The sequence below is a fragment of the Oncorhynchus keta genome, unplaced genomic scaffold (assembly GCF_023373465.1).
Source record: "Oncorhynchus keta strain PuntledgeMale-10-30-2019 unplaced genomic scaffold, Oket_V2 Un_contig_5852_pilon_pilon, whole genome shotgun sequence".
Lineage (NCBI taxonomy): Eukaryota > Metazoa > Chordata > Actinopteri > Salmoniformes > Salmonidae > Oncorhynchus > Oncorhynchus keta.
In genome coordinates this window covers 1-72,089 of record NW_026288544.1, presented here as the reverse complement: position 1 = coordinate 72,089, position 72,089 = coordinate 1, and the positions used below count along the sequence as shown (strand labels likewise).

Below are 72,089 nucleotides of genomic sequence, written 5' to 3'. Positions count from 1 at the left end.
TGCATTGACCCCCCTAATGAAATGGCTCCCCAGACTATTTGCATTGACCCCCTAATGAAATGGCTCCCCAGACTATTTGCATTGACCCCCCTAATGAAATGGCTCCCAGACTATTTGCATTGACCCCCTAATGAAATGGCTCCCAGACTATTTGCATTGACCCCCCTAATGAAATGGCTCCCAGACTATTTGCATTGACCCCCCCTAATGAAATGGCTCCCCAGACTATTTGCATTCACCCCCCTAATGAAATGGCTCCCCAGACTATTTGCATTGACCCCCTAATGAAATGGCTCCCCAGACTATTTGCATTGACCCCCCTAATGAAATGGCTCCCAGACTATTTGCATTGACCCCCCTAATGAAATGGCTCCCCCAGACTATTTGCATTGACCCCCCTAATGAAATGGCTCCCCAGACTATTTGCATTGACCCCCCTAATGAATTGGCTCCCCAGACTATTTGCATTGACCCCCCTAATGAAATGGCTCCCCAGACTATTTGCATTGACCCCCCTAATGAAATGGCTCCCCAGACTATTTGCATTGACCCCCCTAATGAAATGGCTCCCAGACTATTTGCATTGACCCCCCCCTAATGAAATGGCTCCCCAGACTATTTGCATTGACCCCCCTAATGAAATGGCTCCCCAGACTATTTGCATTGACCCCCCTAATGAAATGGCTCCCCAGACTATTTGCATTGACCCCCCTAATGAAATGGCTCCCAGACTATTTGTATTGACCCCCCTAATGAAATGGCTCCCAGACTATTTGCATTGACCCCCCAATGAACTGGCTCCCCAGACTATTTGCATTGACCCCCCCCTAATGAAATGGCTCCCCAGACTATTTGCATTGACCCCCCTAATGAAATGGCTCCCCAGACTATTTGCATTGACCCCCCTAATGAAATGGCTCCCAGACTATTTGCATTGACCCCCCTGATGAAATGGCTCCCCAGACTATTTGCATTGACCCCCCCCTAATGAAATGGCTCCCAGACTATTTGCATTGACCCCCTAATGAAATGGCTCTTTTGCATTCTGAAATGGCTCCCCAGACTATTTGCATTGACCCCCCTAATGAAATGGCTCCCCAGACTATTTGCATTGACCCCCCTAATGAAATGGCTCCCAGACTGTTTGCATTGACCCCCTAATGAAATGGCTCCCAGACTATTTGCATTTCACCCCCCTAATGAAATGGCTCCCAGACTATTTGCATTGACCCCCTAATGAAATGGCTCCAGACTATTTGCATTGACCCCCCTAATGAAATGGCTCCCAGACTATTTGCATGGCTGACTATTTGCCCCCTAATGAAATGGCTCCCAGACTATTTGCATTGACCCCCCTAATGAAATGGCTCCCCAGACTATTTGCATTGACCCCCCCCTAATGAAATGGCTCCCAGAATTTGCATTGACCCCCCTAATGAAATGGCTCCCCAGACTATTTGCATTGACCCCCCTAATGAAATGGCTCCCCAGACTATTTGCATTGACCCCCCTAATGAAATGGCTCCCCAGACTATTTGCATTGACCCCCCCGTAATGAAAGGCTCCCCAGACTATTTGCATTGACCCCCCCCCCCTAATGAAATGGCTCCCCAGACTATTTGCATTGACCCCCCCCTAATGAAATGGCTCCCAGACTATTTGCATTGACCCCCCCCCAATGAAATGGCTCCCCAGACTATTTGCATTGACCCCCCTAATGAAATGGCTCCCCAGACTATTTGCATTGACCCCTAAAAATGGAAATGGCTCCCCAGACTATTTGCATTGACCCCCCTAATGAAATGGCTCCCCAGACTATTTGCATTGACCCCCCCTAATGAAATGGCTCCCCAGACTATTTGCATTGAAATGGCTCCCAGACTATTTGCATTGACCCCCCCCCTAATGAAATGGCTCCCCAGACTATTTGCATTGACCCCCCCCTAATGAAATGGCTCAGACTATTTGCATTGACCCCCCCTAATGAAATGGCTCCCCAGACTATTTGCATTGACCCCCTCCCTAATGAAATGGCTCAGACTATTTGCATTGACCCCCCTTCACACCACTGCTGCAACTCTGTGTTGTCATCATCTATGCACAGTCACTTTAATAACTCTACCTACATGTGTCCCAAAGTCAACACCTGTTGGTTAGGGGCTCGTAAGTCAGCATTTCACTGTGAAGTCAACACCTGTTGGTTAGGGGCTCGTAAGTCAGCATTTCACTGTGAAGTCAACACCTGTTGGTTAAGGGCTCGTAAGTCAGCATTTCACTGTGAAGTCAACACCTGTTGGTTAAGGGCTCGTAAGTCAGCATTTCACTGTGAAGTCAACACCTGTTGGTTAGGGGCTCGTAAGTCAGCATTTCACTGTGAAGTCAACACCTGTTGGTTAGGGGCTCGTAAGTCAGCATTTCACTGTGAAGTCAACACCTGTTGGTTAAGGGCTCGTAAGTCAGCATTTCACTGTGAAGTCAACACCTGTTGGTTAGGGGCTCGTAAGTCAGCATTTCACTGTGAAGTCAACACCTGTTGGTTAAGGGCTCGTAAGTCAGCATTTCACTGTGAAGTCAACACCTGTTGGTTAGGGGCTCGTAAGTCAGCATTTCACTGTGAAGTCAACACCTGTTGGTTAGGGGCTTGTTCAGCATTTCACTGTGAAGTCAACACCTGTTGGTTAGGGGCTCGTAAGTCAGCATTTCACTGTGAAGTCAACACCTGTTGGTTAGGGGCTCGTAAGTCAGCATTTCACTGTGAAGTCAACACCTGTTGGTTAGGGCTCGTAAGTCAGCATTTCACTGTGAAGTCAACACCTGTTGGTTAGGGGCTCGTAAGTCAGCATTTCACTGTGAAGTCAACACCTGTTGGTTAGACTCGTAAGTCAGCATTTCACTGTGAAGTCAACACCTGTTGGTTAAGGGCTCGTAAGTCAGCATTTCACTGTGAAGTCAACACCTGTTGGTTAGACTCGTAAGTCAGCATTTCACTGTGAAGTCATAGACCTGTTGGTTAGGGGCTCGTAAGTCAGCATTTCACTGTGAAGTCAACACCTGTTGGTTAGGGTCCTAAATCAGCATTTCACTGTGAAGTCAACACCTGTTGGTTAGGGGCTCGTAAGTCAGCATTTCACTGTGAAGTCAACACCTGTGGTTAAGGGCTCGTAAGTCAGCATTTCACTGTGAAGTCAACACCTGTTGGTTAGGGGCCGGGTCAGCATTTCACTGTGAAGTCAACACCTGTTGGTTAGGGGCTCGTAAGTCAGCATTTCACTGTGAAGTCAACACTTGTGGTTAGGGCTCTGTCAGCATTTCACTGTGAAGTCAACACCTGTGGTTAGGGGCTCGTAAGTCAGCATTTCACTGTGAAGTCAACACCTGTGTAATCGAGACTGCGACTCTATACAGTTTGATTTGATTTAGTGGTGGTGTTTCTTCAAGTGTAACTAACAGCAATTCGCCACCTAGTGTCATGAGACTGTCCTCTTCGCCCCTAGTGTCATGAGACTGTCCTCTTTCGTCCCCTAGTGTCATGAGACTGTCCTCTTTCGCCACCTAGTGTCATGAGACTGTCCTCTTTCGCCACCTAGTGTCATGAGACTGTCCTCTTTCGCCACCTAGTGTCATGAGACTGTCCTCTTTCGCCACCTAGTGTCATGAGACGGTCCTCTTTCGCCACCTAGTGTCATGAGACTGTACTCTTTCGCCACCTAGTGTCATGAGACTGTCCTCTTCGCCACCTAGTGTCATGAGACTGTCCTCTTTCGCCACCTAGTGTCATGAGACTGTCCTCTTTCGCCACCTAGTGTCATGAGACTGTCCTCTTTCGCCCCTAGTGTCATGAGACTGTCCTCTTTCGCCCCTAGTGTCATGAGACTGTCCTCTTCGTCCCCTAGTGTCATGAGACTGTCCTCTTCGTCCCCTAGTGTCATGAGACTGTCCTCTTTGTCCCCTAGTGTCATGAGACTGTCCTCTTTCGTCCCCTAGTGTCATGAGACTGTCCTCTTTCGCCCCTAGTGTCATGAGACTGTCCTCTTTCGTCCCCTAGTGTCATGAGACTGTCCTCTTTCACCACCTAGTGTCATGAGACTGTCCTCTTTCGCCACCTAGTGTCATGAGACTGTCCTCTTTCGCCACCTAGTGTCATGAGACTGTCCTCTTTCGCCACCTAGTGTCATGAGACTGTCCTCTTTCGCCACCTAGTGTCATGAGACTGTCCTCTTTCGCCACCTAGTGTCATGAGACTGTCCTCTTTCGCCACCTAGTGTCATGAGACTGTCCTCTTTCGCCACCTAGTGTCATGAGACTGTCCTCTTTCGTCCCCTAGTGTCATGAGACTGTCCTCTTTCGTCCCCTAGTGTCATGAGACTGTCCTCTTTCACCACCTAGTGTCATGAGACTGTCCTCTTTCGCCACCTAGTGTCATGAGACGGTCCTCTTCGCCATAGTGTCATGAGACTGTGTTTTTCGCCACCTAGTGTCATGAGACTGTCCTCTTTCCCACCTAGTGTGATGAGACGGTCCTCTTTCGAAACCTAGTGTCATGAGACTGTCCTTTTCGCCACCTAGTGTCATGAGACTGTCCTCTTTCGCCCCCTAGTGTCATGAGACTGTCCTCTTTCGTCCCCTAGTGTCATGAGACTGTCCTCTTTCGTCACCTAGTGTCATGAGACTGTCCTCTTTTACCAGGAACCTAGTGTCATGAGACTGTCCTCTTCGTCCCCTAGTGTCATGAGACTGTCCTCTTCGCCACCTAGTGTCATGAGACGGTCAGTGTCGAGACCTAGTGTCATGAGACGGTCCTCTTTCGCCACCTAGTGTACCAGGAACAAGTTGTCTTCTCACCTGGTGTCAAAGAGACTGATCAGTCAGGTGCCACCTTGATCATAGACGGTCCCTTTTGGACCTATTACCAGGAACAAGTTGTCTTCTCAGTGGTGACAAAGAGACTGTACTCAGTCACCTAGTGTCATGAGACTGTCCTCTTTCGCCACCATTACCAGGAATAATTGTCATTTATGGTGACAAAGAGACTGATCAGTCAGGTGCTTGATACATACGGCCCTCGGACCATTACCAGGAACAAGTTGTCTTCATGCAGTGGTGACAAAGAGACTGATCAGTCAGGTGCTTGATACATACGGCCCTCGGACCATTACCAGGAACAAGTTGTCTTCTCAGTGGTGACAAAGAGACTGATCAGTCAGGTGCTTGATACATACGGCCCTCGGACCATTACCAGGAACAAGTTGTCTTCTCAGTGGTGACAAAGAGACTGATCAGTCAGGTGCTTGATACATACGGCCCTCGGACCATTACCAGGAACAAGTTGTCTTCTCAGTGGTGACAAAGAGACTGATCAGTCAGATGCTTGATACATACGGCCCTCGGACCATTACCAGGAACAAGTTGTCTTCTCAGTGGTGACAAAGAGACTGATCAGTCAGGTGCTTGATACATACGGCCCTCGGACCATTACCAGGAACAAGTTGTCTTCTCAGTGGTGACAAAGAGACTGATCAGTCAGATGCTTCCATTCTACCTGATGGTTAAGTAGATTTACAGTCCCCGTAGGTTTAAGACCAACCGATGCAGAACCTTATCCAAACCCAACCCACCTCATTACATTGGGATCTATCTTGTTTAACGACCCTGATAAACAGAACCTTATCCAAACCCATCCCACCTCATTACATTGGGATCTATCTTGTTTAACGACCCTGATAAACAGAACCTTATCCAAACCCATCCCACCTCATTACATTGGGATCTATCTTGTTTAACTACCCTGATAAACAGAACCTTATCCAAACCCATCCCACCTCATTACATTGGGATCTATCTTGTTTAACGACCCTGATAAACAGAACCTTATCCAAACCCATCCCACCTCATTACATTGGGATCTATCTTGTTTAACTACCCTGATATACAGAACCTTATCCAAACCCATCCCACCTCATTACATTGGGATCTATCTTGTTCAACGACCCTGATATACAGAACCTTATCCAAACCCATCCCACCTCATTACATTGGGATCTATCTTGTTTAACGACCCTGATAAACAGAACCTTATCCAAACCCATCCCACCTCATTACATTGGGATCTATCTTGTTTAACGACCCTGATAAACAGAACCTTATCCAAACCCATCCCACCTCATTACATTGGGATCTATCTTGTTTAACGACCCTGATAAACAGAACCTTATCCAAACCCATCCCACCTCATTACATTGAGATCTATCTTGTTTAACTACCCTGATAAACAGAACCTTATCCAAACCCATCCCACCTCATTACATTGGGATCTATCTTGTTTAACTACCCTGATAAACAGAACCTTATCCAAACCCATCCCACCTCATTACATTGGGATCTATCTTGTTTAACGACCCTGATAAACAGAACCTTATCCAAACCCAACCCACCTCATTACATTGGGATCTATCTTGTTTAACGACCCTGATATACAGAACCTTATCCAAACCCATCCCACCTCATTACATTGGGATCTATCTTGTTTAACGACCCTGATATACAGAACCTTATCCAAACCCAACCCACCTCATTACATTGGGATCTATCTTGTTTAACGACCCTGATATACAGAACCTTATCCAAACCCATCCCACCTCATTACATTGGGATCTATCTTGTTTAACGACCCTGATATACAGAACCTTATCCAAACCCAACCCAGGTGGTGAGGCGAGGCGAGGAAGAGAGGAGAGGAGAGGAGGACAGGGTCAGGGTCTGTTGATGGTCTGTTCTAGAACACTGTGAAAGAGGAAGAGAGGAGAGGAGGAGAGGGTCAGGGTCTGTTGATGGTCTGTTCTAGAACACTGTGAAAGAGGAAGAGAGGAGAGGAGGACAGGGTCAGGGTCTGTTGATGGTCTGTTCTAGAACACTGTGAAAGAGGAAGAGAGGAGAGGAGGACAGGGTCAGGCTCTGTTGATGGTCTGTTGATGGTCTGTTCTAGAACACTGTGAAAGAGGAAGAGAGGAGAGGAGGACAGGGTCAGGGTCTGTTGATGGTCTGTTGATGGTCTGTTCTAGAACACTGTGAAAGAGGAAGAGAGGAGAGGAGGACAGGGTCAGGGTCTGTTGATGGTCTGTTGATGGTCTGTTCTAGAACACTGTGAAAGAGGAAGAGAGGAGAGGGAGGGACAGGGTCAGGGTCTGTTGATGGTCTGTTGATGGTCTGTTCTAGAACACTGTGAAAGAGGAAGAGAGGAGAGGAGGACAGGGTCAGGGTCTGTTGATGGTCTGTTGATGGTCTGTTCTAGAACACTGTGAAAGAGGAAGAGAGGAGAGGAGAGGAGGACAGGGTCAGGGTCTGTTAATGGTCTGTTGATGGTCTGTTCTAGAACACTGTGAAAGAGGAAGAGAGGAGAGGAGAGGGAGGACAGGGTCAGGGTCTGTTGAACACTGGTCTGGTTGATGGTCTGTTCTAGATCACTGAGGAAGAGAGGAGAGGAGGACAGGGTCAGGATCTGTTGATGGTCTGTTCTAGAACACTGTGAAAGAGGAAGAGAGGAGAGAGGAGGACAGGGTCAGGGTCTGTTGATGTTGATGGTCTGTTCTAGAACACTGTGAAAGAGGAAGAGAGGAGAGGAGGACAGGGTCAGGGTCTGTTGATGGTCTGTTCTAGAACACTGTGAAAGAGGAAGAGAGGAGAGGAGGACAGGGTCAGGGTCTGTTGACGGTCTGTTGATGGTCTGTTCTAGAACACTGTGAAAGAGGAAGAGAGGAGAGGAGGACAGGGTCAGGGTCTGTTGATGGTCTGTTGACGGTCTGTTCTAGAACACTGTGAAAGAGGAAGCCAGTCAGATGAAACCCAGGCTACGTCCCAAATGCCACCCTATTCCCTACATAGTGCACTACCAGGGGCAGTGGTAAAGCGTAGTGCAACACATAGAGAAGGGGTCCCATTAGGAGCACAGTGCCAGTGGACTGTAGAAGAGTCCCTGACAGTTGGAATTACCCCCATCAATGTAACTCTCTTTCATCAGCCCAGAGAGAGAGGAACACAAAGACCTGAACATTACCTCAACTCTGGCAAGCACAGCTCACATTCCTACAATCACCACAGAAACAAACAAACATTAAGGGTGTATCCCAAACAGCACCCTAGGGCCCACAGGGCTCCTGTCAAAAGGAGTGCACTGTAAAGGGTACAGGGTTCCATTGGAACACACCCTAAAACACTCCCACTGACCACCCAAGACGACCCTGTACAGTGTGTCACTAACAATCCTTCAACAGAGTACAGTCTGTACCCGCATGAGGCGTTGGTATATACATGTTTGCGAACTTTTAAATTCATGCTATTTAGCCATTGATTCTTGAAGAGTAGAACTTACTAATGCCTCGTGAGTTTAATTCAACCGTTGTTCACCATCAGAACCTAAAATAGAAGCTTGTTTCACTGGACATGTCAGGCTGTTTACGCTGCATAACATGTAGAAGTTGTCCCCTTCTTATGTTTAGATGAGCTGACTGGTAAATACGCCCGTTTGTATACGTTGGTTTGTTGTTCTTAGAACGGCAGGTTTCTTCAGCTGTGACTCTATCAGAGAGACAGTGACCACCCACTAACCAGCATAGTGAGTCACTAAGCGTCTGTTCCAGCATGACCCCCTCTGTCCACTGAATGTCATGCCTGTCAACTTGCATTTGTTAAATCCTCATAAAGCGTGTCCATAAAGGCTGGCCAGGCCCACCTACCTTGACCGTCTCTGATGCTCTCCTTCTCCTGGGCCGCTCATGTTGAAGTAACCCTATTTGTGTTCCAAATGGAACCCTATTCCCCATATAGTGCACTACTTTAGACCAGAGCCCTATGGCACCCTATTCCCTATATAGTGCACTACTTTAGACCAGAGCCCTATGGCACCCTATTCCCTATATAGTGCACTACTTTAGACCAGAGCCCTATGGCACCGTATTCCCTATATAGTGCACGACTTTAGACCAGAGCCCTATGGCACCCTATTCCCTATATATAGTGCACGACTTTTGACCAGAGCCTATAGGGCTATCTAGGGAATAGGATGGAGTTTGGAATACAGGCCCTGATTACTACCAGCAGGTCACACATGGTAATGAGCATCTGTTTGTTGTTAACTATGTGCCCATTCAGGGCATTTTGAGAGGAAGTAATGGATGATGATGTGTAAGAAGGTCTGGGACTTCTAAAGCACTAATGATGGACTCTAAATGTTGAAAACAGAAAGAGCTGGAGCTTCTAAAGCACTAATGATGGACTCTAAATGTTGAAAACAGGAAGAGCTGGAGCTTCTAAAGCACTAATGATGGACTCTAAATGTTGAAAACAGGAAGAGCTGGAGCTTCTAAAGCACTAATGATGGACTCTAAATGTTGAAAACAGGAAGAGCTGGAGCTTCTAAAGCACTAATGATGGACTCTAAATGTTGAAAACAGGAAGAGCTGGAGCTTCTAAAGCGCTAATGATGGACTCTAAATGTTGAAAACAGGAAGAGCTGGAGCTTCTAAAGCACTAATGATGGACTCTAAATGTTGAAAACAGGAAGAGCTGGAGCTTCTAAAGCACTAATGACGGACTCTAAATGTTGAAAACAGGAAGAGCTGGAGCTTCTAAAGCACTAATGACAGACTCTAAATGTTGAAAACAGGAAGAGCTGGAGCTTCTAAAGCGCTAATGATGGACTCTAAATGTTGAAAACAGGAAGAGCTGGAGCTTCTAAAGCACTAATGATGGACTCTAAATGTTGAAAACAGGAAGAGCTGGAGCTTCTAAAGCACTAATGACGGACTCTAAATGTTGAAAACAGGAAGAGCTGGAGCTTCTAAAGCACTAATGATGGACTCTAAATGTTGAAAACAGGAAGAGCTGGAGCTTCTAAAGCACTAATGATGGACTCTAAATGTTGAGAACAGGAAGAGCTGGAGCTTCTAAAGCACTAATGATGGACTCTAAATGTTGAAAACAGGAAGAGCTGGAGCTTCTAAAGCACTAATGACGGACTCTAAATGTTGAAAACAGGAAGAGCTGGAGCTTCTAAAGCACTAATGACGGACTCTAAATGTTGAAAACAGGAAGAGCTGGAGCTTCTAAAGCACTAATGATGGACTCTAAATGTTGAAAACAGGAAGAGCTGGAGCTTCTAAAGCACTAATGATGGACTCTAAATGTTGAAAACAGGAAGAGCTGGAGCTTCTAAAGCACTAATGATGGACTCTAAATGTTGAAAACAGGAAGAGCTGGAGCTTCTAAAGCACTAATGATGGACTCTAAATGTTGAAAACAGGAAGAGCTGGAGCTTCTAAAGCACTAATGATGGACTCTAAATGTTGAAAACAGGAAGAGCTGGAGCTTCTAAAGCACTAATGACGGACTCTAAATGTTGAAAACAGGAAGAGCTGGAGCTTCTAAAGCACTAATGACGGACTCTAAATGTTGAAAACAGGAAGAGCTGGAGCTTCTAAAGCACTAATGACGGACTCTAAATGTTGAAAACAGGAAGAGCTGGAGCTTCTAAAGCACTAATGACGGACTCTAAATGTTGAAAACAGGAAGAGCTGGAGCTTCTAAAGCACTAATGACGGACTCTAAATGTTGAAAACAGGAAGAGCTGGAGCTTCTAAAGCACTAATGATGGACTCTAAATGTTGAAAACAGGAAGAGCTGGAGCTTCTAAAGCACTAATGACGGACTCTAAATGTTGAAAACAGGAAGAGCTGGAGCTTCTAAAGCACTAATGATGGACTCTAAATGTTGAAAAGGAGGGAGGTGTTCATTCCCAGGGTCCTGAACTATGTGATGAGCTTGTGGGGCACTATGGTGTTGAACGCTAAACTGTAGTAAATGAACAGCATTCTCACATAGGTGTTCCTTTTGTCCAGGTGGAGTGAGGGCAGTGTGGAGTGTAACAGAGATGTGTCTTCTGTGGATCTGTGGGGATGGTATGCGAATTGGATTGGGTCCAGGGTGTTCTGGGTGCTCTGGGATGATGTTGTTGATGTTAGCCATGACCTGCCTTGCTCAGTATTTCATGGCTATACATGTGAGTTCTACCGGGCGATAGTCATTTAGGCAGCTAACCTTGGCGTTCTTAGGCACGAGGACTATGGTGGTGAGCTTGAAACACGTTGGTATGACAGACCAGGTCAGGGATAGGTTGAAATCGTCAGTGAAGACACTTGCCAGCTGGTCAGTAGAAACACTGGATTTCCATCTGGTCTTTTCCCCAGGTGAAGCTGGTTGAGAGAATGACGCCAAGATACTGCAAAGCTTTCATCAAGGCAAAGGACGGCTACTTTGAAGAATATAAAATATATAAAATATATGTTGATTTGTTTAACACTATTTTGGTTACTACATGATTCCATATGTGTTTTTTTCCATAGTTTTGATGCCTTCACTATTATTCTACAATGTAGAAAATAGTAAACATAAAGACAAACCCTGGAATGAGTCCAAACTGTTGACTGGTGCTGTAAGTAGGACACGTGACATCCATTTGAGGACAAACACCTTCTATTGGAGGTGTCTTCAGGTTGCTATGTGTAACAGGGTTGAAACAGACACATCTTTGAGAACAAACACCTTCTATTGGAGGTGTCTTCAGGTTGCTATGTGTAACAGGGTTGAAACAGACACATCTTTGAGGACAAACACCTTCTATTGGAGGTGTCTTCAGGTTGCTATGTGTAACAGGGTTGAAACAGACACATCTTTGAGGACAAACACCTTCTATTGGAGGTGTCTTCAGGTTGCTATGGGTAACAGGGTTGAAACACACATCCCTTTGAGGACAAACACCTTCTATTGGAGGTGTCTTCAGGTTGCTATGGGTAACAGGGTTGAAACAGACACATCTTTGAGGACAAACACCTTCTATTGGAGGTGTCTTCAGGTTGCTATGTGTAACAGGGTTGAAACAGACACATCTTTGAGGACAAACACCTTCTATTGGAGGTGTCTTCAGGTTGCTATGGGTAACAGGGTTGAAACACACATCCCTTTGAGGACAAACACCTTCTATTGGAGGTGTCTTCAGGTTGCTATGGGTAACAGGGTTGAAACAGACACATCTTTGAGGACAAACACCTTCTATTGGAGGTGTCTTCAGGTTGCTATGTGTAACAGGGTTGAAACAGACACATCTTTGAGGACAAACACCTTCTATTGGAGGTGTCTTCAGGTTGCTATGGGTAACAGGGTTGAAACACACATCCCTTTGAGGACAAACACCTTCTATTGGAGGTGTCTTCAGGTTGCTATGTGTAACAGGGTTGAAACAGACACATCTTTGAGGACAAACACCTTCTATTGGAGGTGTCTTCAGGTTGCTATGTGTAACAGGGTTGAAACAGACACATCTTTGAGGACAAACACCTTCTATTGGAGGTGTCTTCAGGTTGCTATGTGTAACAGGGTTGAAACAGACACATCTTTGAGGACAAACACCTTCTATTGGAGGTGTCTTCAGGTTGCTATGGGTAACAGGGTTGAAACAGACACACCTTTGAGGACAAACACCTTCTATTGGAGGTGTCTTCAGGTTGCTATGGGTAACAGGGTTGAAACACACATCCTTAGTTGTATTAGTTGTATTATGTACTGTATGTGTATATGTACTGTATGTGTATATGTACTGTATGTGTATATGCACTGTATGTATATATGTACTGTATGTGTTTCTGTACTGTATGTGTATATGTACTTGTATATGTACTGTATGTATATATGTACTGTATGTGTATATGTACTGTATGTGTATATGTACTGTATGTGTATATGTACTGTATGTGTATATGTACTGTATGTGGATATGTACTGTATGTGTACTGTATATGTACTATATGTGTATATGTACTATATGTGTATATGTACTATATGTGTATATGTGTATATGTACTGTATATGTACTATATGTGTATATGTACTGTATGTGTTTCTGTACTGTATGTATATATGTACTGTATGTGTTTCTGTACTGTATGTGTATATGTACTGTATGTGTTTCTGTACTGTATGTATATATGTACTGTATGTGTTTCTGTACTGTATGTGTATATGCACTGTATGTATATATGTACTGTATGTATATATGTACTGTATGTGTTTCTGTACTGTATGTACTGTATGTACTGTATGTATATATGTACTGTATGTGTAGTATGTACTGTATGTGTAGTTGTGGAGCCACCTGCTGTATTATTTGAGTAACTGCACCTCAGTGTGTGTTTCTGTACTGTATGTGTATATGTACTTGTATATGTACTGTATGTATATATGTACTGTATGTGTTTCTGTACTGTATGTATATATGTACTGTATGTGTTTCTGTACTGTATGTGTATATGTACTGTATGTATATATGTACTGTATGTGTTTCTGTACTGTATGTGTATATGTACTGTATGTATATATGTACTGTATGTGTATATGTACTGTATGTACTTTGTACTGTATGTATATATGTACTGTATGTGTAGTTGTACTGTATGTGTAGTTGTGGAGCCACCTGCTGTATTATTTGAGTAACTGCACCTCAGTGTGTATGTGTATATGTATATATTTTTAATTTAATTTAATTTCACCTTTATTTAACCAGGTAGGCTAGTTGAGAACAAGTTCTCATTTGCAACTGCGACCTGGCCAAGATAAAGCAAAGCAGTCCGATACAAACAACAACACAGAGTGACACATGGAATAAAACAAACAGTCAATAATACAGTAGAAAAAAATATATTTACAGTGAGTGCAAATGAGGTAAGATAAGGGAGTTAAGGCAATAAATAGGCCATAGTGGAGAAGTAATTACAATATAGCAATTAAACACTGTCATGGTATGATGTGCAGAAGATTAATGTGCAAGTAGAGATACTGGCGTGCAAATGAGCAAGATAAATAAATAAATACAGTATGGGGATGAGGTAGATTGGATGGGTTATTTACAGATGGGTTATGTACAGGTGCAGTGATCTGTGTGTGACCTGTTCTGACAGCTGGTGCTTTAAGCTAGTGAGGGAGGTAAGAATCTCCAGCTTCAGTGATTTTTGCAATTCGTTCCAGTCATTGGCAGCAGAGAACTGGAAGGAGAGGCGGCCAAAGGAAGAATTGGCTTTGGGGGTGACCAGTGAGATATACCTGCTGGAGTGCGTGCTACGGGTGGGTTATGCTATGGTGACCAGTGAGCTGAGATAAGGCGGGGCTTTACCTAGCACAGACTTAGAGATGACCTGGAGTCAGTGGATTTGGCGACGAGTATGAAGCGAGGGCAGCCAACGAGAGCGTACAGGTCGCAGTGGTGGGTAGTATATGGGGCGTTGGTGACATAACGGATGGCACTGTGATAGACTGCATTCAGTTTGCTGAGTAGAGGGTTGGAAGCTATTTTGTAAATGACATCGCCGAAGTCGAGGATCGGAAGGATGGTCAGTTTTACGAGGGTATGTTTGGCGGCATGAGTGAAGGATGATTTGTTGCGAAATAGGAAGCTGATTCTAGATTTAATTTTGGATTGGAGATGCTTAATATGAGTCTGGAAGGAGAGTTTACAGTCAACCAGACACCTAGGTATTTGTAGATGTCCACATATTCTAAGTCAGAACCCTCCAGAGTAGTGATGCTGGACGGGCGGGCAGGTGCTGGTAGCGATCGGTTGAAGAGCATGCATTTTGTTTTACTTCCATTTAAAAGCAGTTGGAGGCCATGGAAGGAGAGTTGTAATGGCATTGAAGCTCATTTGGAGGTTAGTTAACATAGTGTCCAAAGAAGGGACAGAAGTATACAGAATGGTGTCGTCTGCTTAGAGGTGGATCAGAGAATCACCTGCAGCGAGAACGGTTCTCCTGACACGTAAAACTTGGGTATGTGAGATGTGAGGTGAGACCGTATGTACAGAATTGTTACAATTGTAAAGTTTGGACACGTGGCACGTGTTGGTCAAAGGAATAACTATGTAGTCGTTGAAGAGTCTGATGAAGCATGTTGTTGTGATGGGAAGCACGTTTCCGGAGTGCCCTGTGTGGATGAAGGAGGTTGCAGTAGCTCGGATCAGGGCCATCTTGCAGGTCTCCTATGTGGAGGCAGTGAAAATAGCTGGAGTGAGTAGACAGGAGATGGTAGTGGATGTCTCCATGCAGGAGAAGGATCCTGACATACTAATAGTGAAGAACATGGATTTTGTTGCGTTTATAGCTGCAAGTGATACACTGCACGAATCAAACCAATGAAACATCATTGCGAAGGCAGCAAATAGATGTCTGGATCTCCAGGACTTTACAGCTGATATGTTACAGGGACTACTGAATAAAGAGGTCCCCCTTCCCAGATTCCAGAGCCTGTGTAGGGATCTCAGAGCCTTCTGTAGCTCAGGAGCATGGTGCTTGTAACGCCAGGGTAGTGGGTTCAATTCCGGGACCACCCATACGTAGAATGTATGCACACATGACTGTAAGTCGCTTTGGATAAAAGTGTCTTAAATGGTATATATTATATTATATTATTGTTCAAGGTTTGTGCCTCTACATTTGTTTTCGTTATTGTGTGTATTTTGTTCACTCCTCCGTACAGTAGGTGGCAGCAATGCAGCTTATGAGTGGAGTCTGTCAATAAACCGCAGCGAAGAAGAAGAACCGGTAAACATCTACGTAGCAACACATCCGCCAGGTGGACAGCTGACTGCAAGTCTGTCATTAAGTCATTTGAGACATTTACAGCTAAATATGATTAAAGCTATTTTAATATTTAACAACCATGGGAAACCACGACTCATCAGATTTTATGAATATTTTGTAAGTAACCAAATCTATGAACTGCTACAGTTTGTTAGCTATGTCTGTCTTATTTGCCAGCTTCTAGCTAGAGGCTAACTAATCAATAATCTATATTGTCATCATCATGAGATGTGATTTATTGACATTTATATACCTAACTCGCTACGTTGCTTATATATGTGTTGCCATAGCTACAATGTATATCAATGTACCCAACAGATGGCCAACATAATATATATAATAATAATATATGCCATTTAGCAGACGCTTTTATCCAAAGCGACTTACAGTCATGTGTGCATACATTCTACGTATGGGTGGTCCCGGGAATCGAACCCACTACCCTGGCATTACAAGCGCCATGCTCTACCAACTGAGCTACAGAAGGACCACATCCAGAGGGGGCTGGTTTACTGCTGCCTGACCCGCTAGCTGAAGTTACCTCTTTCATTTAGATAGTTAATGGAGTTCATAGTCAATTTATCAAAGACAGATTTCTTCTCAGGCTGAAGACGCGCAGCAGCAGATTATTCGAGAGACTTTCCATCTGGTGTCGAAGAGGGACGACAACGTCTGCAACTTCTTGGAGGGGGGAAGGTAAACAGCGTTACCAGCTGGTTAAATTAACCAACATATACATTCTTGATGAAACAATCAGCGAATTAAAAAAAGATGCGTTAATGATTCAATTGAACCATCCAGGAGGCAGCTATATAGGTATCTATGGCTTGTATTGGGGGGTATTGTGTTTCTGTGGTGACTAGATGATTTAGACCTACCTATACTGTAGCCTATAGACCAACTGGGCAAACTCGGTTGGTCATTGTGACTAAAGATTTATCCTGGGTTGTTAAATGAGGAGTATTGTTTGACCGAAGTGTTTAGCTCATATGACAGGCAATCAATCATCAATTCCCTGGCAGATGAGTTCAAGTCGGACCGAATCAGACATTGCAGAATAGACTAATAATATCATTCCTCTATTTGCAGTTTGATCGGTGGCTCGGACTACAAGTTGATCTACCGGCACTACGCAACACTGTACTTTGTGTTCTGTGTGGACTCCTCTGAGAGTGAGCTCGGTATTCTGGATCTAATACAGGTGGGTTGGCAACTGTTGCTATGTTACCGTCTGTAACTCTGTAGAACAGTAGGGTTGTGTTACCATCTATAACTCTGTAGAACAGTAGGGTTGTGTGGTGTCTTACCATCTATAACTCTGTAGAACAGCAGGGTTGTGTGGTGTGTTACCATCTATAACTCTGTAGAACAGTAGGGTTGTGTGGTGTCTTACCATCTATAACTCTGTAGAACAGCAGGGTTGTGTGGTGTCTTACCATCTATAACTCTGTAGAACAGTAGGGTTGTGTGGTGTGTTACCATCTATAACTCTGTAGAACAGCAGGGTTGTGTGGTGTGTTACCATCTATAACTCTGTAGAACAGTAGGGTTGTGTTACCATCTATAACTCTGTAGAACAGTAGGGTTGTGTGGTGTGTTACCATCTATAACTCTGTAGAACAGTAGGGTTGTGTGGTGTGTTACCATCTATAACTCTGTAGAACAGCAGGGTTGTGTGGTGTGTTACCATCTATAACTCTGTAGAACAGTAGGGTTGTGTGGTGTGTTACCATCTATAACTCTGTAGAACAGTAGGGTTGTGTTACCGTCTGTAACTCTGTAGAACAGTAGGGTTGTGTGGTGTCTTACCATCTATAACTCTGTAGAACAGTAGGGTTGTGTTACCATCTATAACTCTGTAGAACAGTAGGGTTGTGTGGTGTGTTACCATCTATAACTCTGTAGAACAGTAGGGTTGTGTGGTGTGTTACCATCTATAACTCTGTAGAACAGTAGGGTTGTGTGGTGTGTTACCATCTATAACTCTGTAGAACAGTAGGGTTGTGTGGTGTGTTACCAACTATAACTCTGTAGAACAGTAGGGTTGTGTGGTGTGTTACCATCTATAACTCTGTAGAACAGTAGGGTTGTGTGGTGTGTTACCATCTATAACTCTGTAGAACAGTAGGGTTGTGTGGTGTGTTATCATCTATAACTCTGTAGAACAGTAGGGTTGTGTGGTGTGTTACCATCTATAACTCTGTAGAACAGTAGGGTTGTGTGGTGTGTTACCATCTATAACTCTGTAGAACAGTAGGGTTGTGTGGTGTGTTACCAACTATAACTCTGTAGAACAGTAGGGTTGTGTGGTGTGTTACCAACTATAACTCTGTAGAACAGTAGGGTTGTGTTACCATCTATAACTCTGTAGAACAGCAGGGTTGTGTGGTGTGTTATCATCTATAACTCTGTAGAACAGTATTGTTGTGTGGTGTGTTACCATCTATAACTCTGTAGAACAGTAGGGTTGTGTGGTGTGTTATCATCTATAACTCTGTAGAACAGTAGGGTTGTGTGGTGTGTTATCATCTATAACTCTGTAGAACAGTAGGGTTGTGTGGTGTGTTACCATCTATAACTCTGTAGAACAGCAGGGTTGTGTTACCATCTATAACTCTGTAGAACAGTAGGGTTGTGTTACCATCTATAACTCTGTAGAACAGCAGGGTTGTGTGGTGTCTTACCATCTATAACTCTGTAGAACAGTAGGGTTGTGTGGTGTCTTACCATCTATAACTCTGTAGAACAGTAGGGTTGTGTGGTGTGTTACCATCTATAACTCTGTAGAACAGCAGGGTTGTGTGGTGTGTTACCATCTATAACTCTGTAGAACAGTAGGGTTGTGTGGTGTGTTACCATCTATAACTCTGTAGAACAGTAGGGTTGTGTGGTGTGTTACCATCTATAACTCTGTAGAACAGTATTGTTGTGTGGTGTGTTACCATCTATAACTCTGTAGAACAGTAGGGTTGTGTGGTGTGTTATCATCTATAACTCTGTAGAACAGTAGGGTTGTGTGGTGTGTTATCATCTATAAATCTGTAGAACAGTAGGGTTGTGTGGTGTGTTACCATCTATAACTCTGTAGAACAGTAGGGTTGTGTGGTGTGTTACCATCTATAACTCTGTAGAACAGTAGGGTTGTGTGGTGTGTTACCATCTATAACTCTGTAGAACAGCAGGGTTGTGTGGTGTGTTACCATGACTTAAATGTAAATGTAAATAACTCTGTAGAACAGTAGGGAATTGAACCAGGGTCTGTAGTGACGCCTCTAGCACTGAGATGCAGTGTTTTCAAACACTTGGACGTTTTCACGGTGGTGGTAGTTTGGGTGGGTTCAAGTTGATGACCTGTATCCACTTTCAATGCTAACACATCATTAAATAGACAGAAGACAACCTTTTCAAACCTGTATTGGTTTTGATTGTGTGGTGGAGTTGCTGTTCAAGGTTATGGCAAGTCGGGATATGCTTTAGATACGCTTCTTGTCTTGATCTTCAGTGACCACTAATGACCCTTGAACTCACGATACATGACATTGTAAAGCCTACTGATGGGTGTGTATTGAGCAAATATACACTGAGTGTACAAAACATTAAGAACACCTTCCTAATATTGAGGAGCACCTCCCCCTTTTGCCCTCAGAACAGCCTCAACTCCTCCAGGCATGGACTACAAGGTGTTGAAAGCGTTCCACAGGGATGCTGGCCCATGTTGATTCCAATGCTTCCCACAGTTGTGTCAAATTGGCTGGATGCCCATTGGCTGGATGCCCATTGGCTGGATGCCCATGGGGTGGTGGACCAATCTTGATACACACGGAAAACTGTTGAGCGTAAAAACCCAACCCAGCTGCTGGGCAAACTTTGTTTATTATCTATGCAAAGTAACTTTAACTCTACCGACATGTAGGTATTACCTCGACGAACTGGCACATTGACTTTGTACCGGTACCCTCCACATTGACTCTGTACCGGTACCTCCTGTATATAGCCTCCACATTGACTCTGTACCAGTACCCCCTGTATATAGCCTCCACATTGACTCTGTACCGGTACCTCCTGTATATAGCCTCCACATTGACTCTGTACCAGTACCCCCTGTATATAGCCTCCACATTGACTCTGTACCGGTACACCCTGTATATAGCCTCCACATTGACTCTGTACCGGTAGACCCTGTATATAGCCTCCACATTGACTCTGTACCGGTAGACCCTGTATATAGCCTCCACATTGACTCTGTACCGGTAGACCCTGTATATAGCCTCCACATTGACTCTGTACCGGTAGACCCTGTATATAGCCTCCACATTGACTCTGTACCGTAACACCCTGTATATAGCCTCCACACTGACTCTGTACCGGTACACCCTGTATATAGCCCCCACATTGACTCTGTACCGGTTCACCCTGTATATAGCCTCCACATTGACTCTGTACCGTAACACCCTGTATATAGCCTCCACATTGACCCTGTACAGGGAACCTCCTGTATATAGCCTCCACATTGACTCTGTACTGGTACCCCCTGTATATAGCCTCCACATTGACTCTGTACGTAACACCCTGTATATAGCCTCCACATTGACTCTGTACCGGTACCCCCTGTATATAGCCTCCACATTGACTCTGTACTGTAACACCCTGTATATAGCCTCCACATTGACTCTGTACCGTAATACCCTGTATATAGCCTCCACATTGACTCTGTACCGTAATACCCTGTATATAGCCTCCACATTGACTCTGTACCGGTACCTCCTGTATATAGCCTCCACATTGACTCTGTACCAGTACCCCCTGTATATAGCCTCCACATTGACTCTGTACCGGTACACCCTGTATATAGCCTCCACATTGACTCTGTACCGTAACACCCTGTATATAGCCTCCACATTGACTCTGTACCGGTACCTCCTGTATATAGTCTCCACATTGACTCTGTACCGGTACCCCCTGTATATAGCCTCCACATTGACTCTGTACCGTAATACCCTGTATATAGCCTCCACATTGACTCTGTACCGTAACACCCTGTATATAGCCTCCACATTGACTCTGTACCGTAACACCCTGTATATTGCCTCCACATTGACTCTGTACCGTAACACCCTGTATATAGCCTCCACATTGACTCTGTACTGTAACACCCTGTATATAGCCTCCACATTGACTCTGTACCGGTACCCCCTGTATATAGCCTCCACATTGACTCTGTACCGTAACACCCTGTATATAGCCTCCACATTGACTCTGTACTGTAACACCCTGTATATAGCCTTCACATTGACTCTGTACCGTAACACCCTGTATATAGCCTTCACATTGACTCTGTACCGTAATACCCTGTATATAGCCTCCACATTGACTCTGTACCGTAACACCCTGTATATAGCCTCCACATTGACTCTGTACCGTAATACCCTGTATATAGCCTCCACATTGACTCTGTACTGTAATACCCTGTATATAGCCTCCACATTGACTCTGTACCGTAATACCCTGTATATAGTCTCCACATTGACTCTGTACCGTAACACCCTGTATATAGCCTCCACACTGACTCTGTACCGTAATACCCTGTATATAGCCTCCACATTGACTCTGTACCGTAACACCCTGTATATAGACTCCACATTGACTCTGTACCGTAACACCCTGTATATAGCCTCCATATTGACTCTCCAAACCTTTGACTGTATACTTAACATAAGATGGATGACTTGACAATGTCTCCTCTGTAGGTGTTCGTGGAAACTCTGGACAAATGCTTTGAGAACGTCTGCGAACTGGACCTCATTTTCCACATGGATAAGGTGAGTTCAAGTCCATGGAAATCATTTACAAGGTCAGCTCGGCCACGTTTTGGCTTGTGACACTCTTTGATGCATTAGAGTAATAAATACACTTCTGGGTATAACATGGCAGCTGGTTTATAGACACAATATGCATTCAATATGAGGAAAGCCTTCAGGAGGGAAGGACTAGCAGGGGAAGCCTTGCTGAGGCAGCCTAGATGAAACCCTGCTGAGGCAGCCTAGATGAAGCCCTGCTGAGGCAGCCTAGATGAAACCTTGCTGAGGCAGCCTAGATGAACCCTGCTGAGGCAGCCTAGATGAACCCTGCTGAGGCAGCCTAGATGAAACCCTGCTGAGGCAGACTAGATGAACCCTGCTGAGGCAGCCTAGATGAAACCCTACTAAGGCAGCCTAGATGAACCCTGCTGAGGCAGCCTAGATGAACCCTGCTGAGGCAGCCTAGATGAACCCTGCTGAGGCAGCCTAGATGAACCCTGCTGAGGCAGCCTAGATGAACCCTGCTGAGGCAGCCTAGATGAACCCCTGCTGAGGCAGCCTAGATGAACCCCTGCTGAGGCAGACTAGATGAACCCCTGCTGAGGCAGACTAGATGAAACCCTGCTGAGGCAGCCTAGATGAAACCCTGCTGAGGCAGCCTAGATGAAACCCTGCTGAGGCAGCCTAGATGAACCCCTGCTGAGGCAGCCTAGATGAAACCCTGCTGAGGCAGACTAGATGAACCCCTGCTGAAGCAGCCTAGATGAAATCCTGCTGAGGCAGACTAGATGAAACCCTGCTGAGGCAGACTAGATGAAACCCTGCTGAGGCAGCCTAGATGAACCCCTGCTGAGGCAGCCTAGATGAACCCCTGCTGAGGCAGCCTAGATGAACCCCTGCTGAGGCAGCCTAGATGAACCCCTGCTGAGGCAGCCTAGATGAACCCCTGCTGAGGCAGCCTAGATGAAACCCTGCTGAGGCAGCCTAGATGAAGCCCTGCTGAGGCAGCCTAGATGAACCCCTGCTGAGGCAGCCTAGATGAACCCCTGCTGAGGCAGACTAGATGAACCCTGCTGAGGCAGCCTAGATGAACCCTGCTGAGGCAGCCTAGATGAACCCCTGCTGAGGCAGCCTAGATGAACCCCTGCTGAGGCAGCCTAGATGAACCCCTGCTGAGGCAGACTAGATGAAACCCTGCTGTATGGATTCAGGTAGTACAGACCTAGGTCTGTTGGAGGTCAGTTGGAGGTCTGAGGGCCTGACCTAGGTCTATTGGAGGTCTGATGGGCTGACCTAGGTCTGTTGGAGGTCTGATGGGCTGACCTAGGTCTGTTGGAGGTCAGATGGCTGACCTAGGTCTGTTGGAGGTCTGAGGGGCTGACCTTGGTCTGTTGGAGGTATCAGAGGGGCTGACCTAGGTCTGTTGGAGGTCTGAGGGGCTGACCTAGGTCTGTTGGAGGTCAGATGGCTGACCTAGGTCTGTTGGAGGTCTGAGAGGCTGACCTAGGTCTGTTGGAGATCTCAGAGTAGCTGACCTAGGTCATTTGGAGGTCTGTTGGAGGTCAGAGGGTCTGACCTAGGTCTGTTGGAGGTCAGAGGGGCTGACCTAGGTCTGTTGGAGGTCTGAGAGGCTGACCTAGGTCTGTTGGAGATCTCAGAGTAGCTGACCTAGGTCATTTGGAGGTCTGTTGGAGGTCAGAGGGTCTGACCTAGGTCTGTTGGAGGTCAGAGGGGCTGACCTCGGTCTGTTGGAGGTCTGAGAGGCTGACCTAGGTCTGTTGGAGATCTCAGAGTAGCTGACCTAGGTCATTTGGAGGTCTGTTGGAGGTCAGAGGGTCTGACCTAGGTCTGTTGGAGGTCAGAGGGGCTGACCTAGGTCTGTTGGAGGTCTCAGAGGGCCTGACCTAGGTCTGTTGGAGGTCTCAGAGGGGCTGACCTAGGTCTGTTGGAGGTCAGATGGCTGACCTAGGTCTGTTGGAGGTCTGAGGGGCTGACCTAGGTCTGTTGGAGGTCTGAAGGGCTGACCTAGGTCTGTTGGAGGTCTGAGGTCTGACCTAGGTCAGTTGGAGGTATCTGAGGGGCTGACCTAGGTCTGTTGGAGGTCAGATGGCTGACCTAGGTCTGTTGGAGGTCTGAGGGGCTGACCTAGGTCTGTTGGAGGTCAGATGGCTGACCTAGGTCTGTTGGAGGTATCAGATGGGCAGAGCATACCAGCGTGGTCAAGAGCCATCTTGGTTTCATTTAGGCCTAGTAACTGAAAATGTAAGTCATATTATATTGCATTGTTGGTCTTGTTTGTGCGTTTCTGAGCGATTTTTGATCAATTCCCGGGTTCACTTAATGTCTTTGTGTGTATCTGAGCAGGCAGAAATGCAGCCTGTGTGACACATTTTTTATCATGCAAAGTTTACCTGCAACATGTACTGATAAAGAGGAATATGTAGACCCAGGATTGTTCTGCTATGGGGAGCAAAGTTCTCTATTAGTTTATACAGAGAGTGTAGTGGTTGAACCATTCCCTATAACCAATTAGTAGGAACTGTCAATGGGTAGGAGCTCTGGGTCTATCTGGGATTGACTGGAGGGGCTCTGGGTCTATCTGGGATTGACTGGAGGGGCTCTGGGTCTATCTGTGATTGACTGGAGGGGCTCTGGGTCTATCTGTGATTGACTGGAGGGGCTCTGGGTCTATCTGTGATTGACTGGAGGGGCTCTGGGTCTATCTGTGATTGACTGGAGGAACTGTCAATGGGTAGGGCCTCTGGGTCTATCTGTGATTGACTGGAGGGGCTCTGGGTCTATCTGTGATTGACTGGAGGGGCTCTAGGTCTATCTGTGATTGACTGGAGGGGCTCAGGATCTATCTGGGATTGACTGGAGGAACTGTCGATTGGTAGGGGCTCTGGGTCTATCTGGGATTGACTGGAGGGGCTCAGGATCTATCTGTGATTGACTGGAGGGGCTCTGGGTCTATCTGGGATTGACTGGAGGGGCTCTGGGTCTATCTGGGATTGACTGGAGGGGCTCTGGGTCTATCTGTGATTGACTGGAGGGGCTCTGGGTCTATCTGTGATTGACTGGAGGAACTGTCAATGGGTAGGGGCTCTGGGTCTATCTGTGATTGACTGGAGGGGCTCTGGGTCTATCTGTGATTGACTGGAGGGGCTCTGGGTCTATCTGTCATTCTCTCTTTCTCCCCTTACCCATCTGTCTATCGCCTCCTTTGAATTCCATGCTGTCACAGTTACCAGCCCTTTCAAGCTTAACATCCTTATCATTTATCGCCCTCCAGGTTCCCTCGGAGAGTTCATCAATGAGCTTGATGCCTTGATAAGCTCCTTTCCTGAGGACGGCTCACCTCTCACAGTTCTGGGCGACTTTAACCTCCCCACGTCTACCTTTGACTCATTCCTCTCTGCCTCCTTCTTTCCACTCCTCTCCTCTTTTGACCTCACCCTCTCACCTTCCCCCCCTACTCACAAGGCAGGCAATACGCTCGACCTCATCTTTACTAGATGCTGTTCTTCCACAACACCCTGTCGTTCTCAACTAACATCAAGGCGGTGGCCCGTTCCTGTAGGTTCATGCTCTACAACATCCGCAGAGTACGACCCTGCCTCACACAGGAAGCGGCGCAGGTCCTAATCCAGGCACTTGTCATCTCCCGTCTGGATTACTGCAACTCGCTGTTGGCTGGGCTCCCTGCCTGTGCCATTAAACCCCTACAACTCATCCAGAACGCCGCAGCCCGTCTGGTGTTCAACCTTCCCAAGTTCTCTCACGTCACCCCGCTCCTCCGCTCTCTCCACTGGCTTCCAGTTGAAGCTCGCATCCGCTACAAGACCATGGTGCTTGCCTACGGAGCTGTGAGGGGAACGGCACCTCAGTACCTCCAGGCTCTGATCAGGCCCTACACCCAAACAAGGGCACTGCGTTCATCCACCTCTGACCTGCTCGCCTCCCTACCACTGAGGAAGTACAGTTCCCGCTCAGCCCAGTCAAAACTGTTCGCTGCTCTGGCCCCCCAATGGTGGAACAAACTCCCTCACGACGCCAGGACAGCGGAGTCAATCACCACCTTCCGGAGACACCTGAAACCCCACCTCTTTAAGGAATACCTAGGATAGGATAAGTAATCCTTCCCACCCGCCCCCCCCCTAAAAGATTTAGATGCACTATTGTAAAGTGGCTGTTCCACTGGATGTCATAAGGTGAATGCACCAATTTGTAAGTCGCTCTGGATAAGAGCGTCTGCTAAATGACTTAAATGTAATGTAATGTAAAACGAACAGGATGTTCTGATCAGTAGACAGGATATAGACCAGGATGGTCCACCGTGTTAACAGGCTGTTCTGATCAGTAGACAGGATATAGACCAGGATGGTCCACCGTGTTAACAGGCTGTTCTGATCAGTAGACAGGATATAGACCAGGATGGTCCACCGTGTTAACAGGCTGTTCTGATCAGTAGACAGGATATAGACCAGGATGGTCCACCGTGTTAACAGGCTGTTCTGATCAGTAGACAGGATATAGACCAGGATGGTCCACCGTGTTAACAGGCTGTTCTGATCAGTAGACAGGATATAGACCAGGATGGTCCACTGTGTTAACAGGCTGTTCTGATCAGTAGACAGGATATAGACCAGGATGGTCCACCGTGTTAACAGGCTGTTCTGATCAGTAGACAGGATATAGACCAGGATGGTCCACCGTGTTAACAGGCTGTTCTGATCAGTAGACAGGATATAGACCAGGATGGTCTACCGTGTTAACAGGCTGTTCTGATCAGTAGACAGGATATAGACCAGGATGGTCCACCGTGTTAACAGGCTGTTCTGATCAGTAGACAGGATATAGACCAGGATGGTCCACCGTGTTAATAACAGGCTGTTCTGATCAGTAGACAGGATATAGACCAGGATGGTCCACCGTGTTAACAGGCTGTTCTGATCAGTAGACAGGATATAGACCAGGATGGTCCACCGTGTTAATAACAGGCTGTTCTGATCAGTAGACAGGGTATAGACCAGGATGGTCCACCATGTTAACAGGCTGTTCTGATCAGTAGACAGGATATAGACCAGGATGGTCCACCGTGTTAACAGGCTGTTCTGATCAGTAGACAGGATATAGACCAGGATGGTCCACCGTGTTAACAGGCTGTTCTGATCAGTAGACAGGATATAGACCAGGATGGTCCACCGTGTTAACAGGCTGTTCTGATCAGTAGACAGGATGTAGACCAGGATGGTCCACCGTGTTAATAACAGGCTGTTCTGATCAGTAGACAGGGTATAGACCAGGATGGTCCACCATGTTAACAGGCTGTTCTGATCAGTAGACAGGATATAGACCAGGATGGTCCACCGTGTTAACAGGCTGTTCTGATCAGTAGACAGGATATAGACCAGGATGGTCCACCGTGTTAACAGGCTGTTCTGATCAGTAGACAGGATATAGACCAGGATGGTCTACCGTGTTAACAGGCTGTTCTGATCAGTAGACAGGATATCGACCAGGATGGTCCACCCTGTTAACAGGCTGTTCTGATCAGTAGACAGGATATAGACCAGGATGGTCCACCGTGTTAACAGGCTGTTCTGATCAGTAGACAGGATATAGACCAGGATGGTCCACCCTGTTAACAGGCTGTTCTGATCAGTAGACAGGGTATAGACCAGGATGGTCCACCGTGTTAATAACAGGCTGTTCTGATCAGTAGACAGGATATAGACCAGGATGGTCCACCGTGTTAACAGGCTGTTCTGATCAGTAGACAGGATATAGACCAGGATGGTCCACCGTGTTAACAGGCTGTTCTGATCAGTAGACAGGATATAGACCAGGATGGTCCACCGTGTTAACAGGCTGTTCTGATCAGTAGACAGGATATAGACCAGGATGGTCCACCGTGTTAACAGGCTGTTCTGATCAGTAGACAGGATATAGACCAGGATGGTCCACCGTGTTAACAGGCTGTTCTGATCAGTAGACAGGATATAGACCAGGATGGTCCACCGTGTTAACAGGCTGTTCTGATCAGTAGACAGGATATAGACCAGGATGGTCCACCGTGTTAACAGGCTGTTCTGATCAGTAGACAGGATATAGACCAGGATGGTCCACCGTGTTAACAGGCTGTTCTGATCAGTAGACAGGATATAGACCAGGATGGTCCACCGTGTTAACAGGCTGTTCTGATCAGTAGACAGGGTATAGACCAGGATGGTCCACCGTGTTAACAGGCTGTTCTGATCAGTAGACAGGATATAGACCAGGATGGTCCACCCTGTTAACAGGCTGTTCTGATCAGTAGACAGGATATAGACCAGGATGGTCCACCGTGTTAACAGGCTGTTCTGATCAGTAGACAGGATATAGACCAGGATGGTCCACCGTGTTAATAACAGGCTGTTCTGATCAGTAGACAGGATATAGACCAGGATGGTCCACCGTGTTAACAGGCTGTTCTGATCAGTAGACAGGATATAGACCAGGATGGTCCACCATGTTAATAACAGGCTGTTCTGATCAGTAGACAGGATATAGACCAGGATGGTCCACCGTGTTAATAACAGGCTGTTCTGATCAGTAGACAGGATATAGACCAGGATGGTCCACCGTGTTAACAGGCTGTTCTGATCAGTAGACAGGATATAGACCAGGATGGTCCACTGTGTTAACAGGCTGTTCTGATCAGTAGACAGGATATAGACCAGGATGGTCCACCGTGTTAACAGGCTGTTCTGATCAGTAGACAGGATATAGACCAGGATGGTCCACCGTGTTAACAGGCTGTTCTGATCAGTAGACAGGATATAGACCAGGATGGTCCACCGTGCTAACAGGCTGTTCTGATCAGTAGACAGGATATAGACCAGGATGGTCCACCCTGTTAACAGGCTGTTCTGATCAGTAGACAGGATATAGACCAGGATGGTCCACCGTGTTAACAGGCTGTTCTGATCAGTAGACAGGATATAGACCAGGATGGTCCACCGTGTTAACAGGCTGTTCTGATCAGTAGACAGGATATAGACCAGGATGGTCCACCGTGTTAACAGGCTGTTCTGATCAGTAGACAGGATATAGACCAGGATGGTCCACCGTGTTAACAGGCTGTTCTGATCAGTAGACAGGATATAGACCAGGATGGTCCACCGTGTTAACAGGCTGTTCTGATCAGTAGACAGGATATAGACCAGGATGGTCCACCGTGTTAATAACAGGCTGTTCTGATCAGTAGACAGGATATAGACCAGAATGGTCCACCGTGTTAACAGGCTGTTCTGATCAGTAGACAGGATATAGACCAGGATGGTCCACCGTGTTAACAGGATGTTCTGATCAGTAGACAGGATATAGACCAGGATGGTCCACCGTGTTAACAGGCTGTTCTGATCAGTAGACAGGATATAGACCAGGATGGTCCACCCTGTTAACAGGCTGTTCTGATCAGTAGACAGGATATAGACCAGGATGGTCCACCGTGTTAACAGGCTGTTCTGATCAGTAGACAGGATATAGACCAGGATGGTCCACCGTGTTAACAGGCTGTTCTGATCAGTAGACAGGATATAGACCAGGATGGTCCACCGTGTTAACAGGCTGTTCTGATCAGTAGACAGGATATAGACCAGGATGGTCCACCGTGTTAACAGGCTGTTCTGATCAGTAGACAGGATATAGACCAGGATGGTCCACCGTGTTAACAGGCTGTTCTGATCAGTAGACAGGATATAGACCAGGATGGTCCACCGTGTTAACAGGCTGTTCTGATCAGTAGACAGGATATAGACCAGGATGGTCCACTGTGTTAACAGGCTGTTCTGATCAGTAGACAGGATATAGACCAGGATGGTCCACCGTGTTAATAACAGGCTGTTCTGATCAGTAGACAGGATATAGACCAGGATGGTCCACCGTGTTAACAGGCTGTTCTGATCAGTAGACAGGATATAGACCAGGATGGTCCACCGTGTTAACAGGCTGTTCTGATCAGTAGACAGGATATAGACCAGGATGGTCCACCGTGTTAACAGGCTGTTCTGATCAGTAGACAGGATATAGACCAGGATGGTCCACCGTGTTAACAGGCTGTTCTGATCAGTAGACAGGATATAGACCAGGATGGTCCACCGTGTTAACAGGCTGTTCTGATCAGTAGACAGGATATAGACCAGGATGGTCCACCGTGTTAACAGGCTGTTCTGATCAGTAGACAGGATATAGACCAGGATGGTCCACCGTGTTAACAGGCTGTTCTGATCAGTAGACAGGATATAGACCAGGATGGTCCACCGTGTTAATAACAGGCTGTTCTGATCAGTAGACAGGATATAGACCAGGATGGTCCACCGTGTTAACAGGCTGTTCTGATCAGTAGACAGGATATAGACCAGGATGGTCCACCGTGTTAACAGGCTGTTCTGATCAGTAGACAGGATATAGACCAGGATGGTCCACCGTGTTAACAGGCTGTTCTGATCAATAGACAGGATATAGACCAGGATGGTCCACCGTGTTAACAGGCTGTTCTGATCAGTAGACAGGATATAGACCAGGATGGTCTACCGTGTTAACAGGCTGTTCTGATCAGTAGACAGGATATAGACCAGGATGGTCCACCGTGTTAACAGGCTGTTCTGATCAGTAGACAGGATATAGACCAGGATGGTCCACCATGTTAACAGGCTGTTCTGATCAGTAGACAGGATATAGACCAGGATGGTCCACCGTGTTAACAGGCTGTTCTGATCAGTAGACAGGATATAGACCAGGATGGTCCACCGTGTTAACAGGCTGTTCTGATCAGTAGACAGGATATAGACCAGGATGGTCCACCGTGTTAACAGGCTGTTCTGATCAGTAGACAGGATATAGACCAGGATGGTCCACCGTGTTAACAGGCTGTTCTGATCAGTAGACAGGATATAGACCAGGATGGTCCACCATGTTAACAGGCTGTTCTGATCAGTAGACAGGATATAGACCAGGATGGTCCACCGTGTTAACAGGCTGTTCTGATCAGTAGACAGGATGTAGACCAGGATGGTCCTACCCATCCCGGATCCGGGAGAATTGTCATCAACTACACTAATTAGCATAGTGCAACGGCAAAAAATATTACTCAAATATTAATATTCATGAGATCACAAGTGAAATATAGTGAAATGCTCAGTCGGACCTATGGATCAGCTCAGGTGGTAGATGATCAGTCTGCCCTCTGGCTCAGCTCAGGTGGTAGATGATCAGTCTGCCCTCTGGCTCAGCTCAGGTGGTAGATGATCAGTCTGCCCTCTGGCTCAGCTCAGGTGGTAGATGATCAGTCTGCCCTCTGGCTCAGGTCAGGTGGTAGATGATCAGTCTGCCCTCTTGCCCAGCTCAGGTGGTAGATGCTCAGTTTGTCCTCTGGCTCAGCTCAGGTGGTAGATGCTCAGTCTGCCCTCTTGCCCAGCTCAGGTGGTAGATGCTCAGTCTGCCCTCTGGCTCAGCTCAGGTGATCTAACCCTGCCCAAGATGTTTTTGTGCAATATTCCTTGTTATTTTTCAATTTTATGAGCGTTTATTTCCGCTTGTTCTCATGTTGTCTTTTAGGTCTCCTTCCCTCCTCTGTGCACCTCCCCGTTTACTCCAGAGATCTGTGTGTAATGGAGAGATGCACATCTCTGCCCTAAGAAAGGGAGTTGTTGTCCTAAAGGCAGGAAGGCAGGTGACAAGCGTAGGTCCAAAATAAACCCATAGAAACTTATTGGCCTTGTTTTGGACACATTTTAGCTTTCAAATCAAATGTTTTTTGTCACATGTGTAGACTTCACAGTGAAATGCTGACTTACAAGCCCTTAACCAACAGGTGTAGACTTCACAGTGAAATGCTGACTTACAAGCCCTTAACCAACAGGTGTAGACCTCACAGTGAAATGCTGACTTACAAGCCCTTAACCAACAAAAAAAAGTAAGAGATAAGAATAACAAATAATTAAAGAGCAGCAGAAAATCACAATAACAAGGCAAAATACAGGGTACCGGTACAGAGTCAATGTGGAGGCTATATACAGGGTGTTACGGTACAGAGTCAATGTGGAGGCTATATACAGGGGGTACCAGTACAGAGTCAATGTGGAGGCTATATACAGGGGGTACCGGTACAGAGTCAATGTGGAGGCTATATACAGGGGGTACCAGTACAGAGTCAATGTGGAGGCTATATACAGGGGGTACCGGTACAGAGTCAATGTGGAGGCTATATACAGGGGGTACTGGTACAGAGTCAATGTGGAGGCTATATACAGGGGGTACCGGTACAGAGTCAATGTGGAGGCTATATACAGGGGGTACCGGTACAGAGTCAATGTGGAGGCTATATACAGGGTATTACAGTACAGAATCAATGTGGAGGCTATATACAGGGGGTACCGGTACAGAGTCAATGTGGAGGCTATATACAGGGTGTTACCGTACAGAGTCAATGTGGAGGCTATATACAGGGGGTACCGGTACAGAGTCAATGTGGAGGCTATATACAGGGGGTACCGGTACAGAGTCAATGTGGAGGCTATATACAGGGTATTACGGTACAGAGTCAATGTGGAGGCTATATACAGGGGGTACCGGTACAGAGTCAACATGGAGGCTATATACAGGGGCTACCGGTACAGAGTCAATGTGGAGGCTATATACAGGGGGTACCGGTACAGAGTCAATGTGGAGGCTATATACAGGGGGTACCGGTACAGAGTCAATGTGGAGGCTATATACAGGGGGTACCGGTACAGAGTCAATGTGGAGGCTATATACAGGGGGTACCGGTACAGAGTCAATGTGGAGGCTATATACAGGGTGTTACGGTACAGAGTCAATGTGGAGGCTATATACAGGGTGTTACGGTACAGAGTCAATGTGGAGGCTATATACAGGGGGTACCGGTACAGAGTCAATGTGGAGGCTATATACAGGGTGTTACGGTACAGAGTCAATGTGGAGGCTATATACAGGGGGTACCGGTACAGAGTCAATGTGGAGGCTATATACAGGGTGTTACGGTACAGAGTCAATGTGGAGGCTATATACAGGGGGTAGTCAATGTGGAGGCTATATACAGGGGGGTACCGGTACAGAGTCAATGTGGAGGCTATATACAGGGTGTTACGGTACAGAGTCAATGTGGAGGCTATATACAGGGGGTACCGGTACAGAGTCAATGTGGAGGCTATATACAGGGTGTTACGGTACAGAGTCAATGTGGAGGCTATATACAGGGGGATACCGGTACAAAGTCAATGTGGAGGCTATATACAGGGGGTACCGGTACAGAGTCAATGTGGAGGCTATATACAGGGGGTACTGGTACAGAGTCAATGTGGAGGCTATATACAGGGTGTTACGGTACAGAGTCAATGTGGTGGCTATATACAGGGGGTACTGGTACAGAGTCAATGTGGAGGCTATATACAGGGTGTTACGGTACAGAGTCAATGTGGAGGCTATATACAGGGGGTACCGGTACAGAGTCAATGTGGAGGTTATATACAGGGGGTACCGGTACAGAGTCAATGTGGAGGCTATATACAGGGGGTACCAGTACAGAGTCAATGTGGAGGCTATATACAGGGGGTACCGGTACAGAGTCAATGTGGAGGTTATATACAGGGGGTACCGGTACAGAGTCAATGTGGAGGCTATATACAGGGTGTTACGGTACAGAGTCAATGTGGAGGTTATATACAGGGTGTTACGGTACAGAGTCAATGTGGAGGTTATATACATATAGGACCACTACATTACCTTGTTATATACCTATAATTTACAGGTCCACTACATTACCTTGTTATCATTTACAGGTCCACTACATTATCTTGTTATATACCTATCATTTACAGGTCTGCTCCATTACCTTGTTATATACCTATCATTTACAGGTCCACTACATTACCTTGTTATCATTTACATGTCCACTACATTACCTTGTTATATACCTATCATTTACAGGTCCATTACATTACCTTGTTATATACCTATCATTTACAGGTCTGCTCCATTACCTTGTTATATACCTATCATTTACAGGTCCACTACATTACCTTGTTATCATTTACAGGTCCACTACATTACCTTGTTATCATTTACAGGTCCACTACATTACCTTGTTATATACCTATCATTTACAGGTCTGCTCCATTACCTTGTTATATACCTATCATTTACAGGTCCATTACATTACCTTGTTATATACCTATCATTTACAGGTCCACTACATTACCTTGTTATCATTTACAGGTCCACTACATTACCTTGTTATATACCTATCATTTACAGGTCCACTACATTATCTTGTTATATACCTATCATTTACAGGTCCACTACATTACCTTGTTATATACCTATCATTTACAGGTCCACTACATTACCTTATTATATACCTATCATTTACAGGTCCACTACATTACCTTGTTATATACCTATCCCTTACAGGTCCATTACATTACCTTATTATATACCTATCATTTACAGGTCTGCTACATTACCTTGTTATATACCTATCATTTACAGGTCCACTACATTACCTTGTTATATACCTATCATTTACAGGTCCACTACATTACCTTGTTATATACCTATCCCTTACAGGTCCACTACATTACCTTGTTATATACCTATCATTTACAGGTCCATTACATTACCTTGTTATATACCTATCATTTACAGGTCCACTACATTACCTTGTTATATACCTATCCCTTACAGGTCCACTACATTACCTTGTTATATACCTATCATGTACAGGTCCATTACATTACCTTGTTATATACCTATCATTTACAGGTCTGCTACATTACCTTGTTATATACCTATCATTTACAGGTCCACTACATTACCTTGTTATATACCTATCATTTACAGGTCCACTACATTACCTTGTTATATACCTATCATTTACAGGTCCACTACATTACCTTGTTATATACCTATCATTTACAGGTCCACTACATTACCTTGTTATATACCTATCATTTACAGGTCCACTACATTACCTTGTTATATACCTATCATTTACAGGTCCACTACATTACCTTGTTATATACCTATCCCTTACAGGTCCACTACATTACCTTGTTATATACCTATCATTTACAGGTCCACTACATTACCTTGTTATATACCTATCCCTTACAGGTCCACTACATTACCTTGTTATATACCTATCATTTACAGGTCCACTACATTACCTTGTTATATACCTATCCCTTACAGGTCCACTACATTACCTTGTTATATACCTATCATTTACAGGTACACTTCATCCTTCAGGAGGTGGTGATGGGGGGGATGGTGCTGGAGACCAACATGAATGAGATCGTGGGCCAGGTAGAGCTGCAGAACCGCATGGAGAAATCAGAGGTTAGTCAGTTCACTTATTGATCCTGTAGTTAGTCTTCTGTTAGTCTGGTGACTGGTCCTATAGTTAGTCCTCTGTTAGTCTGGTGACTGGTCCTGTAGTTAGTCCTCTGTTAGACTGGTGACTGGCCCTGTAGTTAGTCCTCTGTTAGTCTGGTGACTGGTCCTGTAGTTAGTCCTCTGTTAGTCTGGTGACTGGTCCTGTAGTTAGAGTCCTCTGTTCGTCTGGTGACTGGTCCTGTAGTTAGTCCTCTGTTAGTCTGGTGACTGGTCCTGTAGTTAGTCCTCTGTTCGTCTGGTGACTGGTCCTGTAGTTAGTCCTCTGTTAGTCTGGTGACTGGTCCTGTAGTTAGTCCTCTGTTAGTCTGGTGACTGGTCCTGTAGTTAGTCTGTCCTCTGTTAGTCTGGTGACTGGTCCTGTAGTTAGTCTGTCCTCTGTTTGTCTGGTGACTGGCCCTGTAGTTAGAGTCCTCTGTTAGTCTGGTGACTGGTCCTGTAGTTAGTCCTCTGTTAGTCTGGTGTCGGCCCTGTTGTTAGTCCTCTGTTAGTCTGGTGACCGGTCCTATAGTTAGTCTGTCCTCTGTTAGTCTGGTGACTGGTCCTGTAGTTAGTCCTCTTGTTAGTCTGGTGACTGGTCCTGTAGTTAGTCTGTCCTCTGTTAGTCTGGTGACTGGTCCTGTAGTTAGTCCTCTTGTTAGTCTGGTGACTGGTCCTGTAGTTAGTCCTCTTGTTAGTCTGGTCACTGGCCCTGTAGTTAGTCCTCTGTTAGTCTGGTGTCGGCCCTGTTGTTAGTCCTCTGTTAGTCTGGTGACCGGTCCTATAGTTAGTCTGTCCTCTGTTAGTCTGGTGACTGGTCCTATAGTTAGTCCTCTTGTTAGTCTGGTGACTGGTCCTGTAGTTAGTCCCCTGTTAGTCTGGTGACTGGCCCTGTAGTTAGTCCTCTGTTAGTCTGGTGACTTGCCCTGTTGTTAGTCCTCTGTTAGTCTGGTGACTGGCCCTGTAGTTAGTCTGTCCTCTGTTAGTCTGGTGACTGGTCCTGTAGTTAGTCCTCTTGTTAGTCTGGTGACTGGTCCTGTAGTTAGTCCTCTGTTAGTCTGGTGACTGGTCCTGTAGTTAGTCCTCTGTTAGTCTGGTGACTGGTCCTGTTGTTAGTCCTCTGTTAGTCTGGTGACTGGCCCTGTAGTTAGAGTCCTCTGTTAGTCTGGTGACTGGCCCTGTTGTTAGTCTGTCCTCTGTTAGTCTGGTGACTGGTCCTGTAGTTAGTCCTCTTGTTAGTCTGGTGACTGGTCCTGTAGTTAGTCCTCTGTTAGTCTGGTGACTGGTCCTGTAGTTAGTCCTCTGTTAGTCTGGTGACTGGCCCTGTAGTTAGTCCTCTGTTAGTCTGGTGACTGGCCCTGTTGTTAGTCCTCTGTTAGTCTGGTGACTGGCCCTGTAGTTAGTCCTCTGTTAGTCTGGTGACTGGCCCTGTAGTTAGTCCTCTGTTAGTCTGGTAACTGGCCCTGTAGTTAGAGTCCTCTGTTAGTCTGGTGACTGGTCCTGTAGTTAATTCTTTAGGGCTGTTATTCTAGACTCTAGACCTTTAGGGCTGTTAGTCTAGACTCTAGACCTTTAGGGCTGTTAGTCTAGACTCTAGACCTTTAGGGCTGTTAGTCTAGACTCTAGTCCTTTAGGGCTGTTAGTCTAGACTCTAGACCTTTAGGGCTGTTAGTCTAGACTCTAGACCTTTAGGGCTGTTAGTCTAGACTCTAGACCTTTAGGGCTGTTATTCTAGACTCTAGTCCTTTAGGGCTGTTAGTCTAGACTCTAGACCTTTAGGGCTGTTAGTCTAGACTCTAGACCTTTAGGGCTGTTAGTCTAGACTCTAGACCTTTAGGGCTGTTATTCTAGACTCTAGACCTTTAGGGCTGTTATTCTAGACTATAGACCTTTAGGGCTGTTAGTCTAGACTCTAGACCTTTAGGGCTGTTAGTCTCGACTCTAGACCTTTAGGGCTGTTAGTCTCGACTCTAGACCTTTAGGGCTGTTAGTCTAGACTCTAGACCTTTAGGGCTGTTATTCTAGACTCTAGACCTTTAGGGCTGTTATTCTAGACTCTAGACCTTTAGGGATGTTATTCTAGACTCTCGACCTTTAGGGCTGTTAGTCTAGACTCTAGACCTTTAGGGCTGTTATTCTAGACTGGTCTCCCAGACAGAGATGAATTTTCCTAGGTTCCTAGTGAATACGACCCCTGGTCTCCCAGACAGAGATGAACGTTCCTAGGTTCCTAGTGAATACGACCCCTGGTCTCCCAGACAGAGATGAAGCCTACTGTAGATTCAACATTATGTCCATAACCAGACCCTTTAGTCTTCTCTCTCTATTACACCTGATGAGTTCATTTCTGTTCCTAGTGAATACGACCCCTGGTCTCCCAGACAGAGATGAACGTTCCTCGGTTCCTAGTGAATACGACCCCTGGTCTCCCAGACAGAGATGAACGTTCCTCGGTTCCTAGTGAATACGACCCCTGGTCTCCCAGACAGAGATGAAGCCTACTCTAGATTCAACATGATATCCATAACCAGACCCTTTAGTCTCCTCTCTCTATTACACCTGATGAGTTCATTCCATTGCTGTGTATTTCATCATCTCCACAGCCTCAAAGCAGAGTTGTGTGTGTTTCAGGGGGGCTTCTCTGCAGCGCCGGCGCGGGCCGTCTCCGCCGTCAAGAACATCAACCTCCCAGAAATGCCTCGCAACATCAACATCGGAGACATCAATATCAAAGTGCCCAGCCTCTCTCCCTTCTGACCCGGGAGCGGAGCAGGGGCTAGGCCCAAACGGCACCCTATTCCCTATGTAGTGCACTACTTTAGACCAGAGCCCTATGGCACCCTATATAGTGCACTACTTTAGACCAGAACCCTATGGCACCCTATATAGTACACTACTTTAGACCAGAGCCCTATGGCACCCTATATAGTGCACTACTTTAGACCAGAGCCCTATGGCACCCTATATAGTGCACTACTTTAGACCAGAGCCCTATGGCACCCTATATAGTGCACTACTTTAGACCAGAGCCCTATGGCACCCTATATAGTACACTACTTTAGACCAGAGCCCTATGGCACCCTATATAGTGCACTACTTTAGACCAGAGCCCTATGGCACCCTATATAGTGCACTACTTTAGACCAGAGCCCTATGGCACCCTATATAGTGCACTACTTTAGACCAGAGCCCTATGGCACCCTATATAGTGCACTACTTTAGACCAGAGCCCTATGGCACCCTATATAGAGCACTACTTTAGACCAGAGCCCTATGGCACCCTATATAGTGCACTACTTTAGACCAGAGCCCTATGGGGGCTTCTGCCCTTCTGGTCTAAAGTAGTGCACTACACTATATATCAGTGCACTATAAGATGTGAGACACACTATATGACCTATACAGTATGTCTTCCTATGGGCCCTGGTCAAAAATAGTGCACTATATAGGGAATAGGGTGTATAGGTAGTGCACTATATATGGAATAGGGTGTATAGGTAGTGCACTATATATGGAATAGGGTGTATAGGTAGTGCACTATATATGGAATAGGGTGTATAGGTAGTGCACTATATATGGAATAGGGTGTATAGGTAGTGCACTATATAGTGAATAGGGTGTATAGGTAGTGCACTATATAGGGTGTATAGGTAGTGTACTCTATAGGGAATAGGGTGTATAGGTAGTGCACTATATAGGGAATAGGGTGTATAGGTAGTGCACTATATAGGGTGTATAGGTAGTGTACTCTATATGGAATAGGGTGTATAGGTAGTACACCATATAGGGAATAGGGTGTATAGGTAGTACACCATATAGGGAATAGGGTGTATAGGTAGTACACTATATAGGGAATAGGGTGTATAGGTAGTACACTATATAGGGTGTATAGGTAGTACACTATATAGGGTGTATAGGTAGTGCACTATATAGGGTGTATAGGTAGTACACTATATAGGGTGTATAGGTAGTGCACTATATAGGGTGTATAGGTAGTGCACTATATAGGGTGTATAGGTAGTGCACTATATAGGGTGTATAGGTAGTGCACTATATAGGGTGTATAGGTAGTTCACTATATAGGGTGTATAGGTAGTGCACTATATAGGGTGTATAGGTAGTGTACTATATAGGGAATAGGGTGTATAGGTAGTGCACTATATAGGGTGTATAGGTAGTACACTATATAGGGTGTATAGGTAGTGCACTATATAGGGAATAGGGTGTATAGGTAGTACACTATATAGGGTGTATAGGTAGTACACTATATAGGGTGTATAGGTAGTGCACTATATAGGGAATAGGGTGTATAGGTAGTACACTATATAGGGTGTATAGGTAGTGCACTATATAGGGTGTATAGGTAGTGCACTATATAGGGTGTATAGGTAGTACACTATATAGGGTGTATAGGTAGTGCACTATATAGGGTGTATAGGTAGTACTATATAGGGTGTATAGGTAGTACACTATATAGGGTGTATAGGTAGTGTACTATATAGGGTGTATAGGTAGTGCACTATATAGGGTGTATAGGTAGTGCACTATATAGGGTGTATAGGTAGTGCAGAGCAGCGAGGAGGAGGCTGACTGTATGTTGGACAGGTTAATTGTTACTGTATAGGTAGTGCACTATATAGGGTGTATAGGTAGTGCACTATATAGGGTGTATTGGTAGTGCACTATATAGGGTGTATAGGTAGTGCACTATATAGGGTGTATAGGTAGTGCTATATAGGGTGTATAGGTAGTACACTATATAGGGTGTATAGGTAGTGCACTATATAGGGTGTATAGGTAGTACACTATATAGGGTGTATAGGTAGTACACTATATAGGGTGTATAGGTAGTACACTATATAGGGTGTATAGGTAGTGCAGAGCAGCGAGGGAGGAGGCTGACTGTATGTTGGACAGGCTCCTTGTTACTGTGCTGTGTTATTGATGTGTGAATCCTGGGGCTCCTCTCAAAATGATACAACTAAATAATATACCACTGCTTTTCTATTTATGAAATCACAATCAGCTTTATCTCTGTCAGGACATTATCCCTCTATCATTCTGTCAGGACATTATCCCTCCATCCTCTGTCAGGACATTATCCCTCTATCCTTCTGTCAGGACATTATCCCTCCGTCCTCTGTCAGGACATTATCCCTCCGTCCTCTGTCAGGGCATTATCCCTCCATCCTCTGTCAGGGCATTATCCCTCCATCCTCTGTCAGGACATTATCCCTCCATCATTCTGTCAGGACATTATCCCTCTAACCTTCTGTCAGGACATTATCCCTCCATCCTCTGTCAGGACATTATCCCTCTATCATTCTGTCAGGACATTATCCCTCCATCCTCTGTCAGGACATTATCCCTCAATCCTCTGTCAGGACATTATCCCTCCATCATTCTGTCAGGACATTATCCCTCCATCCTCTGTCAGGACATTATCCCTCTATCCTTCTGTCAGGACATTATCCCTCCATCCTCTGTCAGGACATTATCCCTCCATCCTCTGTCAGGACATTATCCACCTATCCTTCTGTCAGGACATTATCCCTCCATCCTCTGTCAGGACATTATCCCTCCATCCTCTGTCAGGACATTATCCCTCCATCCTCTGTCAGGACATTATCCCTCCATCCTCTGTCAGGACATTATCCCTCCATCCTCTGTCAGGACATTATCCCTACATCCTTCTGTCAGGACATTATCCCTCCATCCTCTGTCAGGACATTATCCCTACATCCTTCTGTCAGGACATTATCCCTCCATCCTCTGTCAGGACATTATCCCTCCATCCTCTGTCAGGACATTATCCCTCCATCCTCTGTCAGGACATTATCCCTCCATCCTCTGTCAGGACATTATCCCTCCATCCTCTGTCAGGACATTATCCCTCCATCCTCTGTCAGGACATTATCCCTCCATCCTCTGTCAGGACATTATCCATCTATCCTTCTGTCAGGACATTATCCCTCTATCCTTCTGTCAGGACATTATCCCTCAATCCTCTGTCAGGACATTATCCCTCTATCCTCTGTCAGGATATTATCCACCTATCCTTCTGTCAGGACATTATCCCTCCATCCTCTGTCAGGACATTATCCATCTATCCTTCTGTCAGGACATTATCCCTCCATCCTCTGTCAGGACATTATCCCTCCATCCTCTGTCAGGACATTATCCATCTATCCTTCTGTCAGGACATTATCCCTCCATCCTCTGTCAGGACATTATCCCTCCATCCTCTGTCAGGACATTATCCCTCCATCCTCTGTCAGGACATTATCCCTCCATCCTCTGTCAGGACATTATCCCTCTATCCTTCTGTCAGGACATTATCCCTCCATCCTCTGTCAGGACATTATCCCTCCATCCTCTGTCAGGACATTATCCCTCTATCCTTCTGTCAGGACATTATCCATCTATCCTTCTGTCAGGACATTATCCATCTATCCTTCTGTCAGGACATTATCGCTCCTTCCTCTGTCAGGACATTATCCATCTATCCTTCTGTCAGGACATTATCCATCAATCCTTCTGTCAGTACATTATCCCTCCATCCTCTGTCAGGACATTATCCATCTATCCTTCTGTCAGGACATTATCCATCTATCCTTCTGTCAGGACATTATCCATCTATCCTTCTGTCAGGACATTATCCCTCCATCCTCTGTCAGGACATTATCCATCTATCCTTCTGTCAGGACATTATCCATCTATCCTTCTGTCAGGACATTATCCATCTATCCTTCTGTCAGGACATTATCCATCCATCCTCTGTCAGGACATTATCCCTCTATCCTTCTGTCAGGACATTATCCATCTATCCTTCTGTCAGGACATTATCGCTCCTTCCTCTGTCAGGACATTATCCATATATCCTGTCAGGACATTATCCATCTATCCTTCTGTCAGGACATTATCCCTCAATCCTATGTCAGGACATTATCCCTCAATCCTCTGTCAGGACATTATCCCTCCATCCTCTGTCAGGACATTATCCCTCCATCCTCTGTCAGGAAATGATCCATCCATCCTTCTGTCAGGACATTATCCATCTATCCTTCTGTCAGGACATTATCCATCTATCATTCTGTCAGGACATTATCCCACTATCATTCTGTCAGGACATTATCCATCTATCCTTCTGTCAGGACATTATCCCTCCTTCCTCTGTCAGGAAATTATCCCTCCACCCTTCTGTCAGGACATTATCCCTCTATCCTTCTGTCAGGACATTATCCCTCCACCATTCTGTCGGGACATTATCCCTCCTTCCTCTGTCAGGACATTATCCCCCCATCATTCTGTCAGGACATTATCCCTCTATCCTATGTCAGGAAATTATCCCTCCATCCTTCTGTCAGGACATTATCCATCTATCCTTCTGTCAGGACATTATCCCTCCTTCCTCTGTCAGGACATTATCCCTCTAACCTTCTGTCAGTACATTATCCCTCTGACCTTCTGTCAGGACATTATCCCTCTGACATTCTGTCAGGACATTATCCCTCTAACCTTCTGTCAGGACATTATCCCTCTGACCTTCTGTCAGGACATCTTTTCCTTTATTCTGTCAGGACATTATCCCTCTGACCTTCTGTCAGGACATTAGCCCTATAACTCTCTGTCAGGACATTATCGCTATAACCCTCTGTCAGGACATTATCCCTCTAAACTTCTGTCAGTTGGTAGAGCATGGCGCTTGTAACGCCAGGGTAGTGGGTTCGATTCCCGGGACCACCCATACGTAGAATGTATGCACACATGACTGTAAGTCGCTTTGGATAAAAGCGTCCGCTAAATGGCATATATTATTATATTATTATTATCCCTCTGACCTTCTGTCAGGGCATTATCCCTCTGACCTTCTGTCAGGACATTATCCCTCTGACATTCTGTCAGGACATTATCCCTCTAACCTTCTGTCAGGACAGTATCCCTCTAACCTTCTGTCAGGACATTATCCCTCTGACCTTCTGTCAGGACATCTTTTCCTTTATTCTGTCAGGACATTATCCCTCTTACCTTCTGTCAGGACATTATCCCTCTTACCGTCTGTCAGGACATTATCCCTCTGACATTCTGTCAGGACATTATCCCTCTGACATTCTGTCAGGACATTATCCCTCTAACCTTCTGTCAGGACATTATCCCTCTGACATTCTGTCAGGACATTATCCCTCTAACCTTCTGTCAGGACATTATCCCTCTAACCTTCTGTCAGGACATTATCCCCCTGACATTCTGTCATGACATTATCCCTCTAACCTTCTGTCATGACATTATCCCTCTGACCTTCTGTCAGGACATTATCCCTCTGACATTCTGTCAGGACATCTTTTCCTTTATTCTGTCAGGACATTATCCCTCTAACCTTCTGTCAGGACATTATCCCTCTGACATTCTGTCAGGACATCTTTTCCTTTATTCTGTCAGGACATTATCCCTCTGACCTTCTGTCAGGACATTATCCCTCTGACCTTCTGTCAGGGCATTATCCCTCTAACCTTCTGTCAGGACATTATCCCTCTGACCTTCTGTCAGGACATCTTTTCCTTTATTCTGTCTTTGTTGAAAACATTTCCCTGTTAGTCTCCACCTGTTGTTTACCAAGCAGGTGACCAATAGGATGTGATTTCTCCACGTGGGAGACGTGTAGCACAAGGCACAGCTTATGTACCTTTTCCTGTGTGTGTGGGGAAATGACACAGTTCTCCAGTTTTGTGATTTGCACAAGATAATGACTAGGAAGTTGCTGTTGATCTCATTGGGCGTTAATAATGGATCAATCCCAATGGGCGTTAATAATGGATCAATCCCAATGGGCGTTAATAATGGATCAATCCCAATGGGCGTTAATAATGGATCAATCCCAATGAATAATGACATGTTGTTGGAGCTGCGTTCTGTTTTGAACGTTGTGTATTTATCAGTGTTAGTTTGTCCGTTAATCTGTAATGGAAACACTCAGTCTACGTCCTAAATGACACGGCCCTGGCCAAAATGGTGTGTGTGTGTGTAATGGATGTCCCAATGTGTGTGTGTGGATGTGTGTGTGTGTGTGGATGTCCCAATGTGTGTGTGTGGATGTGTGTGTGTGTAATGGATGTGTCTGTGTGTGTGTGAATAATGACATGTTGTTGTGTGCTGTGTTCTGTTTTGAACGTTGTGTCATTTTCAGGGTTAGTTTGTCCGTTGGTCTGGGCTTTTGGCGGGTGAAATAAATGTAGTCTACGTCTTTAAGTTTGACTGCTTATTTGTAATCAGAAGGTTTGGTATCATGTCCTGTCATATTTAATGATTGGTTTGGTATCATGTTTGTTATATTTAAAGGTGGTTTCTGAACTGGTCAAGTTCTGGGCTTTTGGAAGGCCGAAATAAATGTAGTGTGGTCTTTAAGTTTGAGTGCTTATTTGTAATCAGAAGGTTTGGTATCATGTCCTGTCATATTTAATAGATTGGTTTGGTATCATGTCATATTTAGAGTCATGTCATATTTAATAGTCAGTCAGAGTCAGTCATGTCATATTTAATAGATTGGTTTGGTATCATGTCATATTTAATAGTTGGTTTGGTATCATTCAGTCATATTTAGTCAGTCAGTCAGAGTCAGTCATCAGAGTGCCAGTCATATTTAAGAGTCAGGTATCAGTCAGTCAGAGTCAGTCAGTCAGAGTCAGTCAGTCAGAGTCAGTCAGTCAGAGTCAGCAGGAACCAGAGGAGTAAACAGGCCTAAATATTGAATGAACCTGATTCTGTTGTCTGTCTGCAACCTTCTCAAAGCGTTTTCCAGGACGGCTTCTATCCAGAACATTGTAATGGTGAAAATAGATCCATGTTATAAGTGGAGCTGCTACATTCCCATCCAACAATAAAATGTCAGAGGAAACTTGTGTTCTTGACTGTTTATTTTGTGCCTTTTCCAAGTATACTGTTTGTACAGTAACAACAACAAACCTTTGTCAACACCTCGTTTTGTGTCCCTTTTCTCAGAAGACTACAGTCATGTCTTACCAGCCGACCTCAGAATGTTAGTCACAGTCACAAGTCTGTGGGGATGCATCCTAAATGGTTCCCTATTTCGTGCACTACTTTAGCCCATAGGGCTCATAGAGCTCTGATCAAAAGTAGTGCACTATATAGGGAATAGGGTGCCGTTTGTGAGTGATCCTGTGGTCAGTACTGATCATGTTCTCTACTCTGCCGTGGTTTCCATTCCTCCCATCAGGTCCAAAGAACACCACAGTGAGTTCCAAGTTTCTTTCACATATCCACTCTGACAGACACGCATTCCAACCCCGTCCTGTAGGATTCAGGGTGGGTCGTTCCCTTCCCTCCGACAGCTGTTTTTCCATCTAGTGGAGTTGGAACAGGAAAACCTGAGGTATCTCCCACCTCTCTACACTAACACATGGGATCTGAACGAGTCCGTCCGTGTGTGTTGCTTCACAGCAGTCTGTTTGGGATCGTCTGGTCACTCAGTCTGGACATCAGTTCCTACCTGGTATGTACTGTGTTTTGTCTTTTAGTCTTTCTAGTGGGACAGTAAAACAGCATGAAAGGTACAGCTAGTTAAGACTCTGGATTTGCGCGTGGTGTTTTGATCAGAAGCAGAGTTCATGTCGATGTGTCAGGCCGTCTCAGCCAGGATTTATTCCACATATGGTCCTCTGATGACCAGGCTTGTTCTGGTGCGTTGTTTAAAGTATACGGGTAGGAGATTCATTTAGCTCTCTGTGGTTCATTCAGAGTGATATGTGAAGAGTTAATGTGGTTGTAGCTGTGTATTGTTGCTGCTGCTTCATTGAAACACCAGGTGTTAGTAGTTACAGAGGAGTCACCCTGAACTGAAAGACCCTGAACTGGCTTCCTGGAAACCTGATCTCCGGAAACCACCGTCAGTCACACACAGGTCTCTCTCTCTCTCTCTCTCTCTCTCTCTCTCTCTCTCTCTCTCTCTGACGGATGGAGGACTGACACATCCACCATGCCTTACATCTGCCATATACCACAGTTTATTAGGTCTGCCACCCTGGCCAGTTTATTAGGTCTGCCACCCTGGCCAGTTTATTAGGTATGCCACCCTGGCCAGTTTATTAGGTCTGCCACCTGGCCAGTTTATTAGGTCTGCCACCTTGGCCTTTTTTATTAGGTCTGCCACCTTGTCCAGTTTATTATGGAACCCCATTATGCCAAGGCAGCAGCTACTCTTCCTGGGGTTTATTAGGTCCCCATGTTTGTGCCAAGGCCAGCTACTCCCTGGGGTTTATTATAGATCCCCATTAGTCCTGCCACCAACTGGCCAGTTTATTAGGTCCCCATGCCACCCAAGGCCAGTTTTCCTGGGGTTTATTAGGTCTGCCACAGCAGCTGGCCAGTTTATTATGGTCCCCATGCCCTGCCAAGGCCAGCTACTTTCCTGGGGTTTATTATGGTCCCCATTAGCCTGTCACAGCAGCTACTCTTCCTGGCCATTAGTTCCTAAGGCAGCAGCTACTCTTCCTGGTTTATTATGCCCCATTAGTTCCTGCCAAGGCAGCAGCCTGGCCAGTTTATTAGGTTTATTATGCCACCCTGGGCAGCAGTTTTCCTGGGGTTTATTAGGAACCCCATTAGTTCCTGCCAAGGCAGCAGCTGGGGTTTATTATGGAACCCCATTAGTTCCTAAGGCAGCAGCTTCTTCCTGGGGTTTATTATGGAACCACCTTGGCCAGTTTTCCTGGGGTTTATTAGGTCCCCATTAGTGCCAAGGCAGCAGCTACTCTTCCTGGGGTTTATTATGGATCCCCATTAGTTCCACAGCAGCTACTCTTCCTGGGGTTTATTACGGATCCCCATTAGTTTATGCCAAGGTCTGCCTGGGGTTTATTATAGACCCATTAGTGGGCAGCAGCAACTCTTCCTGTTTATTATGGATCCCCATTAGTTCCACCTTGGCAGCAGCTACTCTTCCTGGGGTTTATTATGGATCCCCATTAGTTCCTGTCAAGGCAGCAGCTACTCTTCCAGGGGTTTATTATGGATCCCCATTAGTTCCTGCCAAGGCAGCAGCTACTCTTCCTGGGGTTTATTATGGATCCCCATTAGTTCCTGTCAAGGCAGCAGCTACTCTTCCTGGGGTTTATTATGGATCCCCATTAGTTCCTGCCAAGGCAGCAGCTACTCTTCCTGGGGTTTATTATGGATCCCCATTAGTTCCTGCCAAGGCAGCAGCTACTCTTCCTGGGGTTTATTATGGAACCCCATTAGGCCAAGGCAGCAGCTACTCTTCCTGGGGTTTATTATGGAACCCCATTAGTTCCTGCCAAGGCAGCAGCTACTCTTCCTGGGGTTTATTATGGAACCTCATTAGTTCATGCCAAGGCAGCAGCTACTCTTCCTGGGGTTTACTATGGATCCCCATTAGTTCCTGCCAAGGCAGCAGCTACTCTTCCTGGGGTTTATTATGGATCCCCATTAGTTCCTGTCAAGGCAGCAGCTACTCTTTCCTGGGGTTTATTATGGATCCCCATTAGTTCCTGCCAAGGCAGCAGCTACTCTTCCTGGGGTTTATTATGGTTCCCCAAGGCAGCAGCTACTCTTCCTGGGGTTCCCCATTAGTTCAAGGCAGCAGCTACTCTTCCTGGGGTTTATTATGGATCCCCATTAGTTCCTGTCAAGGCAGCAGCTACTCTTCCTGGGGTTTATTATGGATCCCCATTAGTTCCTGCCAAGGCAGCAGCTACTCTTCCTGGGGTTTATTATGGATCCCCATTAGTTCCTGTCAAGGCAGCAGCTACTCTTCCTGGGGTTTATTATGGAACCACATTAGTTCCTGCCAAGGCAGCAGCTACTCTTCCTGGGGTTTATTATGGAACCACATTAGTTCCTGCCAAGGCAGCAGCTACTCTTCCTGGGGTTTATTATGGAACCTCATTAGTTCATCCCAGCAGCTACTCTTCCTGGGGTTTACTACGGATCCCCATTAGTTCCTGCCAAGGCAGCAGCTACTCTTCCTGGGGTTTATTATGGATCCCCATTAGTTCCTGTCAAGGCAGCAGCTACTCTTCCTGGGGTTTATTATGGATCCCCATTAGTTCCTGTCAAGGCAGCAGCTACTCTTCCTGGGGTTTATTATGGATCCCCATTAGTTCCTGCCAAGGCAGCAGCTACTCTTCCTGGGGTTTATTACGGATCCCCATTAGTGCTCTTCCTGGGGTTTATTATGGATCCCCAAGGCAGCAGCTACTCTTCCTGGGGTTTATTATGGATCCCCATTAGTTCCTGCCAAGGCAGCAGCTACTCTTCCTGGGGTTTATTATGGATCCCCATTAGTTCCTGCCAAGGCAGCAGCTACTCTTCCTGGGGTTTATTATGGATCCCCATTAGTTCCTGTGCCAAGGCAGCAGCTACTCTTCCCAGTGTTTATTATGGATCCCCATTAGTTCCTGTCAAGGCAGCAGCTACTCTTCCTGGGGTTTATTATGGATTCCCATTAGTTCCTGTCAAGGCAGCAGCTACTCTTCCTGGGGTGAAACCAGAAACTGTTAAGAAGGCCCTGTAGGACCTGCCTTGTTGATATTGTTGTTAAGAAGGTAGAAACAGTGTAATGGTAAAGTATTGATACCTAATCACAGTGTAATGGTAAAGTATTGATACCTAATCACAGTGTAGTGGTAAAGTATTGATACCTAATCACAGTGTAGTGGTAAAGTGTTGATACCTAATCACAGTGTAATGGTAAAGTATTGATACCTAATCACAGTGTAGTGGTAAAGTATTGATACCTAATCACAGTGTAGTGGTAAAGTATTGATACCTAACCACAGTGTAATGGTAAAAGTATTGATACCTAACCACAGTGTAGTGGTAAAGTGTTGATACCTAATCACAGTGTAGTGGTAAAGTTCAACCACAGTGTAGTGGTAAAGTTTGATGATCACAGTGTAGTGGGGTTGATACCTAATCACAGTGGTGGTAAAGTATGATACCTAATCAGTGTATCAAAGTATTGATACCCACAGTGTATTCCCTGTAATGGTAAAGTATTGATACCTAATCACAGTGGGTCAAGGTCAACACAGGGGGTAAAGTGTTGATACCTAATCACAGTGTAATGGGGTTTGATACCTAACCACAGTGTAGTGGTATCCTAACCACAGTGTAGTGGTAAAGTATTGATACCTAATCACAGTGTTTGGTAACTCCTAATCAAGTGTAATGGTAAAGTATTGATACCTAATCACAGTCTAGTGGTAAAGTATTGATACCTTCACAGTGTAGTGGTAGTTTTACCTTGTAGTGGTATGTTGATACCTAATCACAGTTAATGGTAAAGTTTGACCTAATTACAGTGTAGTGGTAGCTGATACCTAATCACAGTGTAGTGGTAAAGTTCTGATACCTAACCACAGTGTAATGGTAAAGTATTGATACCTCACAGTGTAATGGTAAAGTATTGATACCTGGTCACAGTGTAGTGCTAAAGTGTTCCTAATCTGTAGTGTGTCTGGATACCTAACCACAGTGTAGTGGTAAAGTGTTGATACCTCAGTTCCCTAATCACAGTGTAATGGTAAAGTATTGATACCTAATCACAGTGTTGTGGTAAAGTATTGATACCTAATCACAGTGTAGTGGTAAAGTATTGATACCTAACTGTAGTGGTAAAGTGTTGATACCTAATCACAGTGTAATGGTAAAGTATTGATACCTAATCTGTCCCTCTAACACAGTGTCTGGTAAAGTATTGATACCTAATCACAGTGTAGTGGTAAAGTATTGATACCTAACCACAGTGTAGTCAGATACCTAACACAGTGTAATGGTAAAGTATTGATACCTGTAGTGGTAAAAGTGTTGATACCTAACCACAGTGTTGTGGTAAAGTATTGATACCTAATCACAGTGTAGTGGTAAAGTGTTGATACCTAACCACAGTCTTGAAAGTATTGATACCCCACAGTGTAGTGGTAAAGTATTGATACCTAATCACAGTGTAGTGGTAAAGTATTGATACCTAATCACAGTGTAATGGTAAAGTACACCTAACCACAGTGTAGATACCTAATCACAGTGTAGTCCCTAAAGTATTGATACCTCTGTAGTGGTAAAGTATTGATCCTAATCACATGTAGTGGTAGAGAAACCACAGTGTAGTGGTAATTCCTAACCACAGGTATGGTAAAGTATTGATACCTAATCACAGTGAATTTAAAGTATTGATACTCTGTAGTGGTAAAGATCAAAGGGGGCCATCTGACAGTCAGGGGTGGGGTTGACCTCTAGTATCACCTCCCTGTATAGTACAATACCAGGGTCACAGGTCAACAGGGGGCCATTTATGGTCAGTCAGGGGTGGGGTTGACTCTCACCCTATTCCCTGTAGTTTTCTCCCTCAATGATCCAAACATCTACTTCCTTGTTGTGTAGTTTTCTTGCTATTTGTACTTCTTTACTTGAAGTTGACCAAAGTAACTGTCCTCTAGCTGACCATCTGACCTGAGTTCTGTCTCAGCTCCCTCTGCAGAGTGTCTGACAATGCTGCTCTTCCCTCTGCAGAGTGTCTGGTCCAAGCTGCTCCTCTTCCCTCTGCAGAGTGTCAATGTCTGACAAGTGTCTGGTCCATCTGACAATGCTCCTCTTCCCTCTGCAGAGTCTGGTCCAATGCTGCTCCTCTTCCCTCTGCAAGTGTCTCCTCTTCCATCTGCAGACTGCTCCTCTTCCCTCTGCAGAGTGTCTGACCAATGCTCCTCTTCCCTCTGCAGAGTGTCTGACAATGTGCTCTTCCCTCCATCTGACAATGTGCTCTTCCCTCTGCAGAGTGTCTGACAATGCTCCTCTTCCCTCTGCATGTCTGGTCAATGCTCCTCTTCCCTCTCATCTGACAATGTGCTCTCTTCCCTCTGCAGAGTCTGGTCAATGCTCCTCTTCCCTCTGCAGACAATGTGCTCTCTTCCCCTCCATCTGACAATGTGCTCTCTCCCTCCATCTGACAATGTGCTTCCCTCCCTGCAGAGTGTCTGGTCAATGCTGCTCCTCCCTCCATCTGACAATGTGCTCTCCCCTCTGCATCTGACCAATGTGCTCCTCTTCCATCTGCAAGTGTCTGGTCCAAGCTGCTCCTCTTCCCTCTCTGCAGACAATGTGACAAGCTGCTCTCCCTCCGTGACAATGTGCTCTCCCCTCCATGTCTGACAATGCACTCTCTCTTCCATCTGACAATGTGCTCTCCCCTCCATCTGACAGTGTGTCTCTCCCTCCCTCTGCAACTGGTCCAAGCTGACAATGTGCTCTCCCCTCTGCAGAGTGTCTGACAATGTGCTCCTCTCCCTCTGCAGAGTGTCTGGTCCCTGTGCCTCTGGCTGTCATGTGCTCCCCCTCTCTGACAATGTGACAATGTGCTCCCCTTACCGGGGCCTCTCCATCTGACAATGTGCTCTCCCTCCATCTGACAATGTGCTCTCCCTCCATCTGACAATGTGCTCTCCCCTCCATCTGACAATGTGCTCTCCTGTCCATCTGACAATGTGCTCTCCTCCATTAGACAATGTGCTCTCCCTCCATCTGACAATGTGCTCTCCCCTCCATCTGACTGTTATAGACCCCGCCTCTTCTCTGTCAGGAACCGGCTCGAAGCCCGTAACAAAAAGGGAGACAACGTGGAGAAAAGCATAACAAAATATATTTATTAACTGAAGTAAATACAATTAACAATGGTGTGTTTAGTCAGTAGTGTAATAAGTGAGTGGTTGTGTGTATTCATGTGATAATGAGGAGTGTTGAAAAGTGTCAACGCAAACAAAACAGCCACAAAAATGCCAAAACCAAAATCTGTCTGTCTGCATGGAGAGTCTCCTCAATGAATGGGGAACAGGTGCATTTATCCTGGGACACACCCGAGCCCATTTCGCTGACGACCCTCCCGGCTCCGCCCACCGACATCCTATTAAGGAAAACAAGAGCAAAAAGAAAGATTTCGGCATACAGTGGGAGGGTCGTCACATCTCAGTATCTGTGATTGGCTGTTATAGACCCCCTCTGCTCTCTGTATCTGTGATTGGCTGTTATAGACCCCCTGCTCTCAGTATCTGTGATTGGCTGTTATAGACCGCCCTCTGCTCTCAGTATCTGTGATTGGCTGTTATAGACCCCCTCCCTGCTCTCAGTATCTGTGATTGGCTGTTATAGACCGCCCTCTGCTCTCAGTATCTGTGATTGGCTGTTATAGACCCCCTCTGCTCTCTGTATCTGTGATTGGCTGTTATAGACCCCCTGCTCTCAGTATCTGTGATTGGCTGTTATAGACCCCCTCTGCTCTCTGTATCTGTGATTGGCTGTTATAGACCCCTCTGCTCTCTGTATCTGTGATTGGCTGTTATAGACCCCCTCTGTATCTGTGATTGGCTGTTATAGACCCCCTGCTCTCTGTATCTGTGATTGGCTGTTATAAACCCCCTCTGTATCTGTGATTGGCTGTTATAGACCCCCCTCTGCTCTCTGTATCTGTGATTGGCTGTTATAGACCCCCTCTGTATCTGTGATTGGCTGTTATAGACCCCCTCTGCTCTCTGTACCTGTGATTGGCTCTTATAGACCCCCTCTGTATCTGTGATTGGCTGTTATAGACCCCCCTCTGTATCTGGGATTGGCTGTTATAGACCCCCTCTGTATCTGTGATTGGCTGTTTATAGACCCCTCTGCTCTCTATCTGTGATTGGCTGTTATAAACCCCCCTCTGTATCTGTGATTGGCTGTTATAGACCCCCTCTGCTCTCTATCTGTGATTGGCTGTTATAGACCCCTCTGCTCTCTGTATCTGTGATTGGCTGTTATAGACCCCCTCTCTGCTCTCTGTATCTGTGATTGTTATAGACTGTATCTGTGATTGGCTGTTATAGACCCCTGCTCTCTGTATCTGTGATTGGCTGTTATAGACCCTCTGTATCTGTGATTGGCTGTTATAGACCCCCCTGCTCTCTGTATCTGTGATTGGCTGTTATAAACCCCCTCTGTATCTGTGATAGGCTGTTATAGACCCCCTCTGTATCTGTGATTGGCTGTTATAGACCCCCTCTGCTCTCTGTATCTGTGATTGGCTGTTATAGACCCCCTCTGTATCTGTGATTGGCTGTTATAGACCCCCTCTGCTCTCTATCTGTGATTGGCTGTTATAGACCCCCTCTGCTCTCTGTATCTGTGATTGGCTGTTATAGACCCCCTCTGCTCTCTGTATCTGTGATTGGCTGTTATAGACCCCCTCTGTATCTGTGATAGGCTGTTATAGACCCCTCTCTGCTCTCTGTATCTGTGATTGGCTGTTATAGACCCCCTCTGTATCTGTGATTGGCTGTTATAGACCCCCTCTGCTCTCTGTACCTGTGATTGGCTCTTATAGACCCTCTGCTCTCTGTATCTGTGATTGGCTGTTATAGACCCCCTCTGTATCTGTGATTGGCTGTTATAGACCCCCTCTGTATCTGTGATTGGCTGTTATAGACCCCTCTGCTCTCTGTGTCTGTGATTGGCTGTTATAGACCCCCCTCTGTATCTGTGATTGGGTGTTATAGACCCCCGCTGCTCTCTGTATCTGTGATTGGCTGTTATAGACCCTCCTCTGTATCTGTGATTGGCTGTTATAGACCCCCTCTGCTCTCCGTGTCTGTGATTGGCTGTTATAGACCCCCTCTGCTCTCTGTATCTGTGATTGGCTGATGTGTCTGATGATTTAAAATGTTTTGTAATTCTATGAATCTTACCCAGTTGTTTAACTCACCCACTCGGCCAAATCCTAAATGCCCAGATCAATCCTGAACCCTGATTGATTTGATATTGACAAATGTTCCACATAAATATTCTGCTGTTGGTGTTTTTGTAATGATTTAAGTGACCATTGTGCTGTTGTTGCTGTTAGAAATACTAAGGTTCCTAAAACAAACCTACATCTTATCCGTAAGAGAAAATGTGAAGAGTTTTAATGAGCAGTTTTATTTTGACTGGAGCAGATTGAGTTTATCCCTGATGTGGAAACTGCCTGGAAATTCTTCATGATGCTTTTTTTCCCAATAGTAAACAAACATGCCCCATTCCACAAGTTCAGGGTTAAAGGGGAGGGATAATGCATGGTTTTCTCCAAATAGTAAACAAACATGCCCCATTCCACAGGTTCAGAGTTAAAGGGAGGGATAATGCATGGTTTTCTCCCAAATATTAAAAACAAACATGCCCCATTCCACAAGTTCAGAGTTAAAGGGAGGGATAATGCATGGTTTTCTCCAAATAGTAAACAAACATGCCCCATTCCACAGGTTCAGAGTTAAAGGGAGGGATAATGCATGGTTTTCTCCAAATATTAAACAAACATGCCCCATTCCACAAGTTCAGGGTTAAAGGGAGGGATAATGCATGGTTTTCTCCAAATATTAAACAAACATGCCCCATTCCACAGGTTCAGAGTTAAAGGAGGGATAATGCATGGTTTTTCCAAATAGTAAACAAACATGCCCCATTCCACAGGTTCAGAGTTAAAGGGAGGGATAATGCATGGTTTTCTCCAAATAGTAAAACAAACATGCCCCATTCCACAAGTTCAGAGTTAAAGGGAGGGATAATGCATGGTTTTCTCCCAATAGTAAACAAACATGCCCCATTCCACAAGTTCAGAGTTAAAGGGAGGGATAATGCATGGTTTTCTCCCAATAGTAAAACAAACATGCCCCATTCCACAGGTTCAGAGTTAAAGGTCTTGTACTATTCACAACGGTAATCTAGCCTGGGCTCACGCAAGGAATTCATGTTCTGATGCTGATTGGCTTATTTTTAGGCAGATAAGAAACGAGTGTTCTTCTCTTCTCAGAAAGTCTGAATATTTGATCTTTGTTACCACCGATGACCTAAATGACCCTATACAGTTTTGGAAGGCTATTATGTCTATGTCTGGTAACAATAATGTAAATGAAGGTCTCTGTTGCTGTATATGACAAAACTGAAATACTGAATTGTTTCAATGAGCACATTGATCAGCATTTGTCCGACCACTTTAAAGGGCGGAGAGCCAACTCTTATTGGGTAATTATAGGCCAATCTCAAAGCTGTCACCACTAGCGAAAATACTTGAAACCCGTGTTAGTGAACAGCTAAAATAGTTTTTATATACTGACTCTATTTTATCAATTGTACCAATCGGGCTTCAGGAAGAAGCATAGCACAATTACAGCAGGGATGAAGGTTTTAAATGATATCACTGAAGCCCTTGACAAAAAACAGCACTGTGGCTCACTTTTTATTGATCTCTCTAAGGCTTTTGATACAGTTGATCATGCTATACTGAGGCAGAGATTGTCGAGTATAGGTATTTCGGAGCATGCAGTTGCATGGTTTGCCAACTATCTGTCTGATAGGACTCAGTGCACTCTGTTGGATGGGTTCATGTCTGTTTAATTGTATGTCTGTAGTAGTGTGCCCCAGGGCTGTGTACTCGGTCCCATCTTATTCACTATTTATATAAATAATTTAGACAAAATGTCCAAAATGCACAACTTCACTTTTATGCTGATGATACTGTTATTTATTGTTGTGCCTCGTCTCTCACAAAAGCTTTCCAGAACATGCAAACTGCTTTTTATACTGTTCAACATACCTTTCAATTAAAGCTTATCCTCAATACTGACAAAACTAAACTAATGGTGTTTTCAAAGCAAGAAATAGACCTCTGAACCTTTCACCTTTTACTACCTGTCATGGCAAGGAGATTGAGACTAACCTCATATAAATATCTTGGATACTACCTGTCAGGGCAAGGAGATTGAGACTAACCTCATATAAATATCTTGTAATTTTAATTGATGATGGCCTCTCTTTAAATTGCACATTAAAGAACTTTCAAAAGAAATTAAACTGAAGTTGAGATTTTATTTTAGGAATAAGGCCTGTTTTTCTTTGAAGCCAGAAGGAGGCTGGTATCAGCTACATTTATAACCTTTACTAGACTATGGGGATATTTTATATATGAATGCTTCCGCTCAGTGTTTGAGATCAATTGACACCCCTTTACCAAGGCACATTGAGATTTATTTTAAACTGCAAAACCCTTATGCACTACTGCACTTTGTATACCAGGTTGGCTGGCCTCTCTAGTCACTCATAGGCTCAGTCACTGGTATACTTTATTTACTAAAGCCATTTTGGGTTTACTACCTTTTTATTTGTGCATTTTTATTGTTCAGAAATGTGGTGGGTACTCTCCTCGTTCATTGACTTCATCCTGCTAACTGTTCCAAATGTCAGAACTGAATTTGCAAAAGGGCTTTTAACGCCTTATAAAATAAATGTAAACTGGAAGAACCCGATTTTGGTGTTTTAAATAATTGATGAAGGATTCCAAATCCAAACTTTGGAAAATTAGGATATTTTTTTTTTCCTTTCAAAATGTTCAAATAATGTGCAAGCTATCAAAGGGGTAGTCCCCACTCGCCCGATAATTAGTGAACCTCCACCCGCAAATGGATTGATCTCTGACCTCAGTAGCGATACCCTAATTATGCCATTAGTGGAAAAGCAGACAACGCTTTCCAAAATCAACCATTGGGCGCAAGCCTCGTAAAGGTTCTCTCCAGTCTAGCCCTGATGTCTTGCCACCCAAGATTGGCATCTGTCCAATACTGTCACGCCCTGGTCGAAGTATTTTGTGTTTTTCTTCATGTATTTGGTCAGGCCAGGATGTGACATGGGTTTTTGTATGTGGTGTGTAGCTTAGTGTGATTGTAGCTTAGTGGGGTGTTCTAGGAGAGAGTCTATGGCTGTCTGATGTGGTTCTCAATCAGAGGCAGGTGTTTATCGTTGTCTCTGATTGGGAGCCATATTTAGGCAGCCATATTCTTTGGTTGTATTGTGGGTGATTGTCCTGAGTGTCTTGATGTCCTTGTGCTGTGTTAGTTGACACAAGTATAGGCTGTTTTTCGTTTCGTTTATTGTTTTGTAGTGTTTGTGTTTATTCGTGTTTACGTTGTGTGATTAAACATGGATCACATCATACACGCTGCAGTTTGGTCCGACTCTCCTTCACCACATGAAAACCGGGACAAATACTGCAGTGCACAGCTGAAGCACGAGCAGGTAGTAGGAGACATAAAGGGACAGAGGAAGAGAACCGGGAAACCAATGACAAATGCAGAAAAGGGAAAATTCTGCTAGCTATGGAACTGCGCTTGAAAACTGAACAATTAAATGTAATTGCAAAAACGTATGATGATGAACAAGCACAAGCTCTTCAACAAAATCGTCTTCTACAGGAACTTCTAAAGCATATGCTACAGGAACAACTCGATTTAGCCAAAACTAAATACGATGATGTTCACGCCAAACTAGAAAAATCTGAAGAGTTATCTACAAACAGGAGCGCTCAACTTGATAACATGCAGGCAGTTTGTTGAACGTTACTCAGAGTAACACGGTTCTACTCAAAACGCTGCAGACCAAAGACGATCAGTTAATGAACACAATGACAAAGTTGGATGACAAATCAGCAGAACTCATTGAAGTCGCTGACCAAATGAATGATGAGAGAACTCAGGTGATGAAGATAGAAATATTGATTTCTAAGCAAGCGGAGGAAATCTCATCACTGAATCTCTCGCTCCGTACTCAAGACTCTATCTGCAAACCATGACAGATAATTTTGAGACTGAAAGGAGCAAGTGTGACACTGCGTGTCAAAATCAGTACTCTAAGCGCTCAAGTGGACTCTGCAATGCAGCAGAATACCACCCTTAGGTACCATCTGGAGGAAGTCCAGAATGGTCACGCTCTACAGCGTGACTACCAATCCAAGCAACCGAGCCCTGTACTCACAGGAGTAAAGATTTATAGGTTTCAGACCTTGCCTCCCTCATGTGTCCCTCAGTCTTCTCCTCTTGACCATTCGGCACTGGTAACATCGCGCCTCTTGGCCAACAACAACAAGGCTTGGCTTCTCCTCTTGGCCTTTCGCCCCAATCTCTCCACAGGATGAAGCCAAACCTCTCCGCTCGCTTTGGCGCTGAATACCTTGGACAAACTCATCAAGAATTTCCCCACCTTTGACCTCGTTTCCAGGTCAGCCAAACGATACCGAGACGTTCCTAGCTGACATAGAGGACGCGTTGATGGCTACCCGAACCTACGGGTTCTGACAGGGTTTACCTGTTGAAGCTAACGCTTCAATAGTATACCGCGTGACAAGGTTCATTTGCCTCCAACAGCAACATGTGCTAAATGACTAAACTTGCCAGAGCTTTGAAAGTATAAGTCAGTGGTTTCTGCGACTCGCAACACAATAGCTCACTGGCTAAAACGTCAAACAAGCTCAGAACGAACACCCACAAGCTTACTATCTTATCGTTCAGCTTACTTTGGCCTACTCACTGAAACAGGCATGGAAGACCTGTACCATTTAAACAAATGTTCCTGTCAACATGTATCACCTTCATTACCTACTTGGTCCTGCCACCACGTTGGCTTGCCTATCTTACAACTCAGAGAGCTTGCAAGCACAGCTTTTGAGGCATCAAAGCTTGCAACGCTAAGAGCCCTGATCACGGTTTTAAAGTCAGGGTGCATTATCAGGAGCACTCACTCCCATCAAAGGTACATTATCAGGTATTGACCTGTTCACTAGATCCTGACCCAACCCACAGTGTCTAGCCATCAAAACGACTATTCTACAATCCTCCTGTTCACTAAATTCCTGTACCCAACCCACAGTGTCAGAGCCATCAAAACGACTACTGCTACAATCGAAGCCAGTTCACTACGTTCCTGTACCCAACCCCACAGTGTCAGAGCCATCAAAGCGACTACCTCTACAATCGGCCTGTTCACTCGTTCCTGTACCCAACCCACAGTGTCAGAGCCATCAAAACGACTACCTCTACAATCGACCTGTTCGCTACGCCTCGCACCCAACCCACAGTGTCAGAGCACAAGGGTAACAAAGGTTAAAGGATGATCAAAACGTAGACCAAAGGGTTCTCCAGCCACTGCAAGAACTAAAGCAAAGCTTTAAGTAAAAGATAAGTCACAAGGACTAGACGTTCCTGCACCCCGCAGGAATTAGCACCCATCACAGGGTTAAAACAGTAGCCATCAAAAGCGACTACCGCTTAAATGTAAATGTAAATGTAAAATCTCTCCCGCTCTCACTCGAGACCCTATCCAGGGCCAGCTGCAATAAACAAGCCTCCGGGCTTTGTCTATAGACTCGGATACAAAAGGTTGCGAAAGAAAAAGGTCAAACGGTTAAAGGAAGATCAAAATCTGAAAAAGTCAATCTGACCTTGAACAGTTGGCGCATCCCAGTTGCGAGGACCACTCCACTTTATGAAGAACTACCTGAAGCAAGAAACTTGTCATGCCTAATTGATTCGGGTGCGACATATCACTCATCTCTCAAACATTGTTTGGTAGTCTAAAATGGCTTTGAAATAGCTAAACTTTAGTTAAGTGTCCCGATGACACTACACTTCGAGGGGTCAGACTACCTCACCTCTCACATTGGTCATGCTGAAACTACACTTAAAACTTCCCGTCTACCCTGTGTATGTTACACTGTAACCCTGCTACTTGGAGCAGACTTGATGAGATCGGTTACTCCCATTGATGGATTGGAAAACCAACCAGGAACGGCCACAGGCCACCGTGCCTCTCCACTGACCACACTGCCTTCCCTAATGCTAGCTGCCACGCAGTCATTCACGAGGGTATCTGTCGAAAGCACCCCTAGGAAAAGATGTTTAGAAACCTCTTTGGGGCAGAATCCAATCCAGGAGATATTACAATATCTCCACATTCCATCAGCCAATCTGATTGACCATTCTTTTCATGATTTCGAGCCAGCTGTCTCTGTGAATAAGCAACTTCCCTCCTCCTTGCAGTCCTCTAATACGGTAGTTGAGATGAACTCCTTGCCCTTCGGACACTTCCGCAAGCACTGCGGCCGTCTCAGCAAGAAAAACATTGATGCGCAGAGTATACTCTGCTTCCAATGATACACCTTCCATGTTGTTGGGGACTGTCACCTCATGATACTAATGGCGTCAGTCCAGCAACTGACCCGATGACTCCCCACTGGTGAAACACTTTGCGATATCACAGAGCGATATCCTCATCTCAGTTCGCAGGTACTGAAGAGGTTGCCACACGCGGACGCGGTGGTGACTGACATGCCTCTACAGCCACTGAGGGTGTTGAAGCACAAACACCAGGAGGTTTGGTTGGAAGGTTACAGCCATTCTGTGACCGCTGACAACTCATAGGGTTAAAGGTTCCTTTTGTTTGTTCCCCCAGACACCAACACCACCCGCTGGTGGGGGGTCCAGAGTCACAAAGGGGGGAATAGTAGCCCAGACTCATGATGAGCCTCATCGAGGGGGGGGGGTCCGGAGACACAAAAGGGGGAATAGTAGCCCAGGAGTCCCGGGTGGGGGGTCCAGAGACAAAGGGGGAATAGTAGCCCAGACTCATGATGAGCCTCATCGAGACCGGGGGGGTCCAGAGACATAAAGGGGGACAGTAGCCCAGATCAGTGATGGGCCTCATCGAGGCCGGTGGGGGGGTCCAGAGACATGAGACACAAGAGACATAAAGGGAATAGATAGCCCAGACTCAGAGTCACAAAGGGGGAATAGTAGCCTAGACTTCACATGAGCCTCATCGAGGCCGGTGGGGGGGTCCGGAGACACAAAGGGGGGAATGGGAGATGAGCCTCATCGGAGAGACACAAAGGGGGAATAGTAGCCCAGACTCATGATGAGCCTCATCGAGACCGCCAGAGACATAAAGGGGGAATAGTAGCCCAGACTCATGATGGGCCTCATCGAGGCCGGTGGGGGGGTCCAGAGACATAAAGGGGGAATAGTAGCCCAGACATGATGAGCCCAAGGCCGGTGGGGGGTCCAGAGACACAAAGGGGGAATAGCCCAGACTCATGATGAGCCTCATCGAGGCCGGTGGGGGTCCAGAGACACAAGTGGAATAGTAGCCGGATGAGCCTCATCGAGGCAAGAGACACAAAGGGGGAATAGTAGCCCAGACTCATGATGAGCCTCATCGAGGCCGGTGGGGGTCCAGAGACACAAGGGGGGAACAGAACTCATGATGAGCCTCATCGAGGCCGGTCCAGAGACACAAAATGGGGGAATGTAGCCTCATGATGAGCCTCATCGAGGCCGGTGGGGGGTCCAGGGGGGAATAGTAGCCCAGAGATGAGACTAAGGACACAAAGGGGGGGAAGAGTAGCCGTCATGATGAGCCTCATCGAGGCCGGTTCCAGAGCATAAATCAAAGCCCCTGAGTTGGGGGTCAAGACTAAGGACAACACCGTCCCTAAATCAAATTAGTTGTAAACTCCCCTGTGAGAACAGTGAGGAGCAGACAGGCCCCTAGACGGGGATTATCTTAGAGCACATCTAAGATGGTACTGAGGTGTACCACACTGGTCGTATTTTGAAGTGCAGTGGACTTGTCCACCTCCAAAAACAAATGGGCAAACATAATCATTGTGTAGGTTGTGTGGTTCAACTACAATACAACTAGTAAATGCTCTAAATCATGTGTTCCGGTAGTATAATATTTCTGGATAAATCGGTAAGATAACTGGTCCCTTTGAGCACCAGTATCAATACCAGCGACAGTCAGTCTAGCTACAATCAGAAAGAAGGTTAGAGACCTAACCAATCAAATTACCCTTGACAATAGCGACATAGGAGTCACTCAGAGTGCAACACGTGGGAAGGGAATCTCCAGTGCACTCTTCCAATGGTTAACACATGTTAGTAAAACACTGTTAACACACTGCTAGTAAAACCACGACAGACTCCTCGACACCAATTCTGACTGACCTCCAGGCATTGACCTGAAAATTACCTGACTACATCAGACTTATTCTGAACAAGTTGTAATCTGCCAGGATACTTGGTTTTCTTCCTTGACATGCGCGCTTGCGTAAGCATACATGCACAACGGAACATCCAATTAGGATTTATGCCCACTTCAGGGTCCAAGCAAAAATACCAGCCTAAGTAAAACAAAGTTGAACATTTACTTCTAGGCCTTTGACTCTACAGCACTCACCAGTTTTCTTCCCAGAAGTCCATAGATCATCCTGTAGACTGCCAAAACTAGTCCTTACAGCTGTAGACTTATCATATAGTTATCAGCTTAGGATAGTGCTTAAGCAACACACCAAGTAGGAAAACCCCAGATATGGCATTAGAGACAATGCCATGCTAGTCATTGCCAGAACATTGGACGTACAGTATATAGAATACAGTCCAGTGAGATGATTTTTGTGTGAGAACTATATTTTGTATATCTTTTGTTTATGCTTTCATTCCTTTTTCGGTTCAGTTCCTTTGACACTTAGGAAGTGATAGAGCCATAAACAAAGTCCCCATACAACCATGACGTAGTGCCACAACGCCACTCATTGGGGAATGGGTATGGGTAATTATATATAACTTCATGAGCGTGCGTGGCGTTGGTAACATCTGCCTAAGTTACTGCACAGATCTTCCAGTCTGGACGATGACCAGACGACGGGTCCGGAACAGCGACCCCAAATCCAGACTTCACGGCCCATCCTTGTGGCGGCATGCCCCACTGTCAGGGAGCCTACCAAGGTACATCACTAGAAGGGACCACAACGGGTGATCACCAACCGGACATCAACTGCCATCCTTGTGGTGGACTGCTCCCGCTTTTTCAGAGAAGCCACCAAGTTCAACCACCAGAGGGCAACGATGATCTACAAACAGGACATCACGTGTTCATGATATTATGTTGATTTGTAACTTGCAGGACAAACAAGATCCAAACCACCAGGGTGGGTATGTCATGACGTTGGCCTCTTTGGGTATAGCAAGCCCCACCCCCTCTCCCTGCTGCCCCTTTCCTCCTTCAACTAGGTTGCTGTGGTCAGAGAGACGTTGTAAATTCCTGAGGATCTCCTCATGGACACACAGTATAGAAAAGTACATTTTCATAGAGGACAAAGGAAATCCTTCCACCTCACAGAACTTTAGGTACGAACAAATTTCATGTTCCGGAGAAAGTATAAAAGATCGGTGAAGAATCCAGCTACGAACTGGTCCGTTTGTCACAACTTGGGAAGCTCATGAGAGACAGTGTGGCCACATTACCATAACGCTGTTTATATAATTGCATCAGATATGAGGTTTACATCTAATTGTTGTATAAGATGAATGAGTGAGTATGATACTTTTTGTATAATTGTGTAACATGAGTTTGGACTGTTTAATGAAGAAAAAATACAATTCCAATTTGATTTGAAATAAATCAGAGGACCGCCCCTGAGCCCAGTTAGGGGTCAGGCCTCCTGGGACAGCCCTTTTCGGCCCTTCTGAATAAAACCCCCACTCGGGTTTCGATTAGCGAACCGAGCTTACCTCAATTACGAGATGGCTAAAGGTTGCAGACCATGTTTTCTCCATTAGGAGGACAAGGTTGTAGACCATTGCTGAATCTTTAACCATACCACGTGGTTAAGCTCTTAGAGTATCTAACGATACCGACAGAATAAGAACAAGTCTTTGATATTAATTACTAGTCTGCAGCAAGGAATTTGGTATCATTGAACGGAAAAGAATGACAACCGCCGAAACATCCATTCTATAACGAAATGAATGAATGTCACTCTGAACAATCACTATAACCGCGACAGGGAGAGAGAAGGACAATTCTACAAAATAAATGAACTTTTCACCAGCGATGAAAGACGACTCACTGAGCGTAAATATATATATTGATTGCAATTGTTCCCGAATGAGTGAGCGTTCATGTGCAAAGGATTAGCATTTCAATTGTTATAATTATCACTCTATAGTGACTTCTTAGTCGACCCCACTTCTCCTTTTGTCTAACAAGCTGCCATGCCGGTTCAGCCCACTAGGGCACATTCTCATTCATTTAACCACATTTACCTTGTTTGTTATTTTGTTTTGCATTTCTGTGAATTACTTAGATAGTAATAAATGATTTAAGACAATTGATGTATGGATGACTCATAGTGAAGACTGGGTTCGTGCAGATAACCAACAATTTACAACGTTTTTAATGAGACTAACGTGAGGTAAAGTAAATAATTAATTAATTCGAAGACTAATTGATCAGATAAAAAATCTGAAACGTTATTTTAGGGAAATTATAACTTTGTAATCTGAATATTTTTCCTTGGTGCCCCGACTTCCTAGTAATTACGGTTACATGATTAATCAGTCTAATCGTGCAGGGTAGCCTAGTGGTTAGAGCGTTGGACTAGTAACCGGAAGGTTGCGAGTTCAAACCCCGAGCTGACAAGGTACAAATCTGTCGTTCTGCCCCTGAACAGGCATTTAACCCACTGTTCCTAGGCCGTCATTGAAAATAAGAATTTGTTCTTAACTGACTTGCCTAGTTAAATAAAGGTTTAAAAAATAAATAAAATATTACAGAGAATCTTTGAAAAAGCTATAAGTCTTCAGTTAATGATAGTAAAGACTCGCCCAGAACCTAACGGGCCATGGGAAGCATCCTAAATGGCGTTAGATACGTTCACCACACAAGTTAATGGGAAACACACTGTATCCATGTTGTCTGTCCCAAATGGAGCCCTATCCCCTAAGTAGTGCACTATTTCTGACCAGGGCCAATCGGGAAGTACTGCACTTTATAGGGTGCCATTTGGGACGTGAACAAGACCTGCTGCTTGGTTTGAATGCAGTGTGTTTGTCATTACCTTGTGTTGTGTGTTTGTCATGTAATGAAAGACTGGCTGTGGCTCAGATCAGCGAGCAGACAGACAACTATCAGCAGAGCTGTTTAGTCTTCAATCAGAGACCCATCAAGCTGCTACACTGTTGCCAGGTGTATCAACAAGGTAATGTGGCCTGATATTACTCTGTCTACCAATAAGAGCCTGATATTACTCTGTCTACTAATAAGAGCCTGATATTACTCTGTCTACCAATAAGAGCCTGATATTACTCTGTCTACCAATAAGAGCCTGATATTACTCTGTCTACCAATAAGAGCCTGATATTACTCTGTCTACCAATAAGAGGCTAATATTACTCTGTCTACTAATAAGAGCCTGATATTACTCTGTCTACCAATAAGAGCCTGATATTACTCTGTCTACCAATAAGAGCCTGATATTACTCTGTCTACCAATAAGAGGCTGATATTACTCTGTCTACCAATAAGAGCCTGATATTACTCTGTCTACCAATAAGAGGCTGATATTACTCTGTCTACCAATAAGAGCCTGATATTACTCTGTCTACCAATAGAGCCTGATATTACTGTCTACTAATAAGAGCCTGATATTACTCTGTCTACCAATAAGAGCCTGATATTACTCTGTCTACCAATAAGAGCCTGATATTACTATTTGTCTGTGACTGACTGGTCTCTATAGCCAGACTGTCCTCTCTGGGCAGCCAGGTTTTGTCTGTGACGACTGGTCTCTATAGCCAGACTGTCCTCTCTGGGCAGCCAGGTTTGTCTGTGACGACTGGTCTCTATAGCCAGACTGTCCTCTCTGGGCAGCCAGGTTTGTCTGTGATGACCGGTCTCTATAGCCAGACTGTCCTCTCTGGGCAGCCAGGTTTGTCTGTGACGACTGGTCTCTATAGCCAGACTGTCCTCTCTGAGCAGCCAGGTTTGTCTGTGACGACTAGTCTCTATAGCCAGACTGTCCTCTCTGAGCAGCCAGGTTTGTCTGTGACGACTAGTCTCTATAGCCATGTCCTCTCTGGGCAGCCAGGTTTGTCCTAGTCTCTATAGCCAGACTGTCCTCTCTGAGCAGCCAGGTTTGCCTGTGATGACCGGTCTCTATAGCCAGACTGTCCTCTCTGGGCAGCCAGGTTTGTCTGTGATGACCGGTCTCTATAGCCAGACTGTCCTCTCTGGGCAGCCAGGTTTGTCTGTGACGACCGGTCTCTATAGCCAGACTGTCCTCTCTGGGCAGCCAGGTTTGTCTGTGACGACTGGTCTCTATAGCCAGACTGTCCTCTCTGGGCAGCCAGGTTTGCCTGTGATGACTGGTCTCTATAGCCAGACTGTCCTCTCTGGGCAGCCAGGTTTGTCTGTGACGACTGGTCTCTATAGCCAGACTGTCCTCTCTGGGCAGCCAGGTTTGTCTGTGATGACCGGTCTCTATAGCCAGACTGTCCTCTGGGCAGCCAGGTTTGTCTGTGACGACTGGTCTCTATAGCCAGACTGTGCTCACTGAGTCTGTACCTAGTCATTGTTTTCTATCAGTCACAGTGGTCAGATAGCCTGACACCATGTACCGTCTGTTTAGAGACAAATAGCATTGAAGTTTACTTCGATTTTTTTTGTAGTGTCTTTCCAAAATGATATATTTTTAATTTTGCTCTATGGGGTTGGTTTTGGGTTTGTGAACTGAGCCTCAGAACCAACTGGCTGAGGGGACTCTTCTCTGGTTTCATCTCTTGACATTGTAGAGCTGTGTGATGGATGTTTTGGGGTCACTTGTTTTTAGATGGTTCTACAAATGAATGTCTCTTTTTTATATTTGAATGAGGAGGGCCCAGTTCTGCTCTACATGAGTAATGTTGAGTTTTCTTTGCACATGCAATTCAGTCTTGCAAAACTCTGCATGGAGTATTTCGATTGGATGTTTGTCCCATTTAGTAAATTCGTTATGTGACGCCTCCCACTCTGTGACGCCCCTCCCCACTATGTGACGCCCCTCCCACTCTGTGACGATCCTCCCACTCTGTGACGATCCTCCCACTCTGTGACGATCCTCCCACTCTGCGCGCCCCTCCCACTCTGTGACACCCCTCCCACTCTGTGACGCCCCTCCCCACTCTGTGTCGACCCTCCCACTTTGTGATGCCCCTCCCACTATGTGACGCCCCTCCCATTTGTGACGCCCCTCTCACTCTGTGACGCCCTCCCACTCTGTGACGCCCCTCCCACTCTGTGTCGACCCTCCCCACTCTGTCTGCCGACTTCTCTCTCTTTGCTCTTGTTTTCCTGAATAGGAAAATGCACCTGTTCCCCATTCATTGAGGAGACTCTCCATGCAGACCAGACAGATTATGCTCTTCTTGCTTTCTCTCCAGCTCGTTCACAGCCATGTGAAAGCTACCTGTGTTGCTGATATTTAGTCCTACATACGTGTAGTTTGTGTGCTCTAATAGAACTGTGTCCAAATATAATTTATATTTCTAATCCTGATTTCTGGACCTTTTTTTATTTTTAGATTAACGGTCAGAGCCCAGGTCTGACAGACCCTCCTCCTTAGAGACAGCAGCACCAGGTCATCTGTCTACAGCAAACCCTCCTTAGTGGAGATCAAATTATTATTTTCAATGACGGCCTAGGAACAGTTAACTGCCTTTTTCAGGGGCAGAACGACAGATTGTTACTTTGTCAGCTCGGGATTTGATCAAGCAACCTTTTGGTTTACTGGCCCAACACTATAATCACTAGGCTACCCTGCCGCCTCAAAATGTCGATCTTAAATAGTGTTGGACATATTGCGCAGCCCTGTTTCACTCCACTTCCCTGATGTGAAGAAGTCTGTTTGCTTGTTGCCAATTTGAACCACACATTTGTTTTTAGTGTACATTGATTTAATAACATATGTTTTCCCTCCAATACCACTTTCTGTTAGTTTATAAAAATAGCCTTGTCCTTCTTCAAAGTCAAAGGATTCAAAGCCTACAGAACACGTGTAGATTGTGCCTTTGTTTTGGTTTGCTTGTTTGTCAGTTAGTGTGGAGGGTGGAAATGTGGTCTGTCGTACCATCGGTTTTTATAAATCCAATCTGGTTCAGTTAGTGTGGAGGGTGGAAATGTGGTCTGTCGTACCACCGGTTTTTACAAATCCAATCTGGTTCAGTTAGTGTGGAGGGTGGAAATGTGGTCTGTGTTACCATCCGGTTTACAAATAATCTGGTTCAGTTAGTGTGGAGGGTGGAAATACTGTTGTACCACTGGTTTCTTCTTACAAATCCAATCTGGGTTCAGTTAGGTATGGTAAATGTGTGGTCTGCTGCATCATCACGGTAACCAACTCTGGGTTCAGTTAGTGTGAGGTGGAATGTGGTCTGTCGACCATCGGTTTTTACAAATCCAATCTGGTTCAGTTAGTGGGAGGTGGAAATGTGGTCTTGTCGTATCATCTGTTTTACAAATCCAATCTGGTTCAGTTAGTGTGGAGGGTGGAAATGTGGTCTGTCGTACCATCGGTTTTTACAAATCCAATCTGGTTCAGTTAGTGTGGAGGGTGGAAATGTGGTCTGTCGTACCATCGGTTTTTACAAATCCAATCTGGTTCAGTTAGTGTGGAGGGTGGAAATGTGGTCTGTCGTACCATCGGTTTTTACAAATCCAATCTGGATCAGTTAGTGTGGAGGGTGGAAATGTGGTCTGTCGTACTCATCGGTTTTTACAAATCCAATCTGGTTCAGTTAGTGTGGAGGGTGGAAATGTGGTCTGTCGTACCATCGGTTTTTACAAATCCAATCTGGATCAGTTAGTGTGGAGGGTGGAAATGTGGTCTGTCGTACCATCGGTTTTTACAAATCCAATCTGGTTCAGTTAGTGTGGAGGGTGGAAATGTGGTCTGTCGTACCATCGGTTTTTACAAATCCAATCTGGATCAGTTAGTGTGGAGGGTGGAAATGTGGTCTGTCGTACCATCGGTTTTTTACAAATCCAATCTGGTTCAGTTAGTGTGGAGGGTGGAAATGTGGTCTGTCGTACCATCGGTTTTACAAATCCAATCTGGATCAGTTAGTGTGGAGGGTGGAAATGTGGTCTGTCGTACCATCGGTTTTTACAAATCCAATCTGGTTCAGTTAGTGTGGAGGGTGGAAATGTGGTCTGTTGTACCATCGGTTTTTACAAATCCAATCTGGTTCAGTTAGTGTGGAGGGTGGAAATGTGGTCTGTCGTACCATCGGTTTTTACAAATCCAATCTGGTTCAGTTAGTGTGGAGGGTGGAAATGTGGTCTGTCGTACCATCGGTTTTTATAAATCCAATCTGGTTCAGTTAGTGTGGAGGGTGGAAATGTGGTCTGTCGTACCATCCGGTTTTTACAAATCCAATCTGGTTCAGTTAGTGTGGAGGGTGGAAATGTGGTCTGTCGTACCATCGGTTTTTACAAATCCAATCTGGTTCAGTTAGTGTGGAGGGTGGAAATGTGGTCTGTCGTACCATCGGTTTTTACAAATCCAATCTGGATCAGTTAGTGTGGAGGGTGGAAATGTGGTCTGTCGTACCATCGGTTTTTACAAATCCAATCTGGTTCAGTTAGTGTGGAGGGTGGAAATGTGGTCTGTCGTACCATCGGTTTTTACAAATCCAATCTGGATCAGTTAGTGTGGAGGGTGGAAATGTGGTCTGTCGTACCATCGGTTTTTACAAATCCAATCTGGTTCAGTTAGTGTGGAGGGTGGAAATGTGGTCTGTTGTACCATCGGTTTTTACAAATCCAATCTGGTTCAGTTAGTGTGGAGGGTGGAAATGTGGTCTGTCGTACCATCGGTTTTTACAAATCCAATCTGGTTCAGTTAGTGTGGAGGGTGGAAATGTGGTCTGTCGTACCATCGGTTTTTACAAATCCAATCTGGTTCAGTTAGTGTGGAGGGTGGAAATGTGGTCTGTTGTACCATCGGTTTTTACAGATCCAATCTGGCGTCTGCGTAGGACGTTGTGTTCAGTAAGACAATTATGTAGTCTGCTATTTATGATACTGCAGAGAATTTTCCCCAAGTTGCTGTTAATGCAAATTCCTCAAATTATTTGAGTCAAATGTGTCTACATTTTTATTGATTGGTGTGATCTCTCTCTCAATTCAATTTCAATTCAAGGGGTTTTATTAGGGAATCATATGTTAACACTGCCAAAGCAAGTGAACTGAGCCCAAGGACCAGCTTGCTTAGGGGACTCTTCTCCAGGTTCATCTCTCTGTAGGTGGTGGCTTTGTTACGGAAGGTTTGGGAATCGTTTCCTTTTAGGTGGTTGTAGAACAGCTTTTTTACGGATTTTGATAGCTGGTATCTGCCTAATTCTGCATGCATTATTTGATGTTTTACGTTGTACATTTATAATACAGGATATTTTTGTAGAATTCTGCATGCAGTCTCTCAATTTGGTGTTTGTCACATTTAGTGAATTCTTGGTTGGTGAGCGGACCCCAGACCCCACACCTCATAAAAGACAGTTATTTAACTCATTCAATTATTTTTAGCCAGATCCTAATTGGTATGTCACATTTAATGTTCCTTTTAATGGCATAGAAGACCCTTCTTGCTTTGTGTCTCAGATCGCTCACAGCTTTTTGGAAGTTACCTGTGGCGCTGATGTTTAGGCCAAGGTATATATCGTTTTTTTGTGTGCTCTAGGGCAATGGTGTCTAGATGGAATTTGTATTTGTGGTCCTGGCGACTGGACCTTTTCTGGAACACAATTATTTGTTATCTTACTGTGATTTACTGTCAGGGCCCAGGTCTGACAGAATCTGTGCAGAATATCTAGGTGCTGCTGTAGGCCCTCCTTGGTTGGTGACTGAAGCACCAGATCATCAGCAAACAGTAGACATTTGACTTGAGATTCTAGTAGGGTGAAGCCGGGTGCTGCCGACTTTTCTAGTGCCCGCGCCAATTCATTGATATATTTGTTGAAGAGGGTGGGGCTCAAGCTGCATCCCTGTCTCACCCCACGGCCCTGTGGGAAGAAATGTGTTTTTTGCCAATTTTAACCAAACACTTGTTGTTGTGTACGTTCATTTTATAATGTTGTATGTTTTTCCCCCAACAACACTTTCCATGAAATTGTAGGACCTTATTCCAAATTGAGTCAACAAAGCATGATAAGTCTCTGCCTTTGTTTGAATTAGTTTGTTAATTAGGGTGTGCAGGGTGAATACGTGGTCTGTCATACGGTAATTTGGTAAAAAGCCAATTTTACATTTGCTCATTGTTTTCACTTTTTCGCTGAGGAAATGTATGAGTCTGCTATTAATGATTACGCAGAGGATTTTCCCAAGGTTGCTGTTGACGCATATCCCACAGTAGTTAATGGGGTCAAGTTTGTCTCCACTTTTGTGGATTGGGGTGATCAGCCTTACTCTCAAATATTAGGGAAGAGGCCAGAGCTGAGGATGATGTTAAACAGTTTAAGTGGAATTTGTGATCTGTATGTTTTATCATTTCATTTAGGATACCATCAACTCCACAGGCCTTTTTGAGTTGGAGACTTTGTATTTTGTCCTGTAGTTCATTCAATGTAATTGGAGAATCCAGTGGGTTCTGGTAGTCTTTAAAATAGTTCATTCTAAGATTTGTATTTGATCATGTATATATCTCTTCCTCGCTCCCTCTCTTTCTCTCTCTCTCCCTGTCTCTCTCTCCCCGTCTCTCTCTCTCCTTGTCTCTCTCTCTCTCTAAACTAACACCACAGGTCCACAGACAGGCTAATAGTTGATCCTTTAACTGAGGAGTGAAAAGACAGAGCGTAGCCGAGTCCCGGAGACCACAGGTTGCCCTGCCATCTCCCTGTTACCACCTCCAGCAAGGCATCATCCATGGCTAAAGGCTTCTACATCAGTAAGAACATGGGGCTAGCAGGTCTTCTGATGGGGGCTGTAGCAGTGGTCATCATCATAGCCCTGGCAGCAGTCTACGATAAAGAAAAGACCAAGAACCAGAATAAACCTGTGGATGGTGTGGCCACTGCCTCTCCAACCACCTCCTCCACCTTCTCCACTCCTAAAGACCCCTGGGAACACTACAGACTGCCTGACTCCCTGTCTCCTGTCTCATACAACATCACCCTCTGGCCTCGACTGGTTGTCAACGCCTCTACTGGCCTCTACATCTTCACAGGACAGTCAGCTGTGGTGTTCCAGTGTAAGAAGGACACAGATCTGATCGTCATCCACTGTAACAAGCTGAACCTGACTCTGCTCAACGGCCACCATGCTAGACTGACTGGCCTGGATGGAGCGACTGCTCCCACCGTAAAGACTAGCTGGCTGCAGGTGAAGACGGAGTACCTGGTCATTCAGCTGAATGGGAAGCTAACTGCTGGGAAGTCCTATAGACTTTCCACAGACTTCCAGGGAGAGCTGGCTGATGACCTGAAAGGATTCTATAGGAGTGAATATACAGAAGATGGTGGTAAAA

The 72,089-nt window shown here is 45.3% G+C and overlaps 2 protein-coding genes and 2 long non-coding RNA genes across 64 annotated transcripts; 2 read left to right on the top strand and 2 right to left on the bottom strand.

Moving 5' to 3' along the window:
• Window positions 1-15,633: 15,633 nt before the first annotated feature.
• Window positions 15,634-39,928, top strand: LOC127925562 (AP-3 complex subunit sigma-2). Of its 50 annotated transcripts, none has more exons than XM_052510548.1 (10): window positions 15,634-15,791; window positions 16,279-16,370; window positions 16,764-16,875; window positions 21,422-21,493; window positions 34,766-34,873; window positions 37,538-38,403; window positions 38,589-38,620; window positions 39,081-39,137; window positions 39,188-39,319; window positions 39,704-39,928. In XM_052510548.1, exons 1-6 carry the CDS (start codon window positions 15,723-15,725, stop codon window positions 37,661-37,663), a joined length of 579 nt encoding a protein of 192 aa, XP_052366508.1. In that variant the 5' UTR covers window positions 15,634-15,722; the 3' UTR covers window positions 37,664-38,403; window positions 38,589-38,620; window positions 39,081-39,137; window positions 39,188-39,319; window positions 39,704-39,928. The 50 variants fall into 50 exon arrangements, with proteins under 50 accessions (XP_052366508.1, XP_052366509.1, XP_052366501.1 ...); XM_052510549.1 differs by lacking the exon at window positions 39,081-39,137 and adding an exon at window positions 39,024-39,055 and having other exon boundaries at window positions 38,589-38,645; XM_052510541.1 differs by adding an exon at window positions 39,024-39,055 and having other exon boundaries at window positions 38,589-38,645; window positions 39,106-39,319.
• On the bottom strand, window positions 39,875-40,580 carry LOC127925564 (uncharacterized). The gene is made up of 3 exons (XR_008121370.1): window positions 40,435-40,580; window positions 40,176-40,355; window positions 39,875-40,017 (listed from the first exon to the last, which is right to left on the bottom strand). It is a non-coding gene; the product is annotated as an uncharacterized LOC127925564 (long non-coding RNA).
• Window positions 40,581-42,316: 1,736 nt separating this feature from the next.
• Window positions 42,317-43,552, bottom strand: LOC127925563 (uncharacterized). Of its 12 annotated transcripts, none has more exons than XR_008121369.1 (5): window positions 43,417-43,552; window positions 43,205-43,283; window positions 43,043-43,123; window positions 42,748-42,934; window positions 42,319-42,451 (listed from the first exon to the last, which is right to left on the bottom strand). It is a non-coding gene; the product is annotated as an uncharacterized LOC127925563 (long non-coding RNA). The 12 variants fall into 12 exon arrangements; XR_008121366.1 differs by having other exon boundaries at window positions 43,390-43,506; XR_008121368.1 differs by having other exon boundaries at window positions 43,363-43,495.
• Window positions 43,553-45,123: 1,571 nt separating this feature from the next.
• On the top strand, window positions 45,124-72,083 carry LOC118381840 (aminopeptidase Ey-like; the record flags this gene model as incomplete). Its single annotated transcript, XM_035768733.2, has 2 exons — window positions 45,124-45,413; window positions 71,365-72,083. A coding segment is annotated over exon 2 (595 nt), but the record flags the coding sequence as incomplete, so codon positions are not given.
• Between the last annotated feature and the right edge of the window lie 6 nt (window positions 72,084-72,089).

Excerpts from the sequence above, each read along its gene's own strand:
- LOC127925562 (XM_052510544.1), top strand. The coding sequence starts at position 15,723 with ATGATTAAAGCTATTTTAATATTTAACAACCATGGGAAACCACGACTC. Across the intron at positions 16,371-16,763 it reads AACTTCTTGGAGGGGGGAAG|TTTGATCGGTGGCTCGGACT; the intron begins GTAAACAGCGTT and ends CTCTATTTGCAG. Across the intron at positions 21,494-34,765 it reads TCATTTTCCACATGGATAAG|GTACACTTCATCCTTCAGGA; the intron begins GTGAGTTCAAGT and ends TATCATTTACAG.